The sequence below is a fragment of the Solanum dulcamara genome, chromosome 2 (genome assembly GCF_947179165.1).
Source record: "Solanum dulcamara chromosome 2, daSolDulc1.2, whole genome shotgun sequence".
Taxonomy (NCBI): Eukaryota; Viridiplantae; Streptophyta; class Magnoliopsida; order Solanales; family Solanaceae; genus Solanum; species Solanum dulcamara.
The window spans coordinates 75,115,376-75,187,464 of NC_077238.1; the positions used below are offsets into that span (position 1 = coordinate 75,115,376).

Here is a 72,089-nt window from a genome sequence, read left to right on the forward strand (position 1 = left end):
TGAGCACAGCATTCCATCCTCAAACGGATGGGCAAGCCGAAAGGACGATTCAAACACTAGAGGATATGTTAAGGGCTTGTGTGTTGGAGTTTAAAGGGAATTGGTATGATCATCTACCTCTCATCGAGTTTGCCTATAATAATAGTTACCACTCAAGTATTGAGATGGCACCGTTTGAGGCTTTGTATGGGAGACGATGTAGATCACCGGTTGGTTGGTTCGAAGTAGGTAAGATGACCTTGTTGGGCCCCGATTTGGTACTTGATGCTTTAGAGAAGGTGAAGATCATTAGAGAAAGGTTGAAGATGACTCAAAGTCGTCAAAAGTCCTATTCTGACACTAGGAGAAGGGATCTTGAGTTTAATGTGGATGATTGGGTGTATCTGAAGGTTTCACCCATGAAAGGTGTGGTTCGATTTGGTAAGAAAGGGAAATTGAGCCCTAGATATGTAGGGCCTTATAGAATCGTGAGACGTGTTAGTAAGGTTGCATATGAGTTGGAATTACCATTGGAAATGGCCATGGTTCATCCGGTGTTTCACGTGTCTACGTTGAAAAAACATGTGGGTGATCCTAGTTCCATTATACCTATGGGAGTAGTGAATATTGAAGAAAACTTGACCTATGAAGAAGTTCCTGTGGAAATTTTGGACCGGCAAGTTAAGAGATTGAGGAACAAAGAAATTGCATCTGTTAAAGTCCTTTGGAGGAATCAACAAATAGAAAGTGCAACATGGGAAGCAGAAGCGGATATGATTAAGAGATACCCTCATCTTTTCCCCTCTACCCAAACCTAAGGTATTAAGTTGTCCTTGCTCAATTACTTGAAATCCTTACATTTCAACTTTTCTTGTCATATGCTTGCAAAATTATGAAATATATTTTAAATGATATTTTAAATTACACTGTTGCATTAATTATAGGTTGTTTGTTAACACTCTACTCTACTCAAACTAAGTCTTTTCTCATTCGAGGAAGAATGTTCCCAAGGGGGAGATAATGTAACATCCTCTAAAAACGTTGTATACGATGTTTCAATTTTTGCCTAAACATGATATAGCCTCTGTATTTTGGTCATAACTTTTCATACGAATATCCAAATTGAGTGATTCAAATTTATGAGTAACCACAAGATCATTACCTACAACTTTTATGAAGACCATATTTTAAGATTCGGAGGTTAAGTAGGTCAAATAAATTAATTTTTGTAAGGTAGGATGCTGTGACGAAAATGAGTGTTTATAGAAGAAAAATCATATCTCACTGTAGGTTTATCCAAATTGGTTGATTCTTGAACGATATGAAACTAGACTTCCATATCTACAATTCTTATGAAGACACCAAATCCTAATAAGGAATTTATCTTATTCAAACGTAGCTCCCAAAACGAGTATTCTGTCGAAGATAACTCATTTCACCTACCATAGAAAGATCTAGATACATTTGACATCACTCATGACATAAATTGTCCTCCATTTAACATCATCCATGACATCAATATATTCCACTAAATTTTTAGATTTTTATTTATAATTATTTTATTTATTGTTAGGTCCTCTTTCCCACCTATAAATACCCACCTTATTTACTCATTTTATTCATCAAGCTTTCTCAAGCAAATCTTCTCTCTATATACTTCTTTACACATTCTCAAATATAGTTTTAGTTCTTAGTAGTGAAGAAATACTATTCCGGTAATTCATATATTCCGGGTAGTACACAAAACGTTTCGGCAAGGAGAAAAGCTAGGACTCAAGAGTGGTCATTAAGTCTTCCGGTATCAACTAAAGCTTCGGTTTCCAGGTATGTAAGGCTTCAATGAGAGTATTCCTTCCACTCTCATGTCTAAATTATTTTGATTATATGATAAATTATATTTATTTTCTCTAAGCTCTACTCTAAGTTATGTGGGTATTTATCCATGGGTTCTTCCACCCATGTAGTCCAAAAACTCTTTTAATTAAGTCTCTTGATTTCAAGTAATATTTTCTTATGGTAATTCTTAATTTTACTTAATAATATGAATCATGGTTAAACTAATGATTATTGCTCTATTTTGATGCAACATAATTTTATATGTATGAATTGATGTTTTACAAGTAATTCTTTTATTTATCTATTTAAAGGTTCTTGAAATTCATGGTGGGTTGTTTAAAGCATGATTTTTAATTAATGGATTTCAAAATATTTATGTATATTTATTTACATACATATTTGCAAGTTGAAGTGATTTGAACCCACCTAGTTTTACTATGTTTTTAATAAAGTTTGACTTGAAAGCTTTGACTCCAAATAAATATTTATGAAAGTAATATCTATGATCAAAAAGGGAGTCTTATGAAATGAAAGTGTAACACCCCAATTTATTTTTAAGAATTATTTATTTATTTTTTTTAAGTTATGTTTTTGGATGATCTGACTTCAGGAGGGCATAACCCTATCAAAATTTGAAAATTTGGGAAAACCCATAAAATGAAAGTTGTAGATAATTGAAATACCTTTCCAACCATAGGTCATGGGCTTATATACGACATCGGAATAAAAAGTTATGGATATTGTAAGGCAGAAGGGTCAAGATAGGAAGAAAATTTGGCCCAACCCGATTCCAAATCGGGTCAGCCCATATTTATTTCCATGTAAGAGATAAGTTCAGCCTTATCTCTTTCCTTTCATCCAAAATATTTCCAGAACACCATAGAAATATAGAGAGATAGAGAGAGAGTGAATTAAAATCCATTTTTGACCCAAATTCGAGTTCCGATTTCAAAAGCTCATGAAGAGAAAAACGTTGCACGTTGCGTTGTCTTCATTTTGAGCTAAAAATCAGAGAAGAAGGAGTGTATTAAGGTGGTTGACTTATACTTCAAGGTAAGATTTAGTTGTTGTTTTTCCTTATTATCAAACTTGTTTAGAGATTTAACGGATTAGAACGGAGAAAATAGTATTATAAACTTGTTTGTTGCTTTGTTGGAATTTATGGATTAGGGGATGTTTTGGTTGGATTAAATGGGTGGAATTAGTTAAGTTATGAAGTAGAATGATTGTTTATATTGTTGTTGATGTTCTTGATAAGTTGTTGTTGTCGAAATTGGGGGAATAAACTTTGGTTTCAAACCCGTTTTTGGTTGGGACTACTGTTAGTAATTGTAGTATAACTCCTTGTGTAAAACTTATTTTTGAGTGATTCAAGATGTTTTGGAAAGCTATTTCATAGGGCTATAACTTTTATTTAGGATCCAAAATCCAGTTTTGCTTTTATTGACTCGAAAAAGGGTGATGAAGTACAGGGGAGGTGCTGCCCAGATTTTGGTCTAAAAATCCTACATGGACTGCTGTGGGTATTTTGAGCATATCTTGTTGTACATAATTGCTGTAGGGGTGATTCAAAGTTTTATATGACCCTAAGACATATAGCTATAACTTTCTTTGAGGACACAAAGCCTAATTATCCCATTTACCCCTTCGAAACTGAGCAGCAATACAAGACAGTAGTGCTGCCCAGAATTTCTGTTTTGATATTTTGGGTTGATTTTCAGTGATTTTATGTTTAGTTTCGATATGTTGGAGCTTTTAAACTTAAGTAGATATTTGATTGTGTATTTAAGGTGTATATTCTCTTATACAAGCTAAGAGGAATTGTTTGACGAAGTGGATTTTGGTTGATCTATGACATAGAGAAATTGAATTCCGCGAGTGGTGGTAGAACTTGTTGTATGCTAAAACGCCAAGGTTCGTGTATAAACTTGAACTTGAAATATTTTATTTTTCAGAAATTTAAAGTATTTTATTGGGTTGTTTCCTTACTCCTTGTTTTGTATTTTGGTATGACTATTATCTCAAGTATTGCAAAACTTTCGTTGAATCGCCCACTTGTACGAATTGCTTGATCATTTTGCATTCTTGTTGGGAATTTTTCCTTCTTGTTACGGTGACTTGTCATCGATATTGGCATGCCTCTCGATTCAGATCTTGCCCATCTTGACTTTGGATTTACATTTCGTCTTAACGATGGATTTTCGTCCATTTTTGAGTACGAGTGAAAAGCCACTTTCAACATGGTCTTTGATCTTCTTGATATTGGGTGACGACCCTTCTTGATATGGACACTTCTTGATTTGGAAGCTTCGGTCCGTTTTGATATTGATTGTGCTTAGTGTGAAGGCATGACGTACATATGGGGTGAAATTGATTATTTGACTACTCTTTTGAATTGAATTATAAGCATTCTTGGTACTTAAGCCTTTGAATATTAGTATTGGTATTTTGAAACTCTCTAAGATTTGTATTTGATACTTGATATACTTGTTCACTTGGACTTAATGCTACCTTATTGAACCGTTTATGATGAAAAAGAAAATTTAGAATTTTTAATGGCTCTAAGTCCAAAGGTTATACACCACTAAGCTTTATGTTTAGCGATAGTTGTTTCCTATCGTAGGTGATGTGCGAGGCGGAATATGAAGATGTCCATGTGGAGTAGACTTTTTGGGAGCTCTTTTGAAGATCACATATGCATATACATCTAGTTTTTGTATATTATTTTAGGGACTTGTACATGATACATGTGTGACACTTATTTACGAAATTTTTAAAGGCTTGTAACTTAAACCATGTGACTAATTTTGTTATTTTAGAGTGTGCTTTTAACTCAAGTAATGCAATATACTAGGTCATATTTTGACTTGTCATTATGCACGAAGGAATATAATATTTTTGTGATAATTACTTATTTGAAGTTTTGTGTATTTTATGAACCTGAAGTATTGTTGAATTGGAAATCATTTTTTTAAAATAAAACTCATATATTGTTTTTCAAAAAGTTTTTTTTTTAAGGGTAAAATAATAGAAATAATTAGTTTTGTTTCGTAAGTGGTATTCTCCTAAAAGGGGATGCTACAAGAGTTGGTATCAGAGCCTAGGTTTATAATTCTAGGACTTTTGTTATGATTTGTTGGCAGACTATTTTCTTTTGTCCCGTATATTTTTTTCTTGTATATAGTGCATATGCATCATGTGCATGTCCCTAATGCAATGTGATCTTCCCTTATGTAGGAGTTAATTCGTGGCATCTTGTACTTCTAATAGACTTATGGAAGCCGCTCGTGAGGGTGAAAATATCTCTAATGCCCAACCTCACCTACAAGAAGGGGTTGGAGAACATTTTTCTGATCCTAATCCTCTTAGCACAAGTGGATCTGAAGCGGGAAATAATCGGGGGACAAGAGTTGAGCCACACCCCCAAATGAGTCATGGTGCTCCTGCTGCTGATCCTCCTTTTCAACAAATGGCTGATTTCTTTCATCACATGGCTAGAAGAATGCCTGACCCTGATGAAATGAACTATGAGAAAATGAGAAAAATGGGGGGAGTTGAGTTTGAAGGGACTGTTGACCCTACCGATGCCGAGCAGTGGTTGGAACGAATTGAAAGAGTATTCGAGCAGTTAGAGTGTTCAAACACTGCCAAATTTAAGTATGCTGTCTCACTATTATAAAAAGATGCCTATGATTGGTGGATAAGTGTACCGAATGCCAGGGCAAAACCTCCTGTTCTTACTTGGGAAGATTTTGTGAAGGAATTTCATAAGAAGTATGTCCCACCTGCTTATCACGATGCAAAGAAAAAAAGAGTTCTTAAATTTAGAGCAAGGGAGCATGTCTATAGCTGAATATCAGCAGCAATTTCTCAGGCTGTCCCGCTATGCTGGGGGTATTATTAATGATGAAAAAGATAAGTGCAGGCGGTTCGAAGACGGTTTAAATGATTCTATCAGAAAATCTGTAGCGGTCCTACAACATGAAATTTTTTGTAAATTAGTTTCAGCTGCTCTTACTTGGGAAAGGATCGACAAGGAACAAACTGGTAGAAATGAACACAAGTTCAGGAAAGCTTATGCAGATTCAGGAGGTCCATCAAAAAGAGGGAAATTTGACAGTTCCACAGCTAATACTTTTCGCAAGATAGCCCAACATAAGCAGAATAGATCAAGTTACTCTACTGCCAGCACTCCAAGCTATGGTCAAGGCAAGACTCGTATACCCACTTGTGCACAATGTGGGAAAAATCACTTTGGTACTTGTAGAAGAGCTTCTGGCGCTTGTTTTAATTGTGGGAGCTTCGATCATAAAGTGAGGGATTGTCCTAATCCTAATCCCATTTCTTCTCCGCATACGGAAGTCTCTGTTCAGAAACCTATTACCACTCAATCTCAAGGGAATAGAGGTGCAAGATCTAGAAACACACAAGCAACAGGTGCAGGTGGATCCAATCAAGAGAGTGGATCAAGAGCTACAGCACGAGCTTATGCGATGAGACAGAGGGATGAACAAGATGGAGCAGATGTGGTTGTTGGTAAATTTCACTTATTTGACTTATGTGTCGTTACATTATTTGATCCTGGTTCTACACATTCGTATGTTTGTTCATCATTGGATTTTCCTGAAAATGTGAAGCCTGTGAGACTCGATTATGGTGTGCTTGTCCAAAGTCCTTTGGGTCAACAGGTTGTTTGCAATCAAATCTATCGAGGTTGTCCCTTCATGATTCAAAACCGGGTCCTTCCTGTTGATTTGATTGAAATGCCTTTCCATGATTTTGATATTATTATCGGTATGGATTGGATTTATAAATATCATGCAGTAGTGGATTGTAGGTCTAAGCATGTGACTTTTAAGGACCCTGCATTTTCACACATTATTGTGCAGGGTGAAAGGTCATTGTCCTCTAATATTATTTCTGCGGCCTTAGCAAAAAGGATGATTCGTCAGGGTTGTAGTGTGTATCTTGCTCACATAATTGATACACGTGTGGAGAGTCCTATTCTTAAAGATATACCTATTGTGTGTGACTTTCCTGAAGTGTTTCAAGAAAATCTTCCTGGGTTACCACCAGAAAGAGAAGTTGAATTTCCTATTGAGCTCATTCCTGGATCTACTCCTATTTCTATCACTCCTTATAGGATGGCACCAGCAGAATTAAAGGAATTGAAAACTCAACTGCAAGAACTTCTTGAGAAAGGTTTCATTCGTCCAAGTGTTTCTTCTTGGGGAGCCCCTGTGTTATTTGTGAAAAAGAAAGATGGTACTTTTAGACTTTGTATTGACTATAGACAATTGAATAAAATAACAATCAAGAACAGATATCCATTACCAAGAATTGATGATTTGTTTGACCAACTGAAGGGTGCTAATTTATTCTCCAAGATCGATTTAAGGTCTGGGTATCACCAACTGCGTGTTAGAAAGGAAGATGTTCCTAAAACTGCTTTTAGAACTCGATATGGTCACTATGAATTTTTAGTGATGCCCTTTGGATTAACTAATGCGCCTGCAATATTCATGGATTTGATGAATCGAGTATTTAGGCTTTATCTTGATCAATTTGTGGTGGTATTTATAGATGATATTTTAATATATTCCAAGAATGAAGAAGAGCATGATAAACATCTTCGAATTGTTTTGCAAATTCTGCAAGAGAAGAAGCTTTATGCTAAGCTTTCTAAATGTGAATTTTGGCTCGGTGAAGTGGCCTTTCTGGGACATATTGTGTCGGCCGCAGGTGTGAAAGTGGATCCTGGTAAGATTCAAGCTATTGTTGAATGGAAACCACCTAAAAGTCCAACTGAAGTAAGGAGTTTCTTGGGTTTAGCGGGATACTATAGGAGGTTTGTCAAAGGCTTCTCCATTATCGCCTCCCCTTTGACTAAACTTTTGAGGAAGAATGTCAAGTTTGTATGGGATGACAAATGCCAGGAAAGTTTTGAAAATCTCAAATCCTTATTGACACAAGCTCCTATACTTACTCTACCAACTGAAGGTAAAGAATATGTGATATATAGTGATGCTTCTCATCATGGTTTGGGTTGTGTACTGATGCAAGAAGGGAAAGTGGTTGCATATGCTTCCCGAAAATTGAAACCACATGAATTGAACTATCCTACTCATGACCTTGAGCTCGCTGCCATAGTGTTTGCCTTGAAAATTTGGAGGCATTACTTATATGGCGAAAAGTGTCACATATTTACTGATCACAAGAGTTTGAAGTACTTGGGTACACAGAAAGAGTTGAATTTGAGGCAACGTAGATGGCTTGAACTCATTAAAGATTACGACTGTACCATTGACTATCATCCTGGTAAAGCCAATGTAGTTGCAGATGCTCTAAGTCGTAAAGCCTTTGCTAGTTTATCTATTAATCCTCTAACTTCATTTCTTGACTTACGAGCCATGAATGCTTGTCTTGCATTTAATTCTGATGGCTCTATTGTTGCTAGGTTGCAAGTCAAGCCAATTCTACTTGAACAGGTGAAAGAAGCACAACAGTTAGATGAGAAGCTTGTAAAATTGATCAAAGAAGTTCAAACTGGAGGAAAGCTTGATTTTACTTTAGGGGAGAATGGTGCTCTATTTTATCATAATAGGTTATGTGTTCCGAAGGATGACAACTTGAGGAAAGAGATTTTGAATGAAGCACATACGTCACCATATGCAATGCATCCTGGAGGTACCAAAATGTACCAAACCATCAAAGAACACTACTGGTGGAATGGTATGAAGAAGGACATTGCGGAATATATTTCCAAATGCTTAACTTGTCAACAGATAAAGGCCGAGCATCAAGTCCCAGCAGGATTATTACAACCCCTATCAATACCTGAGTGGAAATGGGAAAGAATAACCATGGACTTTGTTTCTGGGCTTCCACGTACCCAAAGAAATCATGATGCAATTTGGGTTATAGTTGATAGGCTCACTAAAAGTGCTCATTTCTTGGCCATCAGAATGGACTACCCATTTGAACGTTTAGCAGAATTGTACGTTAATGAAATTGTAAGGCTACATGGAGTTCCTGTTTCTATTGTATCTGACCGAGACCCGAGGTTTACATCTAGATTCTGGACTAGCTTGCAAGAAGCTTTGGGCACTAGGTTGAACTTTAGTACATCTTTCCATCCTCAGACAGATGGCCAATCCGAGAGGGTGATTCAAATCTTGGAAGATATGCTTCGAGCTTGCATTATGGAATTTGAAGGTAGTTGGGACAGACACCTAGCCTTGGTAGAATTCGCTTATAACAATAGCTACCAATCAAGCATTGGTATGCCACCCTATGAAGCCTTGTATGGGAGAAAGTGTATAACTCCTCTTTGCTGGAGTGAAGTTGGTGAACGAAAACTGGTTGGTCCTGAGATTGTGCAACAAATTGAGGATAAGGTAAAAATCATCAAAGATCGTCTAAAAATTGCTTCAGATAGACAAAAGTCTTATGCTGATCTTAAGAGGCGTGAAATTGAATATCAAGCAGGAGACAAGGTATTTTTAAAGGTTTCTCCATGGAAGAGAATTATGAGATTTGGCCAAAAAGGGAAACTTAGTCCTCGATTTGTTGGACCATATGAAGTACTTGAGAGAGTTGGTCCAGTTGCATATAAACTAGCACTTCCACCGGAGTTAGATAGGATCCACAATGTCTTCCATGTTTCTATGCTTAGAAGATATCGCTCAGATCCATCTCATGTTCTTCCTGTTGAATCCATTGAGGTCAATCCTGACTTGACATACGAAGAGGAACCTATCAAAATCTTGGAGCATGATACAAAAAAGCTTAGAAATAAGAAAATCCCTTTAGTAAAGGTCCTTTGGAGAAATCATTCTGGCAAGGAAGCTACCTGGGAGAGAGAAGAGGATATGCGACTCCAACATCCACAGTTGTTTTGAGGAGACTATCAGGTAAATTTCAGGACGAAATTTCTTAAGGGGGGTAGAGTTGTAACACCCCAATTTATTTTTAAGAATTATTTATTTATTTTTTTTAAGTTATGTTTTTGGATGATCTGACTTCAGGAGGGCATAACCCTATCAAAATTTGAAAATTTGGGAAAACCCATAAAATGAAAGTTGTAGATAATTGAAATACCTTTCCAACCATAGGTCATGGGCTTATATACGACATCGGAATAAAAAGTTATGGACATTGTAAGGCAGAAGGGTCAAGATAGGAAGAAAATTTGGCCCAACCCGATTCCAAATCGGGTCAGCCCATATTTATTTCCATGTAAGAGATAAGTTCAGCCTTATCTCTTTCCTTTCATCCAAAATATTTCCAGAACACCATAGAAATATAGAGAGATAGAGAGAGAGTGAATTAAAATCCATTTTTGACCCAAATTCGAGTTCCGATTTCAAAAGCTCATGAAGAGAAAAACGTTGCACGTTGCGTTGTCTTCATTTTGAGCTAAAAATCAGAGAAGAAGAAGTGTATTAAGGTGGTTGACTTATACTTCAAGGTAAGATTTAGTTGTTGTTTTTCCTTATTATCAAACTTGTTTAGAGATTTAACGGATTAGAACGGAGAAAATAGTGTTATAAACTTGTTTGTTGCTTTGTTGGAATTTATGGATTAGGGGATGTTTTGGTTGGATTAAATGGGTGGAATTAGTTAAGTTATGAAGTAGAATGATTGTTTATATTGTTGTTGATGTTCTTGATAAGTTGTTGTTGTCGAAATTGGGGGAATAAACTTTGGTTGCAAACCCGTTTTTGGTTGGGACTGCTGTTAGTAATTGTAGTATAACTCCTTGTGTAAAACTTAGTTTTGAGTGATTCAAGATGTTTTGGAAAGCTATTTCATAGGGCTATAACTTTTATTTAGGATCCAAAATCCATTTTTGCTTTTATTGACTCGAAAAAGGGTGATGAAGTACAGGGGAGGTGCTGCCCAGATTTTGGTCTAAAAATCCTACATGGACTGCTGTGGGTATTTTGAGCATATCGTGTTGTACATAATTGCTGTAGGGGTGATTCAAAGTTTTATATGACCCTAAGACATATAGCTATAACTTTCTTTGAGGACACAAAGCCTAATTATCCCATTTACCCCTTCGAAACTGAGCAGCAATACAAGACAGTAGTGCTGCCCAGAATTTCTGTTTTGATATTTTGGGTTGATTTTCAGTGATTTTATGTTTAGTTTCGATATGTTGGAGCTTTTAAACTTAAGTAGATATTTGATTGTGTATTTAAGGTGTATATTCTCTTATACAAGCTAAGAGGAATTGTTTGACGAAGTGGATTTTGGTTGATCTATGACATAGAGAAATTGAACTCCGCGAGTGGTGGTAGAACTTGTTGTATGCTAAAACGCCAAGGTTCGTGTATAAACTTGAACTTGAAATATTTTATTTTTCAGAAATTTAAAGTATTTTATTGGGTTGTTTCCTTACTCCTTGTTTTGTATTTTGGTATGACTATTATCTCAAGTATTGCAAAACTTTCGTTGAATCGCCCACTTGTACGAATTGCTTGATCATTTTGCATTCTTGTTGGGAATTTGTCCTTCTTGTTACGGTGACTTGTCATCGATATTGGCATGCCTCTCGATTCAGATCTTGCCCATCTTGACTTTGGATTTACATTTCGTCTTAACGATGGATTTTCGTCCATTTTTGAGTACGAGTGAAAAGCCACTTTCAACATGGTCTTTGATCTTCTTGATATTGGGTGACGACCCTTCTTGATATGGACACTTCTTGATTTGGGGGCTTCGGTCCGTTTTGATATTGATTGTGCTTAGTGTGAAGGCATGACGTACATATGGGGTGAAATTGATTATTTGACTACTCTTTTGAATTGAATTATAAGCATTCTTGGTACTTAAGCCTTTGAATATTAGTATTGGTATTTTGAAACTCTCTAAGATTTGTATTTGATACTTGATATACTTGTTCACTTGGACTTAATGCTACCTTATTGAACCGTTTATGATGAAAAAGAAAATTTAGAATTTTTAATGGCTCTAAGTCCAAAGGTTATACACCACTAAGCTTTATGCTTAGCGATAGTTGTTTCCTATCGTAGGTGATGTGCGAGGCGGAATATGAAGATGTCCCTGTGGAGTAGACTTTTTGGGAGCTCTTTTGAAGATCACATATGCATATACATCTAGTTTTTGTATATTATTTTGGGGACTTGTACATGATACATGTGTGACACTTATTTACGAAATTTTTAAAGGCTTGTAACTTAAACCATGTGACTAATTTTGTTATTTTAGAGTGTGCTTTTAACTCAAGTAATGCAATATACTAGGTCATATTTTGACTTGTCATTATGCACGAAGGAATATAATATTTTTGTGATAATTACTTATTTGAAGTTTTGTGTATTTTATGAACCTGAAGTATTGTTGAATTGGAAATCATTTTTTAAAAATAAAACTCATATATTGTTTTTCAAAAAGTTTTTTTTTAAGGGTAAAATAATAGAAATAATTAGTTTTGTTTCGTAAGTGGTATTCTCCTAAAAGGGGATGCTACAAAAAGAATTATGTAATGATATGAATCATGGATTCTTTATGCAATAAGGACAATTCTTGCATATTTGAATTATCAAATGTTTTAATGAGCTATTCTACCGAATATGATGTTTGAATTCTCAAGTTATATGCTATGAATATTTTGAAGTATTAAACTATTCCGTGGGATTGACTTAGCACCGAATGAGGCATTGAGGTGGGATTCGGTAAGGGAATCCTAGTAGCAACCCCTTGTCTCATTAACTATGTGCCAACATAGGAGCCCTTGTAGGCTTAGGCTAATGGATCCATAAATAGCCCTTAAAGTTAAAGTTAAAGAAACGAATGAAGTTGACGGAGTTCTACCCGGCAAGTAGTCTCCCCGGCCAACGTAGGGGGTTATGTTGGATTCCATGTAATAGCTCGCATGGTCTTAAATGTCGGTTATGGTTAATTTCCCACAAAATAAATGTTTTAAAAGATATATATATGATTTATTATGCATACATTAAATTAAGTTCCATATTACATAAATATTTTAATGTTTCCTCAATGTTAATGCATCCTTACATACTTAGTACATTCAAAGTAATAATGCATACTCTTTTGCCTACATGATATCACCATGTAGGGATCAGTGCTCCTCCTCATTCTCCTCCACGTGGCTAGTTGATATTCCATTGAAGACTACTTTTGGTGAGTTCCCATGTTCCGGGAACAATACTCCTTTATCTTTCTAGTTTATGATATGTTAAGATATTTTACTATGGAATTTCTTCTATTATGATTGAGGGTGAGCTAGGGACTTGTCTTAGCCCCGTTAAATCTAATAGTTAGAGGTATTGTTGGACATATGTAAGTTGAAGATTTATTATGATTTCCGCTTGTTTATTTATCATCATTACCTATGAAAGGCTAAAAGAATGCTAAGAGGCTTGTTTGAGGTACTTTCGGGTTCCTCATTCGCCATGTCACGTCTAGGCCCTAGGCTTGGGTCGTGACAATAGCTTAATCAAACAACTGGCTAAAACAGAACATACTAAAGTGAATGAATAACTCTGAATATAGACTGAAACAAAGTAAACTGGATAGTAAAACATACATGTGTGCTTTAACAATAAAATTTAAACTGAATAAATGCAAGAATAGCAAATACTGAAAATAATAAAACTTTACTTCTCCTGTGGAGTTTCTCTGACCGATAATCATCATGTGATCCTTATAATGATACAACATCTTGCCCATGTTGTAGAGTCATCCTATACCTTGCAGGGTAAAGAAAGATTTTAATTAATGGACCCAATCTCTAAGCCCTTACAAGGGGCTTTCTGAGGAGTCACTCAAATCAATGACACAATCCTATCCTATGATGTTGGCGGTGCAATTTTGGGATTTGGATTATCTAAATCCTTATCCAACTCGGTGCTCAATACTACTTCCAAAATGATGCATTGTGCTAAAAAACTATATAGATATTCCACTTTAGGGAAAGTGTCCCACTTTAGGGGAAAAATAAAAAAATGATTACTTTGAGCCTATGCTTAACAATATTGCTTTATATATAAATTAGATTTTGAAAATTTGACTATGTTTTTCTGAAAATCTGACTATGCTTTCTCTAATCTATGAGAAGCTTCTTTTAAAGCTAAACATGATTTCATTAAGAAATTGTCTATACTTTCTTTCTGAAAATATGTATCTTGAATGCAAAATATACTTTCTTGAAACTTTTCTAAAGTAATGCACTTGAACCAAAATATACTTTCTTGAAACTTTTCTAAAGTAATGCACTTGAACCAAAATATACTTTCTTGAACTCTTTCTTGAAAGGCTTCTTTAAAATCTTGAAATATAATTTACTTATGGAAATAATGCATAAGGAATAGTATGACAGGGTTTTCAAATAACTTTGGCAAAAAAAGATCCATGTGGTAGATTAATCATGAACCATCAATCAAGAATAATCAACGAATATAAAATACAATAGTTTCAATAATAGGATTCAACAATAAGAAGTTTGAATTAGAAACTTGAATTCATGGATATTTGGGTAAAAATCTTAACTTTGATCTTACTTATTGAAAATGTAGATGTAGGGCGTGAAGAAGAACTGAGTTTCTCACTATGATAGCCTTACATACCTTAAACTCTCCACAGTCTTGAAAAAGAACTCTAATTTGATGAAGAACTATCAAGAAATCCTTGAAATTCTTAGATTCTTTTCTTGAAAATCCTATGATCAAGGGTTAAGATTTCAATCAATGATTCATGAATATATAAAATAATTTGAGTTGAAAAACTTAAAATTCATGGAGAAAGTTGATGAAGGAGGATGAGAGGATGAGAGAAAACCACTTCTAGGGCTTGAAAGAGTGGCCAAAAATGAGAAAAATTAGACTAAAACTAACTTAAATGATTTTCTATTGGCCTACCGACGTTTTCACCAGTGAAACACCTATTCAAAATTATCTAATGCAGGTGAAATTCATGTCTAAAAACCTCTTAATTTTTCCTCAACACCGGCGAAACGCCTGTCCAAAATAGAATGTTTGACAAAACTAAAATGACCATAACTTTTGACTCTGACCTCGTCTTGACAAGAGGTCAGCAACATTGGAAAAAAGACTCAAAGTCCTATAATTTTATGAATAATGAGACACGTAACTCTTTATATTCTAAGAGATATACTCATTTGAAATTGACTCTAGCAAAATTTTATACCAAAATTCAATCGGTAAGAAAGTTTTCATCTCAACTTTGTGCTAAAAAGAAATTGCCTTTTTTCAACTTACAAAAATGCATGAAAAAAACATAAAGGGATTGCCTTTTTTCAAAAAGCGCACAATAATAATGTATCATTACCCATAGGGATTCTAATCAAATCTAGAATCCCTAGCTACTCAAAAACCTTAGTTGATTTCCTTTTCTGTCATAATCCTAAAATTATCCAAATCAGACTTATCCATAATGTAATTGCCCTTTGCGGTACTTTCCCATAATGTAATTGTCCTTTACTGTAGAATGATTAATAGTATTTTAAAAACCATAGAAGCATGCTTAATGACTCTGGTTTTGGTAGAGAGTCCGCAGTCATATTGATTTTCATATATATAACAATGGATTATTTTTATACCCTACACTTTTGTACATTCGAACATGTTTTTTTCTAAAAGATTGCCATGTGATCCATGTTATTTATGAAGTTTTATGTGAGTAGCAATGGTTGGAAATAGGTTTAGAGGGATTTGGTAGGAGTTGGAGGCCAAGTAGTGAGTCGTGGTAATCGACCTACTTGCGTAAGCTACCGACTTAGATGTCTTACATAATTAAGCTATTTGAGTATATGTGGAGCTAAGTGAGACGAGATTACGAACCCACGGAAGAGGAAAAAGGGAGGCGATGCACCTACTTGGACCAAGTAGGTGATGCACCTGCTTAGGTGGACCCCACCCCACCACATGGCAGCCAGGGAGTGGACACATAGATACGGTGGCCCAATAAAGGCTAGACACATGTCACCCTTAGGGGATGACACGTGTCATCTTCTAAGGAGGGGTATATATATGTATAAGGATGACTAATATCTCATTTCGCTTCATCTTACACTTAGAAAAAAAATAGAAAATAGAGAACAAGAGAGAGTGGCTATGGCAATAGATAGGGTCAAGGTAAGCCCTCTAATTTTTATTCGTGAATTAATTATCTAAGGTGTTCTTCGATCACGTAAAGGTGTTTAACAATGTGAATTAATAGTTGGGGCAGTAAGAGAGTGCAATGAACAACCGCCAAATTTTCAGCCACGTTGATGAGCTCTCGAGGTCGATTTTTGGCAAGGTAAGGTTCTTCCTTTTGAATTGGAGTTAATGATATTATAATGGAAAGATTACTCATGTTAAATGAAGTTGAAAGTAATAGAATTGAATAATTATGATTGACGTTGTAAACAAACAGAATTGAAGTCATTCTAGTTGAATTAAAGTTGAGTAGTGTTGTTATTATTATGGTATTGTATTCGAAGGTAGTTTGGGTGTGTTAAAGGGCTAAAAACATGGCTATGAATGAATATACATGCTGCTGGTTGCAGCCACGTGATACTCCGTTCCGTGAGGTTAAGATTTTATGAAATAAAAATTGAAAACCCTATTTTAGTGTAGTGGTTTTGGGCGAGCTGTTTGGAGCTTGTATTGCGTTATGTTGAAGTGATTTAATTGTACATAGCTGCTGGTTGTTATTGTTGATATGGATGTACCAATCGGAAGTGTAATTGGAAGTTCGGATAGGGCGAGTTATATAGGAGATATTGCCCGATTTCCATTAACTTCTTAACTAACTAATAGACTAGTCGAGAAAAGCGAATAAGGAAATAATTCCTATGGATGATTGATTGTAGATATGGAAGCTGGAAAGTCAAGGCTTATTAATATTAGCATTACTTTCGTGTTAAATAGGTTCAGAGGGCGACAAAGCTAGCGTGGTTACGATTAATCCATAAGAGGTATGTAAAGCCATCCTTATTTTCTCTTGGCATGTCTTAGCCATAAATGGTTTCTATATGAAATGTGGGGATAATTCTATTCATAAAACTCCAAGTATGATTCATAATTCTTATTCACTCCTTGATGTAAGAACTCCTGCACTAATGGAGTTATTGCTTTTCAAGTCTTCTATGTGATGAAAAGTAGTACATGTAAAGTCTATCTCTTCTTTCTTTTGGAATGTTATAAATGTAAGTGAAATAATATATGATATGAGTTTGGAGGTAATTCTATTTATAAGTTATGGGTATAACTCGTGACTCGTATTGTCTTTTGATTGTTAAAGGTCTTAAAGTAGTTGAACTACTACCCTCGAGCCTTCTACATGTTGAGTAGTAATTGGATGTGTAAGCTCCTATTCCTAAGGGCTCTATGATGATAAATGTCTCCGATTGCATAAGTTGTATAGCATTATCTTGATACACGTCTATGATGCCTGAGGCTCCACTTGATTTGATCTTTAGTGACCTTTAGAGGGTACTTAAGATAATTACTACCCTGATCTTCAAGTGACGGTTCACTTGACTATTTCATGGAGTCTTAGATGATGATTTAACTTTTATATGGTTACTCACTACTCTGCTCGTGCATGCTGTTAATATATCTTCCACCGAGTCTCATAATGAGATGAGTATGTTAGTCATGCAGCTTCACTATAAATTCACCGAGTCCCGGCCGGGTATGATATATGTATACGATAATATGAGGATATGATTATTCACCCAGTCCCTTGCTAGAGGGTCGGGTATGATATATGATAATATGATGACATGGTTATGAGACCGAGTCTCATAATGGGCCAGGTACGGTATAAATATACACTACTCTCTTCACTGAGTCCCTCACTAAAGGGCCGGATACAGTATATAGACATGCATATGAAAATATAGTGATACATTTGCAACACCGAGTCCCATAATAGGCCGGGTACGGTATGTGACAATGATGTACATAATTCCATTTTATAAGATGTAGGTATAGTGATTTGTTAAATGATATACTTTTCCCCTGCATTGCTATGTCAGCTGTAATCTCCTTATGATGCTTTATACTTTATATACTCAGTATATATGTCGTACTGACCCCTCTCATTTTGGGGGGTGGAGGGTGCATTTCATATCCGTAGATACATACACGCGTTTTGGGGATTCGCCAGCCGAGGATTCCACTCAGCGAGTCTGGAAAAGCTCCATTATATCGGAGCCTAGCTTTTGGTACTGATCCTTTGATGTATATATTTGTTTATTCGGAGGTACGACGGGGGCTCTGTCCCGCCATATGTTACCATTAATACTCTTAGTGGTCTATAGACATGTATGTGGGTTGTGTATATATGTGTGTTCAGTTGTGTCTATATGAATTATGTTTTGGGACATTTCCTTTATCATGGCAGCTTGTCGGCTCGCATGTGTGTTTATAATAGGATGACCCCACATACTAAGATAGACTCATCGGCTTATGGGTTATGTTGCCTATTGATAAGTTGTGACCCCTCTCAGGAGATGGGTTGTGCCAATAGATGAACACGCGACAGGTTTACTTATATTTGATAGGGGTATATGCGAGTGTCAAGCTTGGACACCCATCATGACCTACGGGGTTTGGTTGTGACAAAAGTGGTATCAGAATAGTTCATCCTCAGAGTGTCTACAGACCCTGTCTAGTAGAATCTTGTTTATCGGTGTGTTGTGTACCGCATCTATAAATAGGAGGCTGTAGGACATTGAGAATGTTGTCCTTCTTTCTTGCCTTACATCTTGCGATAGAGCTATGCTATTAGGATGATCTCTCACTAACATACCATTATGTTTACAGTGATGCCTCTAAGAAAAACAACAACTGCCCAGAAGGGCAAGTCAGTAGCGAGAGAAACTAGTCAGACCCCGATAGTTACTAAGGCTCGTGCCCAGTCTATGTTAGGGATTGTGCTCCAGTCGGCAAGATCTACTATGCCACCACCTTTAGAGGAGCTTAGAAGATCAACAACTGCAGATCTCGAGACTCTAGTACTGAAGCCTCCAGCCTCACAGCCAGGGCTAGAAGATAGGGCTATGAGAGATGCAGTTCATTTGCTGACTAGATTAATGACAAGACAGGCTCAAAGGCATGGACTAGGAGGGGATGATGTAGATAGACATAATAGTTTGAGGGTTTGTGACTTCTTGACTTGTAACCCTCCCGAGTTTTATGGGTTGAGGCCTGCAGATGACCCACAAGAGTTCATTCGAAAAATACAGTATACGTTAAGAATAATTAGGGCCTCTGAGACTGAGTTTGTTGAGTTGACTTCATATCAGCTGCGTGACATAGCCATTAATTGGTATGAGTTTTAGGAATTATCAAGAGGCGAAGGAGCTTCTCTAGCAATATGGGATGAGTTTGTGGAAGCCTTCCTTAGCCACTTTCTACCTCCAGAAATGAAATGAGCCAGTTGAGGCAGAATGGCAGGAGCATTAGAGATTATAGCCTTGAGTTTGACTTATTAGCGAGATATGTGCCCACTATTGTGGCTGATATGGCTGATATGGTGTATCATTATGTGATAGGGCTGGATCATCACTTGATCGATAGCTGTATGGACATGGATTCTCAGCCAGGCATGGATATTACTCGGGTACAGACGTATGCACACGGAATGGAGGATCGGCATAGAGGGCGACAACCCGATAGGGATTATGATAGGGGCCAGCGTAAGAGAGCTAGGTCGGTTGGTTATTCGGGAGAGTTTTGAGGTGAGAAGCCTCAGTAGTATAGTAGATATCCTTCCCAGCTAGGCTGGAGTGCATGCTCACAATTCATAGGTAGAAGGTTCGATAGCACAAGGTATTCAGGTGCCGTTCAGAGCTCTAGCATTTCAGGCTCACAGATGAATAGGGGTTTGCGTCAGTCAAGGCCACCCTTGCCTCAGTGTTCTCATTGTGGTAGGCCTCATTTTAGGGAATGCCATGCTGCTACAGGTGCTTATTTTATGTATGGCCATCAAGGCCATGTTATAAGGGAGTGCCCATTCGGGGGCAGTCCAAGAGGTGTAATTCAGCCTACTAGGTCAGTTGCTGGTTATTCTTCTTCAGTAGCTATGTGCCCTATGGGGAAGAGTAATTATGCATCATCAAGCCGTGGTAGAGGCCATAGTGGAACTTCCAGTGCTAGCGGTCCTTCAAATTGCATCTATGTCCTAGCTAGCCGACGGGATCAAGAGGCGTCACCAAATGTGGTTATAGGTACATTATCAATCTTCTCCTGGGATGTATATGCATTAATAGATCTAGGCTTCACTTTATCATATATATCTCCTTTTGATGCTAGTAGGGTTGGAATAAAAGCCGAATTAATAGACCCATTTGAGGTAGCTACACCGGTAGGAGACTCTATTATAGTAAAATAAGTATACGAAAATTTCCCGGTGAGTATATGTGGTCGTCACACCTTGGCTGATTTGCTGGAATTAGATATGACAAAGTTTGATATTATTATGGGTATGGACTAGTTAGCTTTTTGTTATGCTAACGTTGATTATAGAAATAAAGTAGTTCGGTTCCAGCTCCCAAATGAGCCAATTATTGAATAGTTGGGGAATACGGCATTGCCGAGGCGAAAATTTATCTTATACTTCAAGGCAAGGAAAATGGTTAAAAAAGACTATATTTATCATCTGGTTCGTGTGCATAACCTGGAAGCAGAGGTACCGACTTTTCAGTTAGTGCCAGTAGTCAATGAATATCCAGATGTATTCCAGATGAACTCCCGGGTCTTCCTCCTGAATGGGAGATAGAGTTCACTATAGATGTGTTACCAGATACTCAGTCTATATCTATTCCTCCTTATCGAATGACACTTGCATAATTGAAGGAAATAAAGGAACAATTGAAAGACTTGTTAGAAAAGGGCTTCATTAGGCCTAGTACATCATCTTGGGGAGCACCGGTATTATTTGTAAGAAAAAAAGATGGGTCGCTGCGAATGTGTATTGATTATAGGCAACTGAATAAGGTAATAATAAAGAATAGATATCCCCTTCTTAGGATTAATGACTTGTTTGACCAGTTGCAGGTTGCTAAGTGTTTTTCGAAGATAGACCCTGTGGTCAGGCTATCATTAGGTACGGGTAAGAGAAACAGATATTCCAAAGACTGCGTTCAGAACCCGATACAGGCATTATGAGTTTAAAGTAATGTCTTTTGGGCTGACTAATGCTCCAGCGGTGTTTATGGATCTAATGAATTAAGTGTTCAAACCATTTTTAGACTTATTCATGATTGTATTTATTAATGATATTCTGGTCTATTCACGATCGGAAGAGGAACACAAGGATCATTTGCGGATGGTACTTGGGGTGCTCCACCACCAAAGTTGCACGCTAAGTTCTCTAAATGTGAATTCTGATTGACTTCAGTAGCATTCTTGGGGCATGTTATTAGAAAGGATGGCGTTCGAGTAGATATAGAGAAGATTGAGGCCGTAAGGACTTGGCCTAGACCTACAACACCTACCAAAGTACGTAGTTTTCTAGGGCTAGCAGGATACTACTAGAGATTTATAGAGAAGTTTGCTTCTATTTTAGCGCTTTTAACAAGGCTAACTCAGAAGGCGGCTAAGTTATAGTGGACCGATGCTTGTGAACGAAGCTTCCAGTTGCTGAAAGATAAGTTGACTACGACCCAAGTTCTAACTCTTCCTAAAGGACTAGATAGCTATGTTATTTATTGTGATGCTTTTGGTGTTGGACTAGGTTGTGTACTGATGCAACATGGTAGAGTCATAGCCTAGGCCTCCCAAAAGCTCAAGAAGCACGAAATGAATTATCTAACTCATGATCTGGAGTTAGCAGCAGTAATTCATGCTTTGAAAATATGGAGGCACTATCTATATGACGTACATATTGATATCTATACGGATCACAAAAGCCTCCAATACATCTTTAAGTAGAAAAAGCTGAATTTACAGTAAAAAAGGTGGCTAGAGTTGCTGAAAGATTATGATGTTGACATCCTATACCACCTAGGAAAAGCAAATGTGGTAGCAGATGCACTCAGCCATAAATCAATGGGTAGGTTGGCAGAGGTACAATCAAAACGGAAAGAGATAGTCCACGAGATTTGCCAGTTAGCTAGGCTTGGAGTCCGTTTAGCGGATTCGAATAATGGTGGAGTTTTCGTTCGAGGACTAGCTGAATCCTCTATCATAGAAGAAGTAAAGCGATGCCAGTACAAGGACCCTATTCTGGCACAGTATATGGATACATCTTTTCAAAAGGAAAAGACTCCATTCAAGATTATGCCTGGCGGAGTGCTTAGATATAGAGGCAGAATCTGTGTACCTGAGATTATAGGGTTACGGCATCAAGTGATGGAAGAAGCACACTATGCCTATTATTCTATTCATCCAGGGTCAACCAAGATGTATCATGATCTCAGATGTTTATACTGATGGGATGGCATAAAGAAGGACATAGCAGAGTTTGTAGCCTAGTGCTCGAATTGTCAACAGGTTAAGAGTGAGCATCAGAAGCCTGGCAGATTATTACAAGAGATAGAAATCCCAACTTAGAAATGGGAAGCGATTAATATGGATTTTCTTACAGGCTTACCTCGCACTCTACGGAAGTATGATTCCATATGGGTTGTTGTAGATAGACTGACAAAATCAACCCACTTCTTTCTAGTTAGGACTACATATTCAGCTGAGTACTATGCGAAGTTGTATATCAAGGAAAGAGTAAGACTTCATGGGGTTCCCACATCTATTATATCAGATAGAGGAGCTCAATTTATATCTAACTTCTGGAGATCATTCCAGAAGGGATTGGGAACACAGGTAAATCTTAGTATAGCGTTTTACCCTCAGACTAACGACCAGGTCGAGCATACTATTCAAACACTAGAAGATATATTGCGTGCTTGTATAATTGATTTTAGAGGCAGTTAGGATGATTATTTTTCACTTATTGAGTTTGCCTATAATAATTGCTATCATTCTAGCATCCAAATAGCACCGTACGAGGCTTTGTATAGAAGGAAGTGTAGGTCACCTATTGGTTGGTTTGATATTGGTTAAATAAAACTAATAGGCCCAGACCTGGTTCAACAAGCTGTGGATTAAGTCAAGCTAATTCAGGAAAGGTTATTGGTAGCCCAGAGTCGATAGAAATCATATGTAGATAATCGACATCGACCTTTAGAGTTTCAGGTTGATGATTGGGTGTTCTTGAAGATGTTACCCATGAAGAGGGTAATAAGGTTCGGTAAGAAAGGGAAGCTTATCCAAAATACATTGGTCCTTATCAAATCATCCATAGAATAGGCAAAATTGCCTATGAGTTGGACCTACCATCCGAATTAAAAGCAGTACACCTAGTCTTTCATGTGTTAATGCTTCACAAATGTGTTGGTGATCCTTCTAAAGTATTCCCCGTGGATGATATCCAAGTGACAAAGGAACTATATTATAAGGAACACCCTATAGCTATACTTGATCGCCAAGTCAGAAGGTTGCGCACCAAGGACGTGGCCTCCATCAAAGTATTGTGGCAAAATAAAAATAGGGAAAAGATGACCTGGGAAGTCGAGGAAGAGATGAAGAATAAATATCCATACTTTTCCCCCATGTCTATAGATAATCTAAACTCCTAAATCGATTGTATTAGTTAATAAGAGACTTATATATGACAATTATTACAGAGATTTCCCAAAATCCTTTTAAGACCTTATGAGACTAGTTAACATTCGAGGACGAATGTTCTAAAGGGGGAAAGATGTTATACCCCACACTTTTGTACATTGGAACATGTTTTTTTTCTAAAAGATTGCCATGTGATCCATGTTGTTTATGAAGTTCTATGTGAGTAGCGATGGTTAGAAATAGGTCTAGAGGGATTTGGTAGGAGTTGGAGGCCAAGTAGTAAGTCATGGTAATTGACCTACTTGAGTAAGCTACCAACTTGGATGTCTTACATAATTAAGCTATTTGAGTACATGTCGAGCTTAAGTAGTAAGGACTACATAGGTTCTTAAAGAGAGATGAGATTATGAACCTATAGAAGAGGGAAAAAAGAGGCGATACACCTACTTGGAACAAGTAGATGATGCACCTACTTGGACTAAGTAGGTGATGCACCTACTTGGACCAAGTAGGTGACGCACCTATTTGGGTGGACCCCACCCCACCATGTGGCAGCCAGAGAGTGAACGTATGGATACGGTGGCATAATAAGAGCTAAACAGGTGTTACCCTTAGGAGATGACACATGTCACCTTCTAAGGAGGGGTATATAATGTATAAAGATGACTACTCTCTCAGTTTGCTTCATCTTACACTTAGAATTTTTTTTAGAGAAAACTAGAGAACAAGAGAGAGTGGCTACGGCAGCAGCTAGGGTCAAGGTAAGCCCTCTAATTTTTCTTTGTGAATTAATTATCTAAGGTGTTATTTGATCACGTGAAGGTGTTTAACAACGTGAATTAGTAGTTGGGGCAGCAAGAGAGTGCAACGAACAACCACCAAATTTTCAGCCATGTTGAGAAGCTCTCGAGGTCGATTTTTGGCAAGGTAAGGTTCTTCCTTTCGAATTGGAATTAATGATGTTGTAATGGAAAGATTACTCGTGTTAAATGAAGTTGGAAGTAAGAGAATTGCATAATTATGATTGATGTTGTAAACGAACGGAATTGAAGTCGTTCTAGTTGAGTAGTGTTGTTATTATTATGGTATTGTATTCGAAGGTAGTTTGGGTGTGTTAAAGGGATGAAAACATGCTATGAATGAATATACATGCTGCTGGTTGCGGCCACGTGATTCTCCATTCCGTGTGGTTAAGATTTTATGAAATAAAGATTGAAAACCCTATTTTAGTGTCGTGGTTTTGGGCGAGCTGTTTGGAGCTTGTATTGCGTAACATTGAAGTGATTTAATTATACATAGCTTCTGGTTATTGTTGTTGATATGGTTATATCAATTGTAGGTGTAATTGGAAGTTCGGATAAGGCGAGTTATAGGAGAGATGCTGCCCGATTTCCATTAACTTCTTAACTAACTAATAGACTAGTCGAGAAAAACGAATAAGGAAATGATTCCTATGGATGATTGATTGTAGATATAGAAGCTAGAAATTCGAGGGTTATTAATATTAGCATTACTTTCGTGTTAAATAGGTTCAGAGGGCGACAAAGCAAGCGTGGTTACGATTAATCCATAAGATGTATGTAAAGCTATCCTTCTTTTCTCTTGGCATGTCTTAGCCATAAGTGGTTTGTATATGAAATATGGGGATAATTCCATTCATAAAACTCCAAGTATGATTCATAATTCTTATTCACTCCTTGATATAAGAACTCCTGCTCTAATGGAGTTATTACCTTTCAAGTCTTCTATGTGATGAAAAGTAGTACATGTAAAGCCTATCTCTTCTTTCTTTTGGAATGTCTTAAATGTAAGTGAAATGATATATGATATGAGTTTAGAGGTAATTCTATTTATAAGTTATGGGTATAACTCGTGACTCGTATTGTCTTTTGATTGTTAAAGGTCTTAAAGTAGTTGAACTACTACCCTCGAGCCTTCTACATGTTGAGTAGTAATTGGATGTGTAAGCTCCTATTCCTAAGGGCTCTATGATGATAAATGTCTCCGATTGCATAAGTTGTATAGCATTATCTTGATACACGTCTATGATGCCTGAGGCTCCACTTGATTTGATCTTTAGTGACCTTTAGAGGGTACTTAAGATAATTACTACCCTGATCTTCAAGTGACGGTTCACTTGACTATTTCATGGAGTCTTAGATGATGATTTAACTTTTATATGGTTACTCACTACTCTGCTCGTGTATGCTGTTAATACATCTTCCACCGATTCCCATAATGGGTCAGGTATGTTAATCGTGCACAGCTTCACTACAAATTCACCGAGTCCCGGGTCGGGTATGATATATATATACGATGATATAAGGATATGATTATTCTCTGAGTCCCTTGCTATAGGGTCGGGTATGATATATGATGATATGATAACATGGTTATGAGACCGAGTCCCATAATGAGCCTGGTACGGTATAAATGTACACTAATCTCTTCATTGAGTCCCTCACTAAAGGGCCGGATACAGTATATAGACATGCATATGAAAATATAGTGATACATTTGCAACACTGAGTCCCACAATAGGCCGGGTACGATATGTGACAATGATGTATATGATTCCATTTTATAAGATGCAGGTACAGTGATTTGTTAAATGTTATACTTGTCCCTGCATCTCTATGTCAGCTGTAATCTCCTTATGATGCTTCATACTTTACATACTCAGTACATATATCGTACTGACCCCCTCTTTTCGGGGGGGAGGGGGCTGCATTTCATGCCTGCAGGTACAAACACGCATTTTAGGGATCCGCCAGCCTAGGATTCCACTCAGCGAGTTGGGAAGAGCTCCATCGTAATGGAGCCTAGCTTTTGGTACTGATCCTTTGATGTATATATTTGTTTATTCAGGGGTACAGCGGGGGCCTTGTCCCACCATATATTACCGTTAATACTCTTAGAGGTCTGTAGATATGTGTGGGAGTTGTGTATATATGTGTATTCAGTTGTGTCTATATGACTTATATTTTGGGACGTTCCCTTTGTCGTGGCAGCCTTGTCGGCTCATTGTGCGTTTATAATAGGATGACCCCACATACTACGATAGCCTCGTCGGCTTATGGGTTATGTTTCCTATTGATAAGTTGTGACCCCCCTCAGGAGACGGGTTGTGCCAATATGTGAACATGCGTCAGGTTTACTTATAGTTAACAGGGGTATACGCGAGTTTCCAGCTTGGACACCCGTCATGACCTACGGGGTTGGGTCGTGATAATTATCCTTATGTGAAATTCAACAATTTTATCTTAAATTTTATTTATCTAATATTTGAGTTTCTATAATGGCTTACAAACATCATTAAACATATTTAACAAAACTTTAGAATCTATCTTTAAGGAAACTTACTTATCGTGTTATCCTAACATCACTGTTATCCAAAATTAGTTGCCTGAATTTCTGTCATATTGTTAGTGTAGGAAGCGCAGTGGATCAAAATAATATTTTTATTAAACAAGGAGTAAAATATTACACACAGACAAAAAGAAAACTCTCAATTTTAAGAACTGTGGTTCTTATCTCTTTACTCTCTAAGAAGCTTTGCTTCTTCTTTCTAAAAAAAACACATACACAATTACATGAATACAAGTATCTATTTATAACTAATCTACACCTCCATATAAAAGACTCTAGGTGTGATTTTGTTTTAGCCAACTTTGATCAATTTAAATTCTCCATCTTTAGTTTACGTTGCCAAATTGAATTCCTCCATCTTTAGTTTACTTATCCAAGTTGAATTCCTCTATCTTTAGTTTACTTCTCCAAGTTGAATTCCTCCTACTTTTTAATCTTGCCAATTTTGACTTTGCTGAAGTCGGTTTGAATTTTAACACTCCCCTTCAAACCAAACTTTTTATTTTAAGCTTTTCTTTGAGTATGTGGAATATGTCTGTTTTCAATGGCTTTGTAAATATATCTTCCAATTGGTCTTCTGTGTGATAATAGACTAACTCCACTGTTTTATTCTTCACTTGTTCACAGATAAAATGTTACTTTGTATCAATGCGCTTGCTTTGACTGTGCGACACCGAATTCTTCGCGAGTGATATGGTTAGACTTGTTGTCGATATAAATTGTGATTGGATCTTCTTGAGAAAAAGACAATTCTTCCAAAATATTCTTTAACCAAATTGCTTGACAGGTACATGCTGCTACAGCTATATATATTGCTTCACATGTTGAAAGAGCAACAGTTTGTTGTTTCTTTGATGACCATGAAAATGTTATTGAGCCAAGATGCAATAAATATCCAGATATTCTTTTTCGATCATCCAAGTCTCCCCCATAATCACTTTCTGAGTAACAATCAACTTCAAATTTTTGAAGTGCGTATAAAAGAGACCATGATCCACAGTACCTTTAATGTATCTCAAAGTTCTCTTTGCGGCAATCCAATGATCTTGTTTTGGATTTTCATAAATCTGCTAACCAGTCCAATTGTGTATATAATATCTGACCGGAAAATAGTCAAATACCTTAAACTTCCACTTACGCTTTTAAAGAAAGTTGAATTAACTGGCTCGCTTGTTGAGTCAACACTTAACTTCATACCTAGTTCTGCTGGCATGGCTATAGGCTTACAATCTTGTATTCTGAACTTTTTTAGAATTTGCTCCTTATATTTCTTTTGAGGCATAAATATGCTAGATCTCATTTGTTTCACTTCGACTCCAAGAAAGTATAACATTTTACCAATGTCTGTCATTTCAAATTCTTTAGTCATAGCTTTCTTAAAGTCAGGGAGCCTTGGAGTAACTAGTAAAGTTATTGCCATGTGACCAGGAGGTCACAGATTCAAGCCTTGGAAATAGCCTCTGACAGAAATGCAAGGTAAGGCTGCATACAATAAACCCTTGTGGTCGGGCCCTTCCCCATACCCTGCGCATAGCGAGAGCTTTAGTGCACCGGGCTGTTCTTTTTTATAGCTTTCTTAAAGTGATTGAACATACCTGGATTGTTTTCGGTAAAAATCATATCATCCACATATAGACACACGGACATGATGTCACCGACCTTATTTTTTTTTGTGTATAATGCATGCTCATATGAACTTTTCACGAATCCATTTTTCTGAAAATATTCATTAATTTTGATATTCCATGCTCGCGGAGCTTGCATTAATCCATACAAAGCTTTCTTCAGACGGTAGACTTTATCTTCCTATCCTTGCTTTATATTTCTAGGTGGCTGCTCGATATAAACTTCTTCTTCTAGTTAGCCATTTAGAAATGCTGACTTCACATCCATTTGATAAATCTTCTATTGATTTTGTGCTGCAATTGCTCTGAGAAGACTTACGGTACCAATCCTTGCCACAGGAGCAAACACTTCATCATAATCTACTCCATATTATTATTTGTATCCTTTTGCAGTGAGTCTTGCTTTGTACTTGTCCACTTTTTCTTCTTTGTTGGTTTTTATCTTGTACACCCATTTGACTTCAATAGGACTATGTCTTTCTGCCAGACTTGTTAGCTTCCATGTGTCATTTCTTCTGATGGCAATAATTTCTTTGTCCATCGCCTTCTTCTATTTAATATCTTCAGTTGCCTTTTCATATGTTACTGGATCATATTCAGCCATTTAACAAAATAAGTAATAGTCAATAGTTCTCTCTATGGGTTCAGTATCATCATAGACCTCACGGAGACTATGCATTTTTGTTGGAGCTTCACTTGAGCTGCTGCTACTTGGTGATGCAGATGTTGAAGGAGTAGTTGCAACAGGGCTTTGTGGTGGACTTTGTCCGTCACCTTGTTCATTTTGATTAACAAAATTATTATCATCTTCATCACGAAATAATAATCCTTCAACTTTGTTTTCTTCTTCACTCAATTTCCAATAATCACCTTCATCAAATTCAACATCTCTTGAGATAATCACCTTCTTCGTGAGAGGATTATACAACCTGTAAGCCTTGCTTCTTTTATCATATCCAATGAAGATGCACTTTTCTCCTCTATCATTGAGCTTTTTTCTTAACTATTTAGGAAGATGAGCATATGCAATACATCCAAATATCTTGAGATGTCCAACTCCAGGCTTTTGACTACTCCATGCTTCATTTAAGGTCATAGACCGGACACTTTTTGTTGGACAACTATTCAATAGGTAAATTGCATATTGAACCATTTTAGCCCAGAAATTTCTAGGTAAATGCTTAGCTTTCACCATACTCCTTGCCATGTTGAGAATGGTACATTTTTTTCTTTCCGCGACTCTATTTTGTTGAGATATGTATTTGATCATTAGCTGATGAATAATCCCATGCTCTTTAACAAAATCTTCAAATGAGTTTGCAGTGTACTCACCTCCTTTATCAGATTTGAGTATCTGCATATAGTACTCACTTTGCTTTTCCACCATCGCCTTGACCTCTTTGAATATATCAAGAGTTTCTGATTTTTCTTTAAGAATATATATCCAACTTTTTCTACTGAAATCATCAATAAAAGTTAGGTAATACCTATTTTCTTCAAGTGATGGTATGTCAAATGGACCAGCTAGATCTGAGTGCACAATCTCGAGTGGTCTTTTATCTCTTCTAGACTATCCAACTTCAAAACTTTGTCTGTGTTATTTTTTCTTTTATGCAGGCTTCACAGAGTTGATCAGGTAGATTTATTTTTGACAGTCCGTTCACCATATTTTCTTTTGCCAATAGCTTTAGACTAGAAAATACAAGATTTCCATACCTCAAATGCTAAAACCACGAGTCATATTTTATAGATGTCTTCATGCACTTTACTTCTCCAAATTCGATATCAATAGTGAAGAGACGATTTCATGTCGTATCAACCTTGGCGACCAATTCTCCATTTTTGTTTCTCAAGGTTAGTGAACAATCCTTTATCACTACCTCATATCCTTTTTCACTAAGCTGACCTATACTGATAATGTTGTTTTTCAAAGCTAGTACATAGTATACATCGGTTATGTACTTTTTTTTCGTTCTTCTGAGTTATCATAACTTTGCCTTTTCCTTTGACATCGGCATGTGAATCATCTCCAAAAGTTACACGTCCATTGACTGATTCATCCAGTTTCATGAACAATTTCTTTCGTCCACACATATGATTACTGGCATAATTATCACGGTACCAAATACTTTTCTTCGATCCTTGATCTTCTTTATAGGTAAGGAATATGCGAGATTCCCTATTTTCATCTTCAAAAATTGCCGCATGGCTTCTTTCTTCTTGTTTAGGAGCAGATTTTACCTCATAGCTATAGTGATCATATTTATCAATTATAGCATTGCACCTGAGATTTAGATCTCTGTTGAGAGTTTCCTCTACCTTGGCTTCTGCCTCGAGCTCCTCATCCATGACTTGTGGCATGATAGTCTTTACTTGATTATCCTCTGTCATATGATTGATTTCCTCGTCTATGTCCACCTCTATTTCTACCTCTATATCCTCCACGATATCCTCCAAGGTTGTTTAAACGTTGTCCTGAGCTATTACTCATTCCGCCTTCAGTTATAGATAACTTGCTTTGCAAAGCTTGATCAAGACTTTCAGAATCATCACTTTGCTTCATCTTTTTCTCATGGGCTTGAAGAGAACCCACAAGCTCATCATAGGATATTTGTGATAGATTCTTTGATTCTTCGATAGCGACAACCATGTAACTGAATTTACGTGCCAATGACCGCAAAATCTTTTTTATGATTCTAACATCATCAAGAACTTCTTCATTCCTTTTCATCTTGTTTGCCACCGATTTAAATTGGGTGACATAATCATCCACACTTTCTGACATTTTCATTTTCAACGTCTCAAATTCAGCTCTAAGGATTTGCAAACGTACCCTTTTTGCCTTTTCTGCTCCTTAAAGAGACTTTTGCAAAATCTCCCACACCTCCTTTGATGTTTTTGCTTCAGAGATTTTTTCAAAGGTTGATTCATCAATACTTTGATGAATTGCGTTCAACGCTTTATTATCCCTTTCTCGATTTTTTCTCAACACTTGTTTTTCTTCATTTGATATAGCCGCCTCAGCTGCTGCATTTTCTGGTACACCATAAGCGATTTCAACCAAATTCCAACAATTGCACTAGTTAGGGCTTTCATCTGGATACTCCAGTTGCCATAATTTGATTTTGTTAATTTTGGGACTTGAAACTAGAACATATTTGACATCGTAACGTGAATAAAACCTTGCTCTGATATCACTTGTTGAAAGCATAGTGGACAAAAATAATATTTTTATTACACAAGGAATAAATATTACACACAGAGACAAAAAGAAAACTCTCAATTTTAAGAACTTCGGTTCTTCTCTCTTAACTCTCTAAGAAGCCTTGCTTCTTCTTTCTAAAAAACACATACACAAAATTACATGCATACAAACATCTATTTATAGCTAACCTACACCTCCATATAGAAGACCCTAGTAATGATTTTTTTTTAGCCAACTTTGACCAATTTGAATCCTCCATCTTTAGCTTACGTTGCCAAATTGAATTCCTCCATCTTTAGTTTAGTTCTCCAAATTGAATTTCTCCATCTTTAGTTTACTTCTCCAAGTTGAATTCTTCCTACTTTTTAATCTTGCCAATTTTGACTTTATTAAGTCGGTTTGAATTTTAACAGTTAGTGCAGAAAAAATTGACACAGTCTTGTTGGCTTTACTCTTGGAGCTTCCACCAGTGTTAAATTTAAGATATCCTCTATTTGGTTTGAGGTAGAAAATAGGGAGGGACATCGACCTTGGGTTGTATCATCAACCATAATGCAAGAATCTTTCTATGTTGAATAAGAGAAATATTAGAGTAGTCTCTTCGAATAGCAATTTATAGATTGAAGAAAATCTCATTGATGATTCTGGCTAGTGAAGTGTTCTCTTTGTTGTATCATTTTGTGCATAAATTTTTCATATTTTCCAACAGATAAGAGAGGGATATAAGTTTTAGAACAAAGTTACACATATAGTTGTTAGTGTGATTTCTCCACCAACTTCACATAAGACCTTTAATAAGTGTATGAGTGTTAACAATGATTCACATAGAATTAGTAAGAAAATTTCAAATTTCTTTAGTTGTCTATCCTTCAATAAAGATATGATGATAGGTCTCATAAAAAATTGTGCGACAACAGGTGCAGTAGCAACTAATTATTTTTCAAAGCGAATGATCGTATCATCCAATGAGAGTTTATTGTACATAATTCTCTAGTTAAGGAAAGAAATCTTGAAAGAAAGTCTTTTTTGCCAAATAAATGTGACAATGTAATTTTTATCTTTCTATTTTTGATAGTTTCTTTAGAAGTGTACAGAGCATCTAAAAGACCCATATTGAGTTAACATCCAATGATTGTTATTTTTATCAATTATTTGAATTTAATTTGTGTTGGTGCAGATGTTGGGACAAGACAACTTAAAGCTCTTGGATTGTGTAATAATGAAAGGATAAACTGTGGGTGATTTGAGTCTATACTTTCTATGAAACAAGATTTAGAGACCATGGATACCTCTAAGTAGGGGTGTACATAGACCGGGTTGGTTCGGATTTTTTACAAACCAAACCAAACCATTTGTGTCGGGTTATTAAATCTATAAACCAAACCAAATCAATAAAAGTCGGATTTTTCGATATCAATTTTTCTCGGGTTTTTCGGGTTTCTCGGGTTTTTTGGGTTTTGGGGGTTTTTTCGGATTTTTTCGGGTTTCTCATAGTATCTAAACATATAAGATGGAGGCACAACACTGTTTGAAGTTTTAACTTTATAATATAACTTTATAAGATAAGTTTTTTTTGTATATTATTTAGATGGGCTTCTCAAGTCCAAATCTAAATGTAAGAAAGAAAACAAAAATTATGAAAAAATATTTATAAATTACATAATTTAAAAGTAGTATATCTATAATCGGGTCGGTTTGGGTTCGGTTTGACTTTTTTTAGTTAAAACCAAACCAACCCTATAATGGTCGGGTTTTTTTTTTCAAACACCAAACCAAGTCAAACCAAACCACTAGTCGGGTTTTTTTTCCGGTTTGGTTCGGTTTGTCGGTTTGATGCGGTTTATCGGTTTGTCCTGCACAGCCCTACCCCTAAGTTGGTCTGTTGGCTGCTAAAGAAAGTCTTCTGATGCAAATAGTTAATACTTAATTGTCAAGGAATGTCAATATGAAAGTTGCATTACAACTATGACTATCACAAGCAAGTTCAACATTATGAAATTATATACTTCGGAAAAGGGTCAAATATATCCATCTACTATTGGAAATAGTTTAAATATACCCCTCGTTATGCTTTCGAGCTAAATATACCCTTCTGTTATACTTTCGGTTTAAATATACCTCTCTCATTATAGTTTTGTACAAATTCGCCCTTAATTTTAACGGAATAACACTTGAAAAACTCAAAATTAAAGAATTCATTCCCAATTTTAAATATCTGAGTTTTTTAGGAATAAATAAAATTTTAAAGTACTAATTTGGTTTGAAAACACATCTGTCTTATTATTTTGTAAGAAAAAATGACTCAAATTAATAGTTAGAATTTTTTATATTAGTATTTAAAATTATGCAATGCATTTTGTATTGTCATTTCTAAGGAAAAAACTCAAATTAGTACTTTGAAATTTTATTTATTCCTAAAAAAAATCAGATATTTAAAATTGGGAATATATTATTTAATTTTGAGTTTTTTCAAGTGTTATTCCGTTAAAATTAATGGCGAATTTGTACCAAAGTATAATGAGAGTGGTATATTTGAACCGAATTATAACAGGAGGGTATATTTAGCCCGAAAGTATAACGATGGGTATATTTAAACTATTTCCAATAGTACATGAGTATATTTGACCCTTTTCTGTATATACTTCACTGATTCGATATGAAAAACTGGATTGAAATAAATTGATATTGGTTAAAGGGCTAATACCAAGACAACCGTTTATTTTATGGATGAAACTGCAGAGAGAACTCTGAACTGTTGAAAGAGTAAATCAAATAAACTATCATAATACAGATTGGTTGTGAGCAATTTCACTGGAGAAAAAAATTTGTTCATCTGTTTTCTGACTGCCCATATTCTACACGTATATGGTCAGCTCTTTTGAAATGATTGTGAATCAAAGGGCTATAGGTAATTAAAATTAAGAGGTTCAATGATTGGTCCAAAGGATGAGTAATAGTAAATCAAGAATTTGTATATTGGGATATGTTTTGCTGTATGCAGTAGAATATATACCATATTTAGACTAAGCATAATGATAGAGGATTCTCAAACAAAGCCACTTGCAAAAATTACGGGACATGTTGTACAATTGCATATTGAAGGACAACAATATAGCAAATGGAGAGGTCACCTGGAGAAATCGATAACTACCCTTATAGTTTTATGTTTTTGTATGCCTAGTGACTAAGTTCTTATTTATTTTCACTTAATGAAGGTTTCATTCAGATCTCAGTCATTAAGTGTGTTTGTTTTCAAGGTCTAAATCTTAATCATTCAGGATTATTAAGTGTGCTTGTTTTTTAATATTACAACCACTTAATGAGTCTGAATAGATCTGAGTGATTAAGATCTATTACAAAGTCTTGGCCTCATTTGTTTTCATTAAGATTAAGACGTCTGAATCTGAATGCACATCTGAATATTAACATGTGTATCAAGATTTAGAAGTCTGAATTTGAACACACATCTGAATATTAAATAGATAACACAGATAGCACAGTTTATTTTTTAAGCATCTGAATGTATACAAATTGTTTTTATTTTAAAAATAATAAATACAAAATTTAAATAAAATACTGAATTGATCTAATATTGTATCAATAAAATATTTTTATATGACAATTAGTGGTGGTGTTGACTAATGATAGTGATTGTATGAGCCAATTTGGAATGGTGTTCACTGACCATGGTGGTTATGGGTAGTATTATGGTATATTGTTTGGTACTAGTGATTAACGTAGTTATTATTGGTAGCAATTGATAATTAATAGTGGAATGATACTGATAACTAATGATAGTGGTGAATGATAATGGGGGGTTAGAGATATATAATAATGACTAATGATAGTAATTATCGATAGTGATTAGTGAATGTAATAATTGTTGGTGGTGATGATTGTTATTGGTGGCTAATAGTGATGACAATTGATTTTTTTGATTGACAGTAGTTGTGGTTGGTTGAGGATGGTGGTTGTGGATGATAAGTGGTGGTGATTGGTGATAGTTGTGGTGGGGTTAAGGAAGATTGTTGTAGATAGTAGGTGGTGGTGCTTGATAGTGGTTGTATGTGGTGGGTGAAAGTAGATGAAGTAACGGTGAACTGTCATATTTGTAGAAATTTTTAAATAGACATCTTAATGATATTAAGACTGTGTCATAGATCTTATTCATTCAGACTCATTAAGTGGTTATAAAATAAGAAAAACAAACACACTTAATAATTAAGATTCAAATCTTGAAAACAAACAAACTTAATGACTGACATATTAATGATTAAGATTCAAACCTTGAAAACAAACAAACTTAATGACTAAGATCTGAATGATTAAGATTAAGACATTCATTAAATGCAAATAAATGAGGCCTTAATATCATTAAGATGTTTATTTAAAAATTTCTATAATGATGACAATTTACCGCTACTTATTTAAGACCTTCATTAAATAAAAACAAATAAGATCTTAATAAAGATGTTTATTCAAAAATTTGAACAATACTACATTTTATCCAAAATTACTATACTTTATAAGCTAGTGTATTGCTATTGATAGATGAGAGCTGACTCTGTCAGAATAGAGTTAGTAGATTTGTACAACCAACAACTTTGGTTGGATGAGAAAAAAATACTTTTGACCAAAAAAAATAAATAATAATTCTAGCATGAAATTTCACATATGGTTTAATGGTAATAACATGTATAGTTGGTTGTTCAATAGTATGAACCTCTGACTAAATATAAATGGTTGGTTTGTATTAATAATAGGGACAATTTCAAATATATACAATAACTAAGTAATTTACAATAAATATAACTATATTTTATTTACATAAAAATAGATCAAAATCATCGGAAATATGTAGTGACTATACAATATAGTTTGCCAAAACTCATATAAAATATATACTGATTATACAATATAAATTACTTATACATGAGCTATATACTGAATATATATTATGATACATTCTATACATAAAATATATATTAAATATACATGAATATACACCGAATGACCATTTTTTTGGTAATTAAAATGACCGAATGACCATCTACTGTAATTGTCCCTTAATAATATCCGCATAATTTATATGAAAATATTTTACATATTTTATGCAGGATCGATAAAATGTGCGAATGTGTGTATTAGAAATATATAAAACCAACCAAAATGACGAAACTAATTAAGCATGTATATTATTTTTAATACATTAAATTAAATATTCATTCAGAAATTATTCAGATACTATAATTTCTGCATTAATAATTGTTCCATAAATTGTCACTAAACCAATAGACCCCTAATTATATTTTCTCTAATGACTCCACACTATGTATAATTTTATCGTTTCCGCCATCCATTTGGTTGTTTGAGATAACTATTGTTTGATAAATAGTTTGAGATAAAATTAGTTCTTAATTCACTCCCATAGGCTTTACTACTCTCCTTCCACTTGTCAACTCTCACTCCCCACTTTCACTTACACTCCTATTTTTCTCTCTACCTCTAAACTTCCCTCCACAAACCACTACTCCAACTAAAAACTAGGACTAATTTTTTTCTCACCGTCCAAGCCCACAACAACTTCTAGTACAAGAACAACAAACTCTCCCATGCATGCACAATCCCTCCTACCTTTTCATTCTTTCAACTAATTAAGATTTGCTTCTTATAATTTCTATAAAAAAAGAAGAAGATAATCTCCTCATTCATGTTTGAAGTAGAACATCATGGCTTGTATAGATCAAGAACAACAACCAATTTTTAAGCATTATTGTAGGGTTTGCAAGAAAGGTTTTGTCTGTGGAAGAGCTCTAGGTGGTCATATGAGAGCTCATGGAATTGGAGATGAAGGTGCAAACATAGGTGATGATGATCCAGCTAGTGATTGGGAAGATAAGTTTGGAGGGGGTGTTAAGGGAGGTAATAAGAGGTTGTATCAATTAAGAACAAACCCTAATAGACAAAAGAGCAATAAAGTTTGTGAGAATTGTGGGAAAGAATTCTCGTCGTGGAAATCTTTTCTTGAACATGGAAAATGTAGTTCAGAAGACGCAGAGTCCCTTGTATCCTCGCCCTGTTCAGAGGACGAGGACTACATTAATAATGGTGGAAGAAAAGGCTATGGATTGTCTAAAAGGAAGAGGTCATTGAGAACAAAAATTGGGACCATTAGTACTTCAACTTATCCATCAAGCGAGGACGAAGATCTTGTCCTCGCTAAATGCCTCATAGATTTAGCCAACGCCAAGGTTGACATGTCGTTGGCTGAGCCAGAGGAGTCGTGTGCCTCGGCTAGCAAGGACGAGGAGCGGGCAAGGAACCCAATGCATTACCTGACCCCACTAGTGAGTACTCGTGTACCTTTTGACAATAAGGCTAAAGGGGTTTCTAATAAAGGATTGTTTGAATGCAAAGCATGTAAGAAAGTCTTCAACTCCCACCAAGCCTTAGGTGGACATAGAGCAAGTCACAAAAAGGTTAAAGGATGTTATGCAGCCAAGCAAGATCAACTAGATGATAACTTAATTGATGATCATGATATGAATATCACACAAGATGAATTCACCTTACAAGGTTCAAAATCCATGAGAAAATCAAAAATCCATGAATGCTCAATATGCCATAGAGTTTTCTCCACAGGACAAGCCTTAGGTGGGCACAAAAGGTGCCATTGGATCACCTCTAATTCCCCAGATTCGACGTCAAAATTTAATTTCCATGGTCATATGGAGCAAATTAATCTAAGATCAAACTTGCGAAAATCAGGTGATGCATTAGATCTCAACATTCCAATATCACATGAAGACATGTCGCGAATCAGGCGCGACCCTATGAATCCATTGAGCTTTGAGGTCTCAACAGAAATTCACTTACATCCATGGAGTAGCAATCCTCATGAAGCAAAAGAACATAGTTGTAGTGACAACTACTACCTTGATGAAACCATAAATAATAATACTAACAATAATAGTAATAATAATAATAACAATAACAATAATAATAATAATGGTACCAATGGTGACAACAAGATTAATGGTACAATACAAAATGTAGAAGATGATGAAGCAGACAGTAAATTGAAATTAGCTAAGCTAAGTGAATTAAAGGATATGAATAAAACTTCTGAAAATCCTTCTCACTGGTTACAAGTTGGGATTGGCTCAACAACAGAAGTCGGGGCTGACCCATAAATTATACACACTATATACATAAATTGTAATTACAAAGTCACTATAAGAGATGAATACATGGTGACACACATACTGTAATTTGTACTTTTTTTTTTTGTCATTTTCTTGTAAGGAACCATTGATACAGAATCTTGTAATTGTTTTATATACTTTGCAACCTTTGAGTTGTAATTTAATTTCCAGTGCAATATAGAACTCATATTTGTTTCTCATTCGATATGAATTTTATACCACATGCATTCTCTTAATCGAATTTTCTTTAAGTTTTAAATGTGAGTAAAGTTAATTTAGTTAAGTGACAATTATTTGATTTCCTGACGTTTTCTTTTTCTTTTCTATCGTGGGAGTAGTTCTAATTTATTTATTTTTACTCTTCAATTGCAATTTATAGCAAGTTAAAGAAGTTTTTAAGTGAATATTCATGATAGTAGAAGTTGTTTGCTGCATATTTAACCAAAAAAAAATATGTTTGAGTCCATTGGTAACAATTCAAAAAGGTATATTGAGATGTGACAAAACTCCTTGAACGTGCTAATTTATCAAATTTCAGCACCTTTGCACAATTTATTGATGTACATATCTCGTAAAATGAAAAAAAAAATGTATGTCTTATTTAATTGGTCTGAATTGGTTAGTGGGTGACTATAATCCATATAGGGTTGCTCTACGAGGAGAGGGGAAAGTGATAAAAAAAGATACAGAAAATAAGCAATAAGGTTCTTCCCTAATTAGGATCTACTACAACAAACTTGCGATTCTAATAATTAATCTCTATGTTCAACTCCTTGTTTTGAGTATTTATATTTCGATTCATGTTTAATGTTGTGGGGAAGGGAGAAGCAGGGTGTGAATAATCATTTTGTTTGAAGTGAACCCTCCACCTCTGTTGGATGGAGCGTCTTGAAGTGATAATCAATTTGTTTCTCCATTAACGGGGAAAAAGATGACCGGTCACGAATAATGGAGATTCTTAGCTAGGAAACTCTTTCACCAATATTATTTCACACTTTATTGAAAGTTCATATACTTTAGATGAATAAAGTTAACTAACTAAATGAAATTCAGAGATTGAATCAATACTTATTTTACTTCAAGATATGGGAAAGTTACAACATTTTTAGGGGTGGAGGGGTGGGCTTTACCACCTTTACCTCCAAATTAACAACATAGAACATCAAAGTTCGTGATTAAACAAAAAGGAAACACATAAGAAACACTTGAAATCTCGAGATTAATTAAATTTTAGAATCTCATTTTTGTGTAAAATTTTAATTGGTTTTCCTGCAATTTTTGCGAATTTGGCCGTTGGTACCAGTAAGTGGGCTAAGATTACCCATTTTCACCATGGCATTCGCAAAATCAGTGAAGAAAGTGGCTGAATTTGAGCTATACGTGTTAACTATAGAGTCCGTGGAGCCTCCATTAAAGAGCTGTTGGTCAGAATGAAGAAGACCCTTTTGAATTCTCAAATTCTTGTAGTAAAAATTGTCAAATATGGTTGGGCTTGTGGTGTCTAGTGGAGATATGTTGTTGTCACCTCCACTTTGGGGACAGTTTGATTTAACTGATGTCGCAAATGACGCATTTATATTGGTATCATTGTAGAGGCGGTCGCGAAAAGTAGTGCACCTCGTTTGGCCTATCGTGTGAGAACCTGCAAAATTCAAAGATATTTTGATTTTCTATGCGTCTCGTGAATTAATAAGAAATTATTTTTTTGATGTGCTTTTATGTAATAAAAACCTGATAGAGCGACCATTTCCCTGGCATTGAAACCTTTGTTAGAGAAAGAAGAAATAAGGCTGCTTAGGTTCAAAGTTGGTGCAGGAATGTCACTATTTGCCATACTCAAACTTGCAGTTGTTGAGTCTCTTCTACCAAGTAATACAGTCCAACTAGGCCCACCAAGCTAACAAATTATCAACAATATAATTAATTTCAACAACGAATTTATAATCTATATGAACAGCAACCAATTATTTAATTTGCATGTCCAAACTTTGCTTTCTATGAAGGTCAACATGCTTTTCTTCATCTTTTCCTAACAAACAAGTTTTTTTAGTTAAAAAAAAAACATATGTACATATGCTAATAACTTCATTGAATAATCCATCAACTACATGGGGTGTTTGTAACTAGTATTTTATTGTAAGGCATGTCACACGTTCCTAAAGCTGCCAAAAATATTAAGGAATTAAATTTTATAGAATTTGTTTTGTAAATATAGTAGTGCTCCATCTGTTTTAATTCATGAGTATCGTAGCCCGTTTGGATTGACTTATAAGCTGTTTTTAGTTTTTTTTTTAGTGTTTGACTAGTCAACTTAAAGTCATTTTATGCTTAAAATAAGCACTTATTTTAAGCAGCTTATAAGTTGAAAACAGTTTATAAGACAAAAAAAAAATTGGTGCAAAAAAAAAATAAGTTGGGTTTCACCAACTTATTTTTTTAACTTATACGTAGTTTTCAACTTATAAGCTAAGCCCATCCAAACAGGCTCTTACTTTACTTTTTAACTTATTTTTTTAAAAAAAATCACTTTCTTCTATATTCTTCTATTCCAACTTTTCAAAGACGGAACCAATACATAAATAAAAAGAATTGTGGTCCAAAATTCATAAATTAAAATCGTTAATGCACCTCTACAACCAAAGAATATGTTTTAATTATTAGCTTACTTTAACAACAGAGTCTCTAGCTGCAACGGCTAAAATATCGGCACAAGATACCACGCCCACACATGATGATTCGACTTGGGTTTTGATAGTATCAATCACATCGAATCCCCTTATGGATCCACTATTTGGATTAGCAGTCTTCTCTCCCGTGAAACTTGATGTATCATCTAATAGCACAGATGCATCACAACCCTGCACGTTCAAAGACCTAAACATGTCACATGTTTATTAATTCGTCATCAAACAAAGTTGTCATATAGAAAATTAGAAATTAGTTTCTTTTGTACTTCACAAAATTGATACTAATTACGTGAGATCTCTTTTTATCTCACAAATTAGTGGATTAAAAAATAAAAAATAAGATGCATAAAATAAGTAAGATAACTTGCATTAACAAAGCAATCGTGGAAATGAAGACGAAGCAAAGAAGCCCCCATGCGAGATTCTGTAGCGATAGCAGAATTAACAGCTGTTTTGATTATGGAGAGCACATTTGGGCACGATGAATTATAGAAATTGGAAGTCAATTGAGCTGAGCTCATTCCAATTACAACAAAAGGGACTATAATTAGTACTAGTAAAAAAGATATTTTAGCCATGACAAAGAAATTATTAGCAATAAAAAGTAAGAATTAAGAAGAAAAGATGTTGTCCAAGTTTCTTGCTTAGCACTGCTTAATGTGGAATATGCACCTTAATACTTCCTATATTTATAGTACAAGAGTGTGCCCAATTGTCAAGGTAACCTAATTTTTTTATTTCTTATTTCCATTTTCTTTTTATAGTTTTTAAATAATTGCAAACTGGTTCAAACTTTGCAGCATTACTAAACAGACCATATTTTTCTAAGGCTTGTAGGCCAATGGCAGCCAGTGATCCGTTTGGCCATACATTTTGGAAGCATTTTTAAAGAATTTTTTTGATAAATATCTGCTTGATCATAATTTTTTTTTTAATTTTTCAGAGATTATGAAAACCAAATCTGAAAGCTAAAAAACTTGTTTTTGGGCCAAAATATAATTAATGATTTTTTTTCTAGAAAATAGTCTTACCCTAAGCTTTTATGTTTTATATAAACAATCTCATCTATTTATGGCCCCAATTAATTCATGTTTAACCATTTCGATCATGTGATATGAAATGTGCGCTAGCTATGAAGACATTGTACTAGCAGAATATGGAAAGATTATATTAAAGAATAGCTAGTTACTACTGTTTTCTTGCGCTGATGTATATTTGTAACTACTTGTAATATGACGAATTGTAGTATCTAGTAATTGAAGGGGAGCCTTGGAGTAACTGGTAAAGTTGCTGCCATGTGACCAGGAGGTCACGGGTTCAAGCCTTGGAAACAGCCTCTGGCAGAAATGCAAGGTAAGGCTGCGTACAACAGACCCTTGTGGTCGGGCTCTTCCCCGGACCCTGCGCATAGCGGGAGCTTAAGTGCACCGGGCTGGAAAAAAAAAAAGTAGTATCTAGTAATTATGTTATTAGTAGATTTTATTGAAATATTGTGCTATGATTTTAGGATAATGTATTATCTTGTCCATTAAAAAAGTGAATTTGTGCCAAAACTTATGAGTATTTTTGATAGTTTTTAGAACTTACGAGTATAAGTCAGGTTCATGTTTTTCAAGAACAAAACGAAATATGTTCCAAAAACTATATATTGTCAAACACATGTTGAAACTTCAACCCAAACTTCATCCAAATTTGATTTCTCAAAAATATTTGAAAATTTATGATCAAACGCTAGATAAATATTCCCTTTTCCCCAAAACATATGTCTCCATTCGCCGGTCACCCCAACTACCATTGCCACCAATACCTATATACCAACTGCATTCTCCGCCATCAGCTATGATGACATTCGATGGGTTCAAGTCATTGGACGAGAAGTTACTATTGGAGTACATTAATCACATTCCTTCGGTTTCAATTTTATATCGAATAAATTGATTAATCGATAATCTGTTGATAATCGCTAAGTCGAATCGAATCAATCAATATCTTGTTCGTTCAATAGTGGTTTAACACATAAAAAATGATAACTTACAAGTAAAATCATTAAGTGCAAAAAAAAACCAAACCACCCAATAAACATATATCCCTACTTTTGATATTTATGGTCTAAAATAAATTTTAAATATATGTGTGACTATAAATTATTTCATTAAGAGTAAAAAGGAAATTTTTTAAGTTAAGTTATTTCTAATTATAAAAAAATATTATTTTTGAAAAAGACTAATCATTAAAAAAAAATGTGTTATATAAATTAAAACGGAGAGTAGTATATTTAATTTTTTTGTGTGTGTGTATTATGTGCGGGCTTCGTGGGTTCTTGTAGATCCTAACCCAACCCACCAAGAGGTCGTATGAAACCAATAATATGGGAGAATCTTTAATTTGTTTAGTCAACTGGGATAACCTATATGGTCTAATTAATTAAGCATTTTTATTTTGGGAAACCTAGCTAAATCTTGTGCATTATCAATATATAATCTTTTTTAGAGGTTAAGTTCACATAAGATAATAATTAATAGATATATTTTCATTAAAAAAATGTGATATGTTAACTTTGAAAATAGAAATATTATCTTCTATAATCAATTAAATTAACTTGTTATGGTGTAATTTTTTTAACCTTATCAATGCACATAAATTAAATCCTACATTTAACAGAGAAAAAGAGAAGAAGATTCTGTTATGACTTTTTCACGTCAATTTAAGATTTAAACAATTAGTATGACTAAACCGCGTAGTTAAATTTTCATTTGGTGAATCATTTTTTCAACTTTTGAGTTTTCTTAATGCTAAAATTCCTTATTTTTGCATTTCTAGATTGCAAATGGATATATTTTCAAAGTTTATTTGACTCTAAGATTATTGTTTAATTATAATAATGTAACTTGTAAATATTCAATTAGTTTCACATTTAGGCTTTCTAAAAGTCATCCATTCATCAATCTATCCAATAATTTCTAACTTAGGCAGTTGACACTTATATTTAGCCCAAAGTCAACCCTTGATATAACGGTACAGCTCCAATAAATATGGACTATGGTGCAAGTATTCGGTTGTTAGGTAGTTGGTTAGAGTTATGCATATATTACTAGTAAAAAAAATTAGTTATGAGAAAATTTATATATTATTTTATGCAAAAATTAGTTATGCGAAATTTAGTTATTCATGTATTAGTTAATCCATCTTCTATTCTGTATAAAATTATACATAAATTCCCTCGTAACTTATACATTTATTAGTTATATGCAAGTTTTTAATTTTATACATAATTCTAACCAACTACCAAACATGATATTATTTATGCATGATTTGTACATATATAATATTTCTCCTGACTAGCTACCAAACGCCCCTAAATACTTACACCATCTAATACATTATAATCTTAAAGGTTTTCCCCATAAATGTTTTAAAAAAAACATATTTCTCAGACATTTTGGTCATTTTTCTTGTTTATTATTTTTTCCAGAAAAATAAAAGAGTGAATACATTAAATTTCTCCTGAACATGAAAACAAAATTTACTTTAGCACTTTAATTACATGGATACTTAAATGCTGCCCTTAATAACTTGAAGTGAATTAGACATTATCCTAAGATTATAATACCTCTCTCACCTACCACATCATAGTCATGTAAGCGCCACAACTTAACCATGCCAGCACCACGTCATTAATTTTATTTTTTAATTAATTTATTTTTGCTTATTCACCATTTTTTATTTAGCACTTTTTAAAATTTATTTACACTAATTAGTTAATTAAAAATATATTTTCTAAAATCAAAATTTAAAATGTGGACCCAATTTTATTTCCCCTCTCCCTCCTTCCCCCCTTCCCCCCTTTCCCTTCTTCTTCATTGTCACGCTCCGGGAGGGTACCCTAAGTGCACCGACACTCAGAGACTATTGCTAGTTCCCAAGCGAACCACTTGGCCTGTTCACACGATCATCAATCAACTCTCTATCAGCGGAAGACTTACTCATCCAGAAAATAGCTTATAGAATAAGGCCAAAAGCCAACAATCTATCTAAATCAATCAACAAGACTAATATGAGTGAAACTAGCCAAAAGACAATATCAAATCAACAAGTCAACAATTTAGTTTATGAAATCTCTATCTAACTGTCTAGTGATGCCAATGACAGGTTCATGACTACCTCAAATCAAATAAAAGTAAATGTCTAAACTCTAAAGTTAGAAGATAAAGGTGTGGCATCCTCCGAGCAGGGAGGACTCACCAATCAGCTGAATGTGAACAGATCCTCAATGGTGCGCCTGTTGATGATCTTTAAAACCCGTCTTTGCATCATGAAATGATGTAGGCCCAAATGGACGTCAGTACATAAAATGTATGAGTATGTAATATGGCAGAATGAAACATGCATCAAGGTAGAATAATACCAGTTCAGATATCTCAATCAGAAAGATAAGAAATTCAATCAGGATATCATAAGTCTAAAGCAAGAGTAAGATTTAGATAGAGACCAATCATATACAATCCAATCAAATCCAATCCAATCCGATCTAATTCAATCCAATCCAATCAAATCATAGTACTATCAAGACCTATATAGGAGTTTCTCTTATCCGACAACAATAATTTATGAGCCAATGACCGTACAACAAGCCTGTTGCAGTTGCCACAACCATCCAGTACTTTGCCAGGGTAAAAGACAAATCATCCAATCAAGGATTCAATCAATCAATCAAGTCCTATCTTTTCAGGACATTAAAATAAAGGAAAACATCCAAATTTAACGGTTCAATCCTCCCCTATGTTGTCTACATAGTTATTGGGTTCGAGTTATTACGTACTTTTACCCAATTTGGTGCTTGATACTCCTCCCAAGACTCAATGCTCATAAGATAATCAATTCCAATCAACTAATTAATAGGTTTTATATGGATTCTTATCAGTTCATCAGTTCTATCCAATCAATCCTTTCAACCAACCGATCTTCCAATCATCCCCAATCATTTAAGAGTAGCTGGGACAATCATTTGTGACAACGTTTAGTTGAGACCTTTCAGTTGGGTTCCATTATGAAAATATAAATGACTATCAAGTTTCATCAAATCATCATGCTCACATCTCAATCACAATCATACATTCACAAGTTCAAGGTTCTAGATTCAATCCTTTGTCATGTACATCCAATATTAGTCAAAATATCATGAGAGATTATAAAATAATTAGTCAAAAATCATTTGTTCAAAAAAAAAGTTCATAGAAAACACCAATTATGCAATATTATGTAAAAATATGTTAAGTTTAAGGAAAATTCTCAAGAAATATAATCATGGGGACTCAATTTAATCATAAATCAACCTATCACAATCATTGGGCACATGGAAGAACAAGGTCCATGCTTTAGTTTAGCCTTACCCTAGGATGAAGACAAACAATCAAACTGGCAAGATTCTGTCTTGAAATTCTTGAACCTTAGCCCTAGTTTCTTTTGTTTGAAAGCGTTAAAAGTTTGAGGAATGAGTTTAGAAACCCTTATAAGGTCGAAAAGAGCCTATATCAGTCATGGGTTAAGTATAGGAGGGGTGGGGGAAAAGATCGGAATGTCCCTCACTAAAATTGAAAAACATACGAAAAATACACATAATCGCATTTCACGAATGCGTTTTATGAAGAAAAGGATAAATCGCATTCGTGAAGTGCGATTTATGGCCAATTTGGTTTTTGGTCAAATTTTAAGAAAAATTAGACTGTGGGTGAGCAAGTCCGTGACGCGGTCTGGTCGCAGACCCTTCTACAAATGCAATCTTGCTCGAAAATTTATCTTTTGATTTGGTTCGCCAAAAATTCAATCGAGACTACTTTTCCACATGATTTTTCCCCTGATCAATATTTTGGCCTCGAATTGGCCGAATGAGTTAAGAATGATGCGTTGTTCGAGCGTTCTTTCATCTAGGGGTATTTTGGTAATTTTATCGAGTGTAGCATTCTTCTTCTTCACTATTTTCAGTCCTTCACTACTCCTTTTTTCTCCTCTTCACCATTCAATTTAAAAATAACTTTTGAGAAAAACCACTACAAAACCAGGTTAACTTTGAATCTCCCCCCATTCCCCAGAATCTTTCTTATAGAAGAATGAGTTTTTTTTGAAGTCATTTTTTTTGACAACTTAAAACAAAAATGAAGGTTGATAGACCCACATTTTTTGCATCAAAAATTTTAAAAAATCAAAAAGGTTCACTCAAAATTCAAGAAAATTACCATTTGTGAAATTAACGTCAATAATAAAATATTGGTGTTGGATTTTGTGAATTATTAAAGGGCTGGTGTAATGAAAGTAGTGGGCAGAGTTGAAAATGGAGACAGGGAAAAATATGATGCTTCAATGGAGAAGAAGCTATATTGGGGAAGACAACAAATAAAGAGAAAAAAAATTAAAAGATTTTGTGGACCAATAAGAAAATTCACATATTTTTGAAAAAGTTAATATATCAAGAAAATAATGCGTAAAATATTAATTATATATTGGCTTATAAAAAATGTCATGTGTATGATTTTATAAATTTATTTTTTAAAAAAGAATTATGCGCTTTTTGGAAAATGAGAGAACCGACTCTTCCGTATCACCCTTTAGACTGATATTTATTTCACTTAAAGTTGTTAAAAGGATGTATTTAAACGTCTATGTAGTTAAAGTAGTAAAGTAAATTTTTCTGCGAAATTTAGAAAGGATTTGATGTATTTTCTCAAATTAAAATGAAAGGAGAGTAGCTAAAGAAATCTGATTTTTTGTTCATTTCAAAACGAAAAAAATTATGGCTCGCCCCCTAGACAATACAAATTTTAGGGTTAATAGCATTTTCTCCCCTCAATTAGTGATTATTTCTAACTTTAGTTCCTATTCTTTTTTTTGGGGTTAATAAAGAAATATATTATATATTACTTAGCATTCATACAGACCAGGTGGCTACATTGCCTACTACATTGGCTATTGTCCTTAGTTCTAGTATTTAAATTTATCATATTAGTACTAGTAGATACATTAGATATATAGCTCTATTTCTCTGATTTTCTAGAGTTAGATACATTAGTAGACTGGGGATTACATTTCAACATAACAAAATTTGTTCCCCTTTTGTCAGCTTCCAGTTCTTTGTACACAAAAGATGAAGGTGTGTTCCATTGCACAAAATCACCATTTATTTCAAAAATTTCTTCATGCTTTGCCAGTAAGTCAACCACCTGGTTTTGTTGCCTAAGGTTGTGCTTCATCGGTGGGTTCTTCAGCTGGTGGATTAATTTCCTGCATTCAACAATAATGTTTAGTTTAGGAGATTTCTTATCATTAATAGATGAATTGCGTCTGTCGAGTCTGTGGCAATTTCAAGATTTGTAGGGTTCATTTCATAAACTATTTTTAGTCCATGGTAGATTGCTAGAATTTCTGCATGTGTGGCATTGAGCGCGAAGATCTTTGTGGAGAAACCTATCACCTAATTTCCTTTGTAGTCTCTAACTACTCCTCATGCGCCTCCGTTTCTTGACTTATAGTCAAAATACCATCCACATTTAGCTTAAGACCGGGCATCCCATATGCTTGGAACTTTATCTTCAAGTTCGTTTGGTTTGTGAGGGGCCATCGTAAGGTAGTGAAATCTATCACTCTGAGGTAAGGGGTGGATAGAGAAAAATTTAAGTTTGTGTTATGGTGAAGGTTATGATTCCTCTGTATGCAGATGTTCTAGATATAGAAGGGAAAGGTTGTTTCCCAGTCTAGGTTGCGTCCTATGGAGAAGTTCTTAATTTGTTTTATCGCTTTTAACCATTGTTGTTCACCTGAGTGTGAGATATGCTTTATACTTTCTCCTATTCCAAGTTTATCCCGGTAGATTTTGACTATGTCTCAATCCAAAAAAATGTGCTTAGTTGTTTCTGTTAATCCACAAACTTTGTAATTTGGGCTAGTGTCTATTCCAATACCATTGAGATATTTTTGTGGAGGAATAATTCTTCCATGAGTGCATAGCAAAAGAAAGTATTTAATTTTATTGGGATATTTTAGTTTCCAAATCCAATTGAAGGTTTTCCCTTCCAAATTGGTTAAAGTTTTGTTCCTGTCTTTTTGAATTTTGTATGTAGATGATGTGATAAAGGTTTTATTGGTGCTTAGTGGCAAGATTGGTGTGTCTTTACAGGTTGCTCTACGTTGTAGGATAACATCTTTTATTTGTCTTACGATATTGTAAGGTAGGTCAAATGGGAGATCCCGCAGATTTCATTCCCCGTTAAGAATATAATGGTTGACCAATTTCTGTAACTCATTTTCTTCTAAAGGTCCATTGAGGGTCTCTTTGAGATTTTTATGGTTTGGTATCCATTTATCCATCCAGAATTTGGCATTCCTCCCATTCCTTATATCTCATTGGATGTGGCTTCTACATTCTTGCCAACCAATCACTAAGTTCTTCCAGACTTTACTATGTATTTTTTGTTGTAGGTCGTAGTTACTGATACTTATGTTTTTTGTGTAGACGCCAGCAACGTTGATGTCTAGAGTGAGTTTGGGTTTTTGAAGATTTTTTAGTCCTATTTACTTAGTAGGGCATTATTCTTGAATTTATTCTTTTGGAGACCAAGACCTCCTTGTTCCTTCTCATTTGTGATTGTACCCTAGTTTTGTAGATGGATTTTACATTTGGTGTCTGTGGTTACCCATATAAATTCTGTTGGACACTTACCGATAATTTTAGAAATTGCATGATGTGGGTTGGTATACCATTGAGGCAAGCTTTGGCTAGTGTTGTTTTTCTTGCTAATTTTAAAAGTTTTGTCTTCTGGCTAGCCATTTTATTTTGGAGATTATCTAGAATGAATTGATAGTCGCTGGTTTGTGTTTTTCCTTGGGTTATGGGAAATCCTAAATATTTCCCAAAGTGTGAGCTTTAGTGTATACCTAATTCATCAGTAATTCCTTGAATGATCTTTTTGCTACAATTTTTGGAGTATATAATTTTGGATTTATCCCGATTGATGCTTTGTCCACTTATTTCACAGAAATTTTGGAGTTTATTCTTTATAGCTTTTCAAGATTTTATGTCTTCTTTTGAAATTAGAACCAGGTTATCAGCAAAGAAGAGGTGTGATAATTTTAGACCATTTCTCGAGATTCTGACAGGTCTCCATAGTTTTTTTGCACATAGAAATTGGGTCACCTTGTCGGATTCCTTGTGGTTCAAAGTAATCTGTTCTAGTTCATTCACAAGAATTTCCACCTTGCTTGTAGATATACTAGACATAATTAAGGTGCTTATTTTGGGGGGATATTAAGGAAGTGTAAGGTACGTTCCATAAAAGGCTATTCAATTTTGCCGAAGGCTTTCTCAAGGTCTATTTTCATGACAAGATTTTCTTTCTTCCCTTTCATTCTTTTAAAGTAATGTATTAGTTTTTGTACAATTATCGCATTATCAGTGGCTTGACGATTCTTCAGAAAATTAGATTGATTTAAGCTTATGAGCTCATTCATTAAGGGTTTAAGCCTATTTGCAATGACTTTGGTTATAATTTTATAAGTAGTATTTTAAAGGCTTATAGGTTTGAAATTTTTAAGGAAGAGGCATTTTTATTTTTGGGATCAAACATATATGTGTAGTGTTAATTAAAGGGTCAATTATCCTGAAGGTAAGTGTGAGCTGTAAAAATAAAGAAGAAAGAAGAGAAAGAGAGAAGACGCAGAAGAGAGAAGAAAAAGAAAGAAGAAGAAGAAGAGAGAAAGAGTAAAGTTGCCAATGTAGATATTTTGTATATTTCAGCTCAATCATTTTTCTAATTACACTTAATGTATATATTCACTTTGTTAGGCTAACTAAACAGAATCAGTTACTCTAACAACCTATTAGTTAGAGTGCTTAAACTGATTCTTGGTAAATGACTAATCTACCCTCTTTCTAACTAACTTCTCACAACACTCCCCTTCAAGCTAGGAGATGCAAATATATTGAAAGCTCCTAGCTTGGATAGAAGATGTTCATGCTGCATTTTGGAAAACCCTTTAGTTAATATATTTGTAGGTTGTTCTTGAGTCGGTAGATAGTCCACCTTTATCAAGCCTTGTGGTAACCTCTCTCTAATAAAGTGACAATTTATTTCTATGTGTTTTGTTCTTTCGTAATAGACTGGATTTACTGCAATTTGAATTGTAGCTTTGTTGTCACTGTGTACTTGCAATGGCAGCTCAACTGCAGCTTCTACTTCTTTCAGCAATCCAAGCAGCCACACAACTCTAACACAGTGGAGGCCATGCTTCTATACTCAGCCTCAACTGAACTCTTTGATACTGTGGTTTGCTTCTTGGCTTTCTATGAAACCAAGGACTTTCCAATCTTAATCATATACCCTATGACAGATTTCCTGTGAGTGGACAAGAGGCCTAATCAGCATCACAAAATGCAGTAACTTTATGATTAGAGTTGCTGGATAGTAGTATTCTTTGTCGAGGTTGCTTCTTTAAGTATCTCACCACTATTAGTGCAGCTTTCATGTGAGATTTTTTTGGTTGAATCAGGAACTAACTTAATGTCTAAGTACTAAAAGCTCTATCTGGTCTTGTCATATTGAGATATAAGAGCTTCCCTATGAGTTTTTGATAGCTGACTTGATCTATCAAGGGGTCAGCAACTTCTTCTTGCCTTTTTCTCACATGTTGATTATACTCCTTTGATGTTAGTTTGACATTAACATCTATAGGTGTTCCTACTGGTTTAGCTGCTCCCATTCTAACCTCTGCTATAAGCTAAAGGCATACTTCCTCTGATGCATTAGTATCCCTTCTGTGGACCTTGTAAATTCAATTTCCAGAAAGTATTTGAGCTTCCCTAAGTCTTTCATCTTGAAGGCCTTTTGTAGGGCCTCCTTTATGTCTTTTATCAACTTCAAAGAGCTTCCAATACTCAGCATGTCATTCACATACACAAGTACAATTATAATTCTTTCTTCTGATTTGCTGATGAATAGTGAATGATCATACTGGCTCTGTTTAAATTTAAGAGAGACAAGTGCCTCAATGAGTTTGTGATTCCATTGTATTGGGGCTTGCTTCAGTCCATACAGGGACTTTGTCAGTCTACACACTTTCCTCTTTGACTGAAAACCCCCTGAGAAAGGTGCATATAAATTTCATCCTCAAGATCCCCATGGAGAAAAGCATTAAACACATTTATTTGATGGATATGCCACTGTCTGGAGGCAGCAAGAGCAAGGATAAACCTCACTGTAATCATCTTCATAATTGGAGAGAATGTTTCTTTGTAGTCAATACCTTCTTGCTGACAATAGCCTTTGGCAACTAATCTGGCCTTAAGCCTTTCTACTTCACCAATGGACTTGTATTTAATTTTATAAACCCACCTGCAACCAATAGGCCTTTTACCTGCAGGCAATATAGTGATCTCCAGGGTATGGTTGCTCTCTAATGCTTGGATCTCTGGTTGCATAACATCAACCCATCTTGGATACTTGATGGCTTCTGCATAGATGGTAGGTTCCGTTATAGTAGAAATAACAGCAAAATAGCATTGATAGGTGGGAGAAAGATGAGAATAGCTCACATAATTAGACAAGGGATATTGAACATCATTGATTATATTTAGAGAAACAAAATCCCTCAGCCATAGTGGGGGTTGTTTAGATCTTGCATATCTTCTAGGAATACTTGGACCCTCAGTAATAGTTGCTTCTGCAATTGTTGGTACCTTAGAGCCAATACTATTAGCAGGTACCTGGTCCTCAGACTACTCCACAATAGTGTGATCACACCCTGCATCAAGACTTGAATTCTCATCAGGTATGGCAGCTTGATCAGTATAGTTAAATAGTATGGAGCCATAGGAGATAAATCTTGACTAGCCACATCTGACTCTTATAGATTGTCTACAAACAACTGTTGTGAATCAACACTAGCATTATTGACAAATGGAAAGATATCCTCTCTAAAAATAACATATCTACTGATAAAGAAGGATTTGTTGAGTAAGTTAAATAAGATATAGCCCTTATACACCTCAGAATAACCCATGTGAACTGTTGACCTTGACCTGAGCATGAGTTTGTCATGTTCAGTGAGGTTCTTTGCAAAGGAAAGACATCCAAGGTTCCTCAAATGAGATAGCCCTGGTTTGATGCCATATAGTCTTTCATAGGGAGTTTGAAAACCAATTACACTACTAGGAAGTTTGTTAATAAGATAACCTGCAGCCAGGACACAATGACCCCAAAACCTGATAGGTATTTTAGCTTGAAACCTCAAAGCTCTCGTCACTTCTAGTAGATCTCTATGCTTCCTCTCAGCAACACCATTTTGCTGAGGAGTATAAGGACAAGATTTTTGATGAATAATGCCCCATTCTTTGAACATATTGCAATACACAGAGTTAACAAATTCTATACCATTATCAGATTTGAGAATCTTCACCACTTTGAAAAACTGAGTTTTTGCATATTGCAAGAACATTTGAAGAGATACACGAATATCTGACTTTTGTTTAAGTAAAAATAATCAGGTCATTCTTGAAAAATCAGCCACAATTGTAAGAAAGTATTTATTTCTATCAAAAGTAGTTGTATTATAGGGTCTCCAAAGGTCAATATGTATCAAGTCAAAACATCTACTGCTTTTAATGCTGCTAGAAGGAAATACAGGTCTAGTTTGTTTTGCAAATAGGCAAACTAAACACTTAGACACCTTACACATAGTGGTTTTATTGTCAGTGAACATCTTTGTAAGTACTGTTGAAGAAGGATGTCCAAGTCTTCGATGTCATAGCTCCATGTCTGACTCCTTTCCATTTGAATGGACTGTATCAACAGCATGAGCAAATTCCTTGGTATTATTAGCACTGCTTTGAGTTAAATGTCTCCATAATAAATATAGTCCTCCTTCTTCTTTACCAACTTCCTTCACCTTCCCAGTATAAAGCTCTTGGAAAACACAAAAATCAGGGAAGAAGGAGACTAAGCAGCCTAATTCCTTTGTTATTTTGCTGACAGACATCAAATTATACTTGAACTCTGGTATATGGAACACATTAGTAATCACACTTCTAGTTGATAGACTGCAAGAGCCAATATGAGTTACTTGTGTGGTACCACCATTTGGTAAACATACATCCTTATGAGTGTCAAGCTTTAGCACAGATTCTTTTTGTAACATATCCAACTTAGACACCATATGGTTTGTTGCACCTGTACCTACAATTCACACATTTCTATTTTCAGTTACAAATAAGGCTTTACTTGCAGTATTTGTCTTATTAGAATCAGATGTAGTAGCTCTTGAGTTTGACTGTTGACTCATCATCTTAAGAATGTGTTCATACTGAATTTTTGTGAATGTGCAACCTTGAAGTAATTATTTGACATCTTTCTTAGCTTGACTCGTAGTCTTATTGGAAGCTTCAACTGGTACTGTATCTGTAATGTGTTGTGCTTTGATATTCCTACCCCACACAGATTCATCAGTTACATTTGTGTTCAAACCATAAGAAAAATTAGCTTGACCTGATTTCTGAGGTTGATTAGAGAAGCTAGAAGTATCAGCATAGGTAGTGTTTGCACTTTGTGCCTTCCTCTTGGACTTGAAGTCTGATGGATATCCAACAACCTTGTAGCAGAACTCTTTGGTATGACTTCTACACTTACAAAAGTCACAGATTAAAAGTGTATTTTTCCTGAATCTGTTACTGACATCGGAATTACTGCCACCTTTAGAGTACATAGCAGCTGAATCTAAGATGGATGAATGTAGTCCCAAATTATTAATGCCTGTAACAATATATTTTTGGCTTTCATCTCCTACTATCATGGCATATGCTTGATTGATCGTTGGTAGTGGATATATCATGAGAATCTGACTCCTAATCTGATGATATGAGTCATTTAATCCCATTAAAATTTGATACAACTTTTGTCTATTCATGTGAGCTACAAATCCTCTGATTTCTCACAATTGCAGCAGGGCGAGGGCACTAACACCTCAAACTCATCCCACAATGCTTTCAGCTTCGTATAGTATACTGAGACAGAGGCAGTACCCTGCTGTAGAGTAACAATCTCTTTGTGTAAACTGTAAGTCCTTGATCCATCTACTCTATCAAACCTCTCTTGTAGATCTGTCCACACCTGCAATGCACTTGAGGCAAATGCAATTCCACTAAGTAAGCTCTTTGAAACTGAGTTCATTAACCACGATAAGATATTTTGTATATTTCAGCTCAATCATTTTTCTAATTACACTTAGTGTATATATACACTTTGTTAGGCTAACTAAACAGAATCAGTTACTCTAACAACCTGTTAGTTAGAGTGCTTAAATTGATTCTTGGTAAATGACTAATCTACCCTCTTTCTAACTAACTTCTCACAACATATCCCTTTGTACCAAGCTTTTCGACAAAAATCCCTGACTGACGGCCCCTCCTTATCCCAGTATCTTTGATAGAGAAAAGGATGAATTCCATCAGGCCCAGAGGCTTTATTTGGTTGGAAGGAGTTCACTGTTTCCCAGATTTCTTTATCTGTTAGGTCATGGTCTAGGAAGGTAATATCTTTATTGGACGTTGGATTATTGAGATGGCCCTAAATTTTTGGTGTATATGGATGATCCGTTTGGAAGAGTTTTTGGAAAAACGAGGCTGTTAGGATATGATTTCATCCTGATCATATACCCAGCTTTCATCTTCCATTTGGAGGGCTGCTATCCTATTTCTTCTCTTGTTTAGGGTTGAGATGTGAAAAAATTTAGTATTGGTATCTCCTTCGTTGATTCAGTTAATTCGGGGTTTCTATAATATATGACTAAGTGCACTTGACCTTCAATCACCTTGAAATATGCATTTTTGATTCCTTTACTTTTGAGCATTCAATAATAGAATTAATAACTATTCAATTATTTAATTACTCATGTGTTATATTCACCTGTATTATTACTCTATATTTTAAAAATAATTCAAATATAATATTTTTCCTATATAAGAGAATTGATATCACACATTTTAATTAGTTAAAAGGCTAAATAGGTTATGTCATATATATACCGCAAGAATCAAAATCAGAATTTACTAATAATTAAGGAATCAAAATTATTATTCTTTTCAAACTTGAGAAACTTCTGACCGCCGGATAAAGCCAATTGGAAAATCATAAATAAAAATTAAAGTGTGCCAATCAACACTGCCTAATTCTCTGGTCAAAGACTTTTTTATTTTGTTATTACTCTAATATAATGCATGTAGGATCATAGCTGAAAAAATTAAGATAGAGTCGTTGTGGAAAATTAGAGAGTATTATTTCTTAAAAATCAAAGACAATTGACGCTGAAGAATAATTGTGATTCAAATTTTTGTCGAAACAAGTTGAGTTATTGTATTATTTCATTGAGACTATGAAAGTGAGTGGTTTACATTTTTATTATATAAAGGCCATGCACTAATTAGTGTAGATATTTGACTTAAATTTAAAATAAATAAATATAGGTAAAACACATTCGAAAAAGTAATCAGCCTCTATTTTTTTTTTTACATTTAATAAGCAGTACAGTAGACTAAATGTTACACATTAATCAATCAAGAAATTAATGCCTCTACTTTCTGGAATTATTCTGATTGTCTTTGTTCTCTCCTAATTTGTGTCTTATTTCTTGGCAATTAGTACAGGCATATGTAGTTGTTGCATTGGGACTTTTTTTTTCACCTTGTTTGTTTTTTTTGGTTAAACTACTGGGAGGTAGTGTGTGTTATATTCCCACAAAAAGTTACAAAGAGGGGGTTTGCCTGACTTCAGAATACAACACTTGATTGGTAAATCAATTCAGTCAAAAGCCAAAAAAGAGTAGGTTTTATTAAAAAAAATCCCCCTCTACCTAGAAAAAATTAACTAATAAAAAAATTAGCCTTATCATAATGTATACATATATATATTTTAATATTCATTGTTTGACCTTTTTTTTGTTGATAGAATCCATCCACCTAGGCTTTCACCTTCTGTGGTGGTGGGAAGTTTGGCTTGGACCCTTACCTTGTGTATTATTTAGACAAAGAATACAAGAGCGGGATCAAACCTTACCTCTAGTTACAAAGGGATGCGAAGGGGATGGAGGAAAGCAATAAGCTCCAATTTAAAGGTAGCTAAGATAGAAAAAAGAGGCTATCATTTACATAAGATGGACAAGGCCTTTAGAGTTCGATTGCACAATATACCTTCAATTTCTAGAAGACTAAGCAACACCTCCCTGAATCATAACAGAGTGAATGATCAGGGAGGATCAAAAGTCCAACCTATTCATTTTTTGACTTGATGAGTTCTTCAAGATGGTTAATATGATTAGATTTTTCATTGAATTTCTTGTGTTATGTTTGTGTTAGTGTAGTGCCCATGGTCATGAGTTTGATATAATTTATTTATCATATTTAACCTAACCAACATTTTGTCTTTTCAATAATACCAAAAGAAAAAAGTTAAAGATGTGCATTTGGTTACTCTGATCAAAGAACCTGGTTCTTATGCCTATTTAGACGTATACTTGACTAATCAAGAACCTAATTCATTTGACTATTAACGTGCACTTCTTGACTGATCAAGAGCTTGTGACTATTATGCAGGAAACATACTAGACATTTTTAAGGTTCCCGCATCTAGCCATCTATAAGGTTGCAATGAGTGGAAAGTAAATCCCTAAATTTATGCGAAATCTGATATCTTGCAAAGTCATTAATATATATTGTTGATCAAAGTTTGTTTTTTATGCTGAAGACACATGAGTTTGTGTTGCTACAAATGAGTTTAGTCATCATCAAAAAGGAGAATTTGTTGAGATGACCGAAAATTAGTTTTGATGATTGACAAATATCTACAGAAGACCCTTTTTTTTGCTTAGAACGGAAGAATTTTATTTATATTTTAAGGTTCGCCCATGGACGTATAAAAAAGAACTGCTGTAAACGAATCAGTTGCACAAGCATCTCTATCTATAGCATCTACACGTCACAAAAGAAGGATGATTCAAAAATACAAGGATTGCTACTATCTATATTTAGGTCCATAGATTTCCTTCCATGTTTTGCAAGGATATCTGCTACCATATTAATCTCCCTTGGGATGTGTCGCATCATCGGGCTGCCCAGTTGCTGGAGTAGGAACCTGCAATCAGCATAAGTATGTGAAAACTGTGCAGTAGTGTTATGTAAAGAGTTTATGAGTACCTAAGAGTCAGTCTCTATCATAATTTGTTATAGTTTTTTGCTAAAATTGTGAGAAATGACAAATATTTAATGGTTATTATGTACTTAAGCCATAGTTCAGTTAATTATTAAATGAGGCTATAGTTTAATTAATTTTTCTATTTAATTTGTATAATTCGGTTCCTAATTGTATAAATCCAGAATTTGTATCATTCAGTTTCTAATATTATAAATCCAGAATTTGTATATGCTTACCCTACATATTTGTATACGATTTTTACATTTGACTTGTATAAGTTATGAAAGATTCATAATTGTCTAAATTCATAATTTATATATAATTATCATGTTTGTATATGATTTGTTGATATATTTGATTTGTATAAGTTCTAAAAAATTCTTAAATGTATAAATACAAAATTTGTATATACTTACTCTGTTTGTATATTGACAAACGAAATATACAAACGGAGTTCTGAAAAATTATAATGACTCTGAAAGTCATTTTTGGTAATTTTTATAAAATGACCATTTACCCCTCCTGGTAGTTGCTCGGAGTCATGTTTATTCAATATTCGAAGTTGGTTTTGAAAATTGTTTGGAAAGTTAAGATTTTTGGAAAGATTTGAGTTTTGAAGGCTTAAGTTGTCAAATAGTGGTATTCGGTGTCATTCAGAGTTTCGAGTTTCAGAAGAGTTGACAGAATCATATTCGTCCCCCAACTCTTGCAGAATTTGACAGAATCATATTTGGAGTAATATTGAGGATTTGAGGTTCTAAGTTGGAAATTATTGAGTTTTTGAGTTTAGAGTTGACTTTGGTCAACATTCGAAGTTCGGGTGTCGAATTGGAATTCTGATAACTCCATTGGATTGGGGGACGATTTTAGACCAAGGAGTGGTCTTGGTTGAATTTTTAGAGGTCCCGACTCGATTTGGTATTTTTAGGGCCTAAGGTGAGTTTAGTTGCGACTTGTCAGATTTTGGGTTAAGGATACCTTAAATTTGAATTTTGACAGTTTCATTGAGTCTAGAGCATCAAATTTAGTTTGGTAGCATATAATATTTGTGTGCACGAAATTTCAAACGAATTCCGAGGATCCATTCGAAAACTTTGTGTTTGAAGTGTTTGTTGTGTTTTCAGTTGCTGGTGAAGGTCGTTTTGTTCTTCGCGACCGAGGGACCTTATCCCGCGATCGCGTAAGTGTTAGTTATGTGCTTCGCGATCATGAGGTGGGTTCTGCGATTGTGAAAGGTAAGCTGTGGGTGAGTCACGATCGCGTAAGCCCTTTCTGCGATCGCGAGGATCAAATTAAATAAGTTGACATGTGACTCATCGCGATCGCTTGGCTAGGTGTCGCGATCGCGATGAGCAATCCATGCCTGAACAGTGTTCTTCCCCAAAGGTCGGGAATTATCCCCTTTTCTCTATTTGTGAGTTTTGGGAGCTCAGTAGAGGCGATTTCTTGAGGATTTTCTAAGAAAATCGATTGGGTAAGTGTTTTCTACTCAAATTTGTCATTACCCATTAGTTATATCTTGGTTTTGACCTTTAAGTCCTTAATTTGAACGCAAATTTTTGGAATTTTTTCAAGAACCCAAGTTTTTACTAAATTGGTGGTTCTGAGTTGGTTTTAGTCCCATTTTCGAAACGGTTTTCACTAAAGGGTTTCTTATGCCGTGAGGAACATTTTCATCCAAAGATTTCTAGATTTACTCTTCATTTTTGGAATTGAGTTTTTGGGTCGATTTCGGTCCGGTTTTCAAAATTGATGATTTGGGTGTCGTTGAACTCGTATTCTTATTGGGAATTCTTATTTGATAGTGCCGCAGTGGCGCGACGCGCCACTATCGCGCCAGAAACATGCCTCAGTAGTTTGGGCTCTGGCGCGGCGCGCCACTAAAAGGTGTGCAGGGTTTTTTCAAGCCAATTTTCAAAACCTAGAAAATATTGGCCTTGGCGCTGTAAGGGCGCGATGCGCCACTATCGCGCCAAGAATGTGCCTCATTAGTTTGGTCCTTGGCGCGGCGCGCCACTACGAGGTATGCAGGTTTTAGGCGTAATCAGCCTGGCGCTGCAAGGGCGTGACGCGCCACTATCGCGCCAGGTGCATTTTTAGCCTATTTTCAGAACTTTTGAGGAGGGGCAATTTGGGAACTTACCCAAATTATATATGTATCACCCTAGACCATTTTGGTATCATATTATTGCAGCCTCTCTCTCTCTAAAAAGCCCTAAAATTTTCCCTCTCTTCTTCTTCTTCTCCAAATCCTTCTCCAACAAAGATTGCCTTCAAGAGCTTCAAGAATTCAAGCCTTCCATTGAAGACCTAACATCAAGGTTTCTTCAAAGTCTTCAAACAAGATATGTAAGGCTAACCTAAAATATGGATTGATTTCTTCCATATGCCCATAGATGTGTTGGTTAGGAGTTGTGAAAGAGTTGCACCTTCTAGAAATGTTTTCTTGAAAGTTTTCCCTAAACTATGGAATGTTTTTAGATACAAATGGTTGATTGATGATTTTAATGACTTGAGTTACTAAATAGTTATTTTTCATATTATTAACTACGAATGTATCTTTGTATATAGATTTATAGGTATTGACGATATTCTTGAGTTGAGTTTTGTTGAGGGTATGGGTTCATATTTCATTCACATGAATCCAAGATGAGATTTCTTGTCATAAATGTCTTGAGGATGAGATGGATAGTTGTGTGTATATATGTATCGATTGGAATGAAAAGAATGAATTGGTTAGTCAAGAATATCCCTTTGCTTCTATAAAATGAACATAGGACAAAAATAAGGATTTTGGAGTAGATGTTTGATGATTGATGTGGTGATGATACTTGACAATGATGTGATGATAATGTTTGATGCTGATGTAAATGATAATATATGATGATGATGTGACGATGATGTTTTGATGACGATGTGAGTGATGACGTGAATGGTGTTTATTAAATATGTGTAGAATGATTGATGAAGAGGTATATTGAGGAGGATGTTGTGTGATAAAGTGGATTGGAGTCTAATGTGATTTTGTGGTATGTGATGTGTATAATTTGAGTTGATTGGAGTCTTAGGAATATTTTGAGAATAAATTATCTTTTGAGGAGGAGCTTTAAATAAATTATTTGTGAACCTTTTTGCATAAACCATTTACACGCTATTTTGAGTCTAAGGAATCATTAGTTTCATCGTTGATTTAGAAAGGAGTTTAAGTATGAGTTGAGTATGAGGAGCCTTTAAATGAGTTGAGTATTTTTACATTAAAGTATCTATTTTGAGTTTGAGTCGAGGGATTGAAATTATGTTTTAATGTACATAATATTTTCTACATTCATCGAGTTGAGATTGTACAAGTTTTAAAGAGAAGAGTTTGATGATTTGAGTTGAGTTTTGAAAAGAGTCCAATGAGACTTGCCATTATGACTCGATTGATTTGAATTGAGGAGAGAGTTGATGAGTTGGCAAGGTTCTAAATGAAACTAGCCGTGAGGGCTTGTTTGAGATGATTGGATGGAGTCTTATGAGCATGGAGTCATGGGAGGAGTATCGAGCACCAAATTGGGCAAGAGTATAGTCCATACTTGAACCCAATACCTGTGTTGCCAAACGTAGGGGGGATTGAACCGTTAAAGTCGGATGCTTCCCCGAGAGGTTTGTCCTGACATTATAGGACTTGGTTGGATTGGATCCATGATTGGTTGACTCGTTCATGCCCTGGCAAAGTATGAACGGACGCGGCAACAACGTCGGCTTGTTGTACTGTCATTGGCTCATAAGTGATGGTTGTCGGATAAGAGAAACTCCCAAATATGTCTTGATAGTACTTTGAGTCAGTTGAGTTGAGTGGTTTATGAGTTGGTCCTGTCTAAACTATTTCTTGTTAGACTTAGGACACTTGAGTGAGTTGTTACATATTTATTGAGTTGAGTCCTTTGAGTTGAATTGTAAAACATTGCATAATTTAATTTACATATTTACTGAGTTGAGTCCTTTGAGCTGATTGTTGAGTTGAATGTAGAGTTGATTGTATAGGGTCGGATTGGGTTAGATGATATGTGATTGACTTCGAGCTAACAGTATATGATTGAATTGGATTGAATAATTTGATTGAATTGTATTGTGTATGATTGGATTGGACTGTATGGTATATGATTGGTCTTTGTCTAAAAATATATTATTACTTTAGACTTATGACGCCTTGTTGAGTCTCTCTTATCTTTTCTGATTTGAGATATTTGGACCGTTGCTATTCTTCCTTGAGGTATGTTTTATTCTGCCATATTACATACTCGTACATTCCACATACTGACGTCCATTTGGACCTGCATCGTTACATGATGCAAAGGCAGGTTTAAGAGATCGTCAATAGGAGCATTATTGAGGATCTATTCACACTCAGCGTATTGGTGAGTCCTCCCCTACATTCGGAGGACATCGCTCATGTAATCTTGCGTCGAGTTAGCCTTTTCATTTTGAGTTGAGGTAGCCATGAACCTGTCATTGGCACCAATTAGATAGTAATGATAGAGGCTTCATAGACTAGATAGTGATGGGTCGATTGAGTACTCCTATCTTTGAGTTATTCTTGTCAAACTATTTTAATGACAAATATTTTAGTTGATCTGTTGGCCCATGGCCTTTATTCTTCGAGTTAGATAGGTGATTTGAGTTGCCCGCTAAATTATTCTTTATTTTTAAACTTTCCGTTGAATGAATGAATGAACGGAGGTGTGATCAGGCTATGTGGTTTGCTTGGGAGCCAGAAATGGTTTCTGAGTGCCGGTTACGTCTAGGGTACCCTCCCGGGGCATGACATATTGAGGATTTGAGGTTCTAAGTTGGAAATTATTGAGTTTTTGAGTTTAGAGTTGACTTTGGTCAACATTCGAAGTTCGGGTGTCGAATTGGAATTCTGATAACTCCATTGGATTGGGGGACGATTTTAGACCAAGGAGTGGTCTTGGTTGAATTTTTAGAGGTCCCGACTCGATTTGGTATTTTTAGGGCCTAAGGTGAGTTTAGTTGCGACTTGTCAGATTTTGGGTTAAGGATACCTTAAATTTGAATTTTGACAGTTTCATTGAGTCTGGAGCATCAAATTTAGTCTGGTAGCATATAATATTTGTGTGCACGAAATTTCAAACGAATTCCGAGGATCCATTCGAAAACTTTGTGTTTGAAGTGTTTGTTGTGTTTTCAGTTGCTGGTGAAGGTCGTTTTGTTCTTCGCGACCGAGAGACCTTATCCCGCGATCGCGTAAGTGTTAGTTATGTGCTTCGCGATCATGAGGTGGGTTCCGCGATTGTGAAAGGTAAGCTGTGGGTGAGTCACGATCGCGTAAGCCCTTTCTGCGATCGCGAGGATCAAATTAAATAAGTTGACATGTGACTCATCGCGATCACTTGGCTAGGTGTCGTGATCGCGATGAGCAATCCATGCTTGAACAGTGTTCTTCCCCAAAGGTCGGGAATTATCCCCTTTTCTCCATTTGTGAGTTTTGAGAGTTCGGTAGAGGCGATTTCTTGAGGATTTTCTAAGAAAATCGATTGGGTAAGTGTTTTCTACTCAAATTCGTCATTACCCATTAGTTATATCTTGGTTTTGATCTTTAAGTCCTTATTTTGAACCCAAAATTTTGGGATTTTTTCAAGAACCCAAGTTTTTACTAAATTGGTGGTTCTGAGTTGGTTTTAGTCCCATTTTCGAAATGATTTTCACTAAAGGGTTTCTTATGTCGTGAGGAACATTTTCATCCAAAGATTTCTAGATTTTTCTCTTCATTTTTGGAATTGAGTTTTTGGGTAGATTTTGGTCCGGTTTTCAAAATTGATGATTTGGGTGTCGTTGAAGTGGGAAGTGGTTTGGGTTATTTGACTATTGTGATTGAACTTAATAACGAATGAACGGGGTAATTAAATAGCAATTTGATGAATTATAATGATGTGCTCGATATGATGATGATTTTGATGAACTGTGAACAGGTGAAATGATTATATTGATATAAATTATGGATTGTTATTGATATCGTCCCATTATTGTGACTTGTATGAACATTGCTTATTTGCATTGGTTATGATATATTGTGATAGAATTAAAATGATGATTATGCCAAAGGAAAATGGTTCCGGCGATGCCGAAGGAAAATGATTGCGACGATTGATATTTATGTCGAAGGAAAATGGCTCCAACGATTGATGTTTATGCTGAAGGAAAATGATTCTGGCAGATACATGGAACATGTGAGTCCCCCATGGGTTCTGGCCCACTAGTCAAATGTAATAACCCTGAAGGTTATTTTTGGTAATTTTTGTAAAATAATTATTTTACCCCTCTCAGTAGTTGCTCCAAGTCATATTTGATCAGTATCCGGAGTTGGTTTCAAAAAATTCCTTGAAAAGTTGTGATTTTTGGTAATCTTTGAGTTTTAGAGGCTTAAGTTGCTTAAAAGTGGTATTTGAGGTCATCCAAAGTTTCGAATTTCAGAATAGAATTTCACCAATTCTATTAGCTCCGAAATGTTGATTTTGGTATAGGAGAGTTGACGGAATCAGATTCGGGGTTATATCGTGTATTTGAGGCGTTGAGTTGTAAATCTTTGAGTTTTTGGACATAGAGTTGACTTAGGTCAACATTCGATGATCAGATGTTCAGAACTGAATTTTAATGACTCTGTTGAATTCGAGAGATGATTTAATGCCTAGGGAGAGTCCCTATGTATTTTTTGCATGCTCCAATGGTGTTTTGGTCATTTAGGGCACAAAGTTAGTTTAATAGTGACTTTTTAGATTCTGGGTCAAAGAGACCTCAAATTTGAATTTTGATGGTTTCATTGAGTCCAGAATGTCGAAATTAGTATGTTAGCATATATGGTTTGTTTGTACGGGATTCCGAATGAATCCCGAGGGTTGATTCAGAGACTTTGTGATTTTGTGGAATTTCTAACTAATGAGTTATAGTGCGATCGCGATCGCGAAGGGCCTATCGCTTTCGCAACATCCTCTTTAGCAGAGGCCCCTCACTTTCACGAAGGGAGGCATTTTATTGGGGATTGCTTAAGTGAACACTGGATAGCGATCGCAAAGCTCGCAAAAGCGATCTATGGTTCGCGAAAGTGAGACCTGATGGGGTTTAAGGTCGGGGTTTAGTCTTTTTCCCCATTTTCAAACCTTGAGAACTCGGAAAGGTGAGTTTTGAGGTGGGATTTCTTGTCTTATTGATTGGGTAAATGTTCTTAACCAATAATCTACATTACCCATCCATCATATCATGTTTTTAGCTTAGAATTGAGGATTTTAGACCCCAAATTTTGAGGATTTCTTCAAGAAGTGGAAATTCCTGCAATTTTTGCAGATTTGGCCATTGATGTCAGTAAGTGGGCTAAGATATCCAAACAAGTTATCCAAATTAGCATCATCTTAATTTCTTTTTCTCCCTCTCTCCCTCCCTTATAAATATAGGTAGCTAGAAGAAGATATCTGATCACAGATGCAAGCAAGTTAATTAAGTCAGTAGTACTCACAAACTTAGCTAATATGAAGTTGTTGATGATAATTATGTTTTTCTTGATTAGTCTTGTTTCTCCCCGTCGTCCTGTTACCCCTCAACCAGATTATCAATTTATGCAATATGTCGTTCAATGGCCCCCGACTTTGTGCAGGGTAGAAAAGTGCAAACCCGATAAGGTTACGGAAGGATTCTCCCTTCACGACCTCTGGCCGGCAAATGCAAAAGGAGAAAGCTTAAAATGTGAACGTGCAAATTTTGATATCACACGTTTTCAAATAAACAAAATGGTAGTGTGCTGCTATTTTTTTTCTTTCTTAATTATTGATTAATTTGTACTACTTTAATTTTATAATTGTTTTGCAGATGGAAAATGATTTAATCTTAGAAGGCAATCTCAAAATTATGTAGCCAAATTTGATAGAGGGCGTCCTGGGTACGATAGAGGTTTTTGGATTGGCCAATGGTGTAAACATTGATGTTGTAGCTCGACAACGGTCCACATTACAAATTACTTCCGTGCGGGCGAATAACGTAACGAAGAAAAATCAAATTGAGGCGCACTTGAAGGCTGCTGGAATTACACCATCAAATAGCACTCTTATAAATAAGGTGTATATTATCACGGCTCTTTACCCACTTGTTGAAATAAAAACAATGTGTATATCTCGTGTATAAATAATAGTACACACTATCTCCTATGGGAGATACACCTTTGTCTAGACAGGAAAGTGAAGATATTCACTTCATGTCCCCCAAGTACAGAGAGGAGAGGTTGTAATCGCCCCAAATTAGTCCTTCCCGCCCCGCCGCAAATTAACCCCAGTTTCTGATGTAGACTTGAATGAGTAATAAAGCCATATACTTATATATTATTAGTATATCTTTTTTTTTTTTGCTTAATTTCTCTTTCTTTATTAAGATATATAGATTGAAAATCTAAACGTATATTGACTCAATATATTCACATAATTGTATGGTGGAGCTATTGAACTCTCTATCGTTAAAATCTATAATTGGTTACAGTCTTGGCATAGGAAAGAGAAATTCCATTGGGACAATAGAGAACTAATATATGAGCTATAAAAGATCATCGATCACTATCCTATTTGCTCTGTGTAGATACATTATGCTAAACTAAACATAAATTAGATAGAGAAATTGACATTTGGGTGAAAGTTAAAAGGAGCAACAAACGTGAAAGTTCTGAACGACCAACGCCATAGTCAGAGGGAAGAAAAAGAACAGTAGAAGCTACTAAAAACTTCACAGAAAAATCGAGTCTAATAAGAAAAATGCACCCAATGTTTATGCCAAATCGATCAATAAATACATCTCATGTGTCATCTTTTCTCTTACACTTTACCAAGTATATATATATATATATATATATATATATATATATATATATATAAAAATTAATTATCTATAAATACAAAAACTATTAATACTTATTCACTTGCATTCAAACTCCATAAACAACAAATTTCAAGCATTAGAAGAATTCACTTTAATTTGACTCATAATAAACAAATGAAAAACAAACGTAATTAAGTCATCTCAGTTGTAACTTGTAATTAGCTAAATTTGTAATTACACTAAATATTCATTTAAGAGGACTACCAAAAAAGCCACAAAGGATCTTTTTTCTACTAAGCAACTAAATTAGCTAAATCTTAAACACCATGTGCCCAAGCAAGTCTTTAAATATTTAACAGCACAAAATGTTCATTTAAGAGGAGAGTTACGAAGAAAGCAACAAAGGATATTTTTTTTTACTATCTTCCTTGAGCTAAACAACATATGCCCTCTTTAAACATTAAACAGCTAATATATAGCACTTAATTTTTAATCTTACCCTGCATATAAATAGTCATTTTATTTTTGGGCTGAAATTTACTTCCAATGGAATCTGAAGCCTCCAATGTTCCATCAAATTTGAACATGACAATTCCTATTCCATCAGTAGAACTCGTCAGTGAAATCCTTTCGAGGCTTCCAGTAAAATTTCTCTTGAAATTTAGGTCTGTTTCGAAATCTTGGCTTTCTTTAATCTCTAGCTCTGAATTTATCAAGAATCATCTGAATTTATCGGCTAATAACAAGGAAGACACCCACCATGTACTTATTTTGGATGTTGGTGGAGGGAAATGGAATTATAAGGGATTTCCTCTTAAATCTTTATTTTATGACTCTGTTACTGAGCCTCTTGAATTGGATTTTCCCATTGAAAAAAACAATCATTGGCACTATGTTAAGGGTTCTTGCAATGGATTGGTTTATCTTTCCGATTATTGCCTAGAATATTCCCTTTTATGGAATCCAACTACTAGAAAGCACAAGGATTTGCCTCCTTTTAGACCTAGAGCCAAAAAAACCGAACCCGCATTTGGCTTTGGATATGATGAGCTCCATGATGATTATAAAGTAGTGATTATTTCTTATAATTATACTATTCGCACTTCAGATGACATTGAGGTCAAAGTATATAGTCTAAAGAGTGATTCTTGGACTAGTGTTGATTATTGTGATGAGGGGATATTCTTTATCAAAAAAAGTCCTGGTTATTGTGGGGAGATATTAATTGATAATGGTTTTTTGGGTGGGAAGCTTTATTGGGGTACTTCTATTTCTGATCCTAATCCTAATGTGCATAACAGCAGGAACATTATGGCTTTTGATTTAGCTAATGAGAAGTGGGAAAAGGTGGAGGAGCCCTCCTATGGAGAAAGAGAGACTGAATTGCTTGTGGGAAAGTTGGGAAGTGATCTTTGTGTCTTTATTGATTATAAGACAATTCATATAGGTGTTTGGGTTATGAAAGAGTATGAGGTTAAAGAATCTTGGATAAATATGTTTACCATCCCATATCCAAATGATCCAGAATGGTTTCCAAACTTTTTTATGTCAAATAAAGGTAAAATATTGTCGGTGTCTGGAGCAACTTTCATGATATACAATTCAACAGACGACTCATTCAGATATTCATGTGTTACTAACTGTCATGACGGTCAATATGCCCAATTCTACCTTGAAAGCCTAGTTTGCCCTTTATCAACCCAAGGGGCAGAGAATGCGGAAAAAGCTCATATTAAAAAATCTAGTAACAAATAACTTTGTAAGAGTACTTTATTCTCAAGTTCTTTCAAATTCTATTTGTTATTTCAAATATAGAATTAGACACTCATGTGAAGGATCTCCTTAAACTATATTGCTTCTGGACTAGTTTTGGCGTGCTCCTTGCTGCTAATAGCTAGATGTATATTTTCTTCAGGCCTAACTTGTCATATTTTTTTACTTTTTTGGTGATTTCTTTCACTTTGACAGTAACACTGACATAAGCAGGACTGCATTACAAGGATGAAGAATTTAGGAAGCTAATTTTAGCTACTTTGATCATGAGGGTGGGGGTGGGAATAACAAAGAGAAAAAAACATAAGAGAGAGACTTTTGGGATAAACTTCGTTTAATAGAGTCCTATCTATTCTAAGGTAGTGTAGATTGAAGTGCAAGCTTTTGTGTGCTGTTGGGTCTTCTGAATTTAGCGAGGGAGATAAACATATGTACTTAGCTTCATTTTCATTGCTATTCTTGTTGTTGTTTTCTCTTACATGTGTTGTCAAATGATTTTGAGAAACTATTAAGGTATGAGCATTTTTATTCTTGTTTTTGTGTAAAGCACGGGATAAGAATATGATTGAGAAGCTAAAATATTGTTTGTAAGAAAGAGAATCTCTTTCTTGTTTGATTCTTCCTAACTAGCAATGGAATAGGATGGTCATTTGGTTAGTTGGTAAAACTGTATTGAAAATTAAAATGGATGATAAAACTCTCCAGTTGATAAATTGTTGGCTTTTGTTTCATATTTAGAAGATTGTCATCATGTTATATTATTTTTCAACTCTCGATCCTGAACTGATTTTTCTTTTCTGCTCTTTGCTTTGAACTTCTTTTACAGATTAGATGTCGAAAAGGTTGTGAATGACCTTGTAAGAGTTTGTTGTGTTCTCAATTAGCTTATCTTTAGCATGTCTAACTGCATTTGTTACATTTTTCAATCAGCTTCCTGTTTCCCATATTCTTGAATCGGATACTACTTTCTTGGAGGTATTACTAAAAGGGAAGTGGTGCGGTTTGGTCTAGTAGCAAGAGTGCAATGTGTAATGGCTGAGCTTTGGTCTAGTATATTTTTGAAGCATATAAATTGTTCTTTTTGTCTATTTCTTTAGAGAAAGATTCTTCCATATTGTCTCGCCTCCAAGGCGCTCTCTATCAAACAACAATGCAGGTTAAAACAAATATACTATTTGTGTGAAGCTCTCGGCCTCTACTGTTGCCCACACAAATCTACACTCTTTTTAGATTTTGTGTTGCTATATATTTCTTGCTTTGTTTTGAGTAATTAATAGCAATGTGATTTTTCAATATTAGGCTAAAACGTTGTTAAATTGAACTATATGTACATACAGAAATGCTTCCTGATGTTCCTGATAATTCCTCTTCCAACCGCAATATTAATGGTGGGAAGAGGAACCACAATCGAAGTAATAATGGCGGAAAGTATTGCGGCAACAATGGTGATTGTGGAGGCGGCAAAGGAGTTGCCAGCAGCGGCGGTAATGCAGGCCATGGTGGTCAGCTAGGAGGCGGCAACAGCCGCGTCACTGGGCAGCAATTAGCAGGGCAGAACCCTCTGCCCTAGTCTCCATGGGCTGGTGGGCAGCAGTGGCCATGGATGGCATCATGGGTCCTTGGGCTATACCACCGTGTTCATATCCTTCAACTTCTTGGTCCCTACCCAATTATGGACAGCAGCAACCACTACGAGCGGATCTTTTTGGCCCCCGACCTCAGCAGGCCTACACAACATCCCCTACTCCTATGGACATTGAAGCCGCCATGCATACTCTTGGGATCACTCCTCCGGATGAAAATTGGTACATGGACACTGGTGCCACTTCTCACATGACATCCACACAAGAAAACCTCACGTCTTATTTTAATAAGAGCAATAAAAGTGGTATAATTATTGGTAATGGTCAATCAATTCCAATTTATGGCTATCATCACACGACTTTGTCTTCTCTGTGTCCTCCCTTTCACTTAAACAACGTCCTTCATGCCCTTCACCCATTTAAAAATTTGATGTTCGTCCGCAAATTTACCACTAATAACTCTATCTCTGTTAATTTTGATCCATTTGGTATTCTATGAAGGATTTTCAAATGGGGAGGCTGGTAATGAGGTATAACAGTCGGGGAGAGCTTTATCCAATCACCAATCCAGTTACTTCAATATCTATTTTTGCTACTTTGGCACCATCTCTTTGGCATGTTCGTTTGGGTCACCCGGGAGCATCTGTCTTGAATTCTCTTAGGAAGAATAAATTGATTGATTGTAATCAAAGTAGAGATGTTCATATTTGTCATTCTTGTCCTCTAGGAAAACGTGTTAAGTTGTCATTTTATGCTTCGAATTCTAGCACTCTTATGCTATTTGATATTATACATAGTGATCTTTGGACATCATCCATTTTGAGTTCCTCAGGTCATCGATATTATGTCTTGTTTATGGATAAGTATTCTAAATTCTTGTGGACGTTTACTTTATCGCAAAAATCACAAACCTTTTCCACATTTTTAACTTTGAAGACATTTATTCGAACTCACTTTGAGCGGGACATCAAGAATATTCAATGCGATAATGGCAAGAAATTTGATAATGGCCCTTTTGGGGACTTCTGTAAAGCCAATGGTCTGTCGTTTCGATTGTCATGTCCTCACAAATCTCCTCAAAACAGGAAAGTCGAAAGACAAATCTATACGATTAATAACA

At 35.3% G+C, this 72,089-nt stretch overlaps 3 protein-coding genes and 2 long non-coding RNA genes across 5 annotated transcripts; 4 read left to right on the top strand and 1 right to left on the bottom strand.

The window, feature by feature from the left end:
* Positions 1-2,628: 2,628 nt before the first annotated feature.
* LOC129877143 (uncharacterized) lies at positions 2,629-4,534 on the top strand. Its single transcript, XR_008763479.1, has 3 exons — positions 2,629-2,868; positions 3,606-3,729; positions 4,439-4,534. It is a non-coding gene; the product is annotated as an uncharacterized LOC129877143 (long non-coding RNA).
* A 5,493-nt stretch (positions 4,535-10,027) lies between these two features.
* Positions 10,028-11,885, top strand: LOC129877150 (uncharacterized). The gene is made up of 3 exons (XR_008763481.1): positions 10,028-10,285; positions 11,023-11,146; positions 11,856-11,885. It is a non-coding gene; the product is annotated as an uncharacterized LOC129877150 (long non-coding RNA).
* A 25,487-nt stretch (positions 11,886-37,372) lies between these two features.
* Positions 37,373-38,836, top strand: LOC129877155 (zinc finger protein ZAT4-like). Its single transcript, XM_055952644.1, has one exon. It carries the CDS (start codon positions 37,373-37,375, stop codon positions 38,834-38,836), a length of 1,464 nt encoding a protein of 487 aa, XP_055808619.1.
* Positions 38,837-39,941: 1,105 nt separating this feature from the next.
* On the bottom strand, positions 39,942-42,196 carry LOC129877165 (cationic peroxidase 1-like). Its single transcript, XM_055952655.1, has 4 exons — positions 41,904-42,196; positions 41,515-41,706; positions 40,580-40,745; positions 39,942-40,490 (listed from the first exon to the last, which is right to left on the bottom strand). The coding sequence occupies exons 1-4, from the start codon at positions 42,111-42,113 to the stop codon at positions 40,105-40,107; spliced, it is 954 nt and encodes a 317-aa protein (XP_055808630.1). The 5' UTR covers positions 42,114-42,196; the 3' UTR covers positions 39,942-40,104.
* A 25,869-nt stretch (positions 42,197-68,065) lies between these two features.
* LOC129873063 (F-box protein CPR1-like) lies at positions 68,066-69,368 on the top strand. The gene has a single exon (XM_055948066.1). It carries the CDS (start codon positions 68,160-68,162, stop codon positions 69,366-69,368), a length of 1,209 nt encoding a protein of 402 aa, XP_055804041.1. The 5' UTR covers positions 68,066-68,159.
* The last annotated feature ends 2,721 nt before the right edge of the window (positions 69,369-72,089 follow it).

What these genes read in the sequence shown, in the direction of transcription:
- LOC129877155 (XM_055952644.1), top strand. Translation starts at nt 37,373, where the DNA reads ATGGCTTGTATAGATCAAGAACAACAACCAATTTTTAAGCATTATTGT.
- LOC129877165 (XM_055952655.1), bottom strand. Translation starts at nt 42,113, where the DNA reads ATGGCTAAAATATCTTTTTTACTAGTACTAATTATAGTCCCTTTTGTT. An exon ending in TCCACGATTGCTTTGTTAAT is followed by an intron (nt 41,707 to 41,903) that starts GCAAGTTATCTT and finishes TTGAACGTGCAG; the next exon opens with GGTTGTGATGCATCTGTGCT. An exon ending in GGAAATGGTCGCTCTATCAG is followed by an intron (nt 40,491 to 40,579) that starts GTTTTTATTACA and finishes TGAATTTTGCAG; the next exon opens with GTTCTCACACGATAGGCCAA.
- LOC129873063 (XM_055948066.1), top strand. Translation starts at nt 68,160, where the DNA reads ATGGAATCTGAAGCCTCCAATGTTCCATCAAATTTGAACATGACAATT.